A 72,089-nucleotide genomic window follows, 5' to 3' on the forward strand; every position below is an offset into this window, starting at 1 on the left:
GTGGCCTATGAAACATACACTGTACATCTGCTTTAATTATTAAAGAAAAGGGCACATTGACCAGAAATAAAGAATGTCCATGTTAAAAATAAAGATTAATTGCCTCCCTTCCTGGGATGCCAAGGCTAGTACTCCTTCGATGATAAGACTCCCTTCCCAGGTGCCAAGGCCATACTGACTCACTGTGTATGTGCCGATCTATTTTTTTGAAACCTTGAAGGAATGTATCTCTGATTTGTTTGATGTTCTTTGTTCTGACAAGACATAAAACTGTGCTGATACCACACTTCTCCAGAGCAGTTTCTGAGTTATCTAAGAGGCTGTCTTCCTGGTTATACTTCTCAGTGTGGCTCCAATAAAACTCCTTTTCTATTCTTAGTTTAGATTGTTTGTTGATTATTTGTATCCACAGTATCATTCCACCAGGACAGGCAAATCCACCTGAGGAGAGAAGATAGAGCATTTGTGTGAATGTTGCAACTCTGCCCAGTTTCTGAAGACTCCAGTGTATCAGGGAGGGCTCCACAGAAGAGGCGGGACTCCAGTGGGCTTTCCAAGGATGGGTGAAATTTGGATAGCTGGAGAGATGAGGAGATGTTGGTGGTACAGAAATGGTTCACATTGAGGTGTGAAGTTAAGTGTGTATGAGAAGTAATGGTAAAATGTTGAGAGGAGTGGCCTTATTGGAGAATAAGTTTTCTGGGGAAGAAATACCAGATAAACTAGAAACTTCTAATGGCCTACAGCGAGCACCTGGCAGGAAGAGGGAAACGGAATGCAGGGGGAGGAGAAGATACACAATTCATCTTACAGAATGGCCTGGGGTTGGCTCTGTTCACATATTCATGTTTTTGTCTAGAATCTTTCCTCAAAAAGTCTTACTATTAAGCACCAAATCTAAACGAATACTGAAATAATTATCTGAAAAAAAGAAAACACAAAAACCAGGGGATAAAGATTGGGGAATTATTTCTATAAACAGCAGGGTATTTCCTGAGGCCAAAAAATGTGAGCTATTTCCTTTATTATTTTAAATACTTTACTAAATGGCCGCTAGTCTTTGGAGGGTCAAAAATAAACTCTTATCTTTAGTTATCCTTCTTATCTTTGAAACTTACCCCATAAGAGCATTTTCAACTTTTGAGTTGCAGGAACAAGCATTCTTAATAAAATTATATGGTACTTTCTTTGATATCTGATTTCTGTCTCTGTTTTTTCTTTGTCTTTTGACATTACTATGACTGGGTGCTTTTAAGAAACAGGTTGTACAGTTTGTTATTCTTAAGTACATAGTAAACCATCAAATTAAATAAATTTCTCTAGATATTTATTACACAAGAACAGGAGTAAGTCTATAAATTTCTCCCATTTCAACTGACTGCTAATAGAGTAAGTTAATTTTGGCATTTCAGAAAGCAATAACAAAAAATAAAATATTCTGTTTCTAATTCTGATGTTTTACTGTTTTTCTATTTCGTGGCTATAAATGTAAGCATTTAGGAAACTCTGTTTATAAAGGTCTTCGAGTTATATGCTTCAAGTTAATCAATTAGTGTAGAACATGTTTTCTCTCCTTTCAGGAGCCTATTATGTGTAGATTTTTTTCTGCTTTAAAGTTTGTTTCCTTTTTATTCTTCACAGAAACTATACAAAGGGGAAATGAAATATGCTGAGAGTTAAAGAAATGGATAGTCCTCTAAATCATCGTAGTCAGTCAAGCAAAGGCCTTAAGATGTAGTGTCCATTATCCAGGATTATGTAGATCCAGGTGAGGGGAAAAGACCTATGTGCAAAAAATAGTGAGATGACATTGCAGATAGAATGTGAAAATTTATTACTATTTCCCTATTGTATAGGGAATATTCTAGGAATTCAGAGAAGATGGATTGCCAGTGAGGGGCACAAGTCATTCTGAAAAACCATTCATGGAGGTAACGGGGGAAGTTTGCATGTGTGAAAAGAGGGATGGGTTCTTTTCAGAGTCAGAGAAACTGGATTCCGGTCTGTTAGGGAAATCTACCTGGACAGTGGGGTAGCTTGGAAATAGACAAAAGGTGGAGTCAGACTGTAGACAGATTTAAAGTCTGAGTCGAGACATTTGGGTCTGGGATGAGTACTGTGAACTAACTATCTAATGCATTTTATAGGAGAGAGCATTTATCCATTAATCCACTCTTTAATTCACTTAATGAACAAATGGTTGACTCCTAATATTTGTTGGTCAAGTGCTGTCAAGTGCTGGATGTACTGGATTTTGGAGGGAAGAGAAACTGGAGGAAGGGAGACCAAGAGGTTAATGAAATTTTCTAGACGTGAGAAAATGAGGGCCAGTATTGGAGCCTGGTGATGGAAGCAAGGGGGAGGGGGTGAATTTAGGAGTCTTCTTGAATTCATACTGGACCAGTCATTTCAACTGGTTGGCTAGAGGAGATAAAGGACAGCGAAGAGGAGAAGATGGTTCCACATTTCCAGGCTGGGCTGACTTGGAGAATGCTATTGGCAGAGAGACCAAAATTAGGTTAAGTGGGTGTAACGTCGGCGTAAAGAGGACAGGTACCACTTTTAAGCAGCAGTGCCGTCCACGCAGTTAGAATTGCAGGACTAGGGCTTACATGGTAAATCAGAGTTGGATATGCAAGCCTTTAATTGTATAAAGCTAAATCTATTAAATCCATTTTAATGAGACACATTACAGTTGGCCCGCCATATCCTCAGGTTCCGCATCTAAGGACTCAATCAACCTCAGATAAAAAATCCAGAAATTTCCAAAAAGCAAACCTTGAATTGGCCTCGCACTGGCAAATATTTACATAGCATTTACATTGTATTTACAACTATTAACATAGCATTTACATTGTGTTAGGTATTACAAGTAATCTAGAGATGATTTAGAGTGCACAGGAGGGTGTGCATGCATTATGTGCAAATGACACTCCATTTTATATAAGGGACTTGGACATCCTCTGAGTTTGGCATCTCTGGCGGTTCTGAACCCCCCGGTTACTGAGCGATGACTGTACTTACATTGTAACTGAAGATCATAGAGCCAAGAAATAAATAATGGAGATGGTCACAGATGGTATAAGGGATTATAGAAAGATGAGTAGAAGATTTATAAGGAGCAGAGTAATTGGAGAAAAATGGGGGAATTAAAATGCTTCACGTGTCAATATTTTCAACAAGAGATTTTCATACTTTTATTTAACAAATATCATTGAAGACCTGCTATGAGCTAGGCACTATTTTAGGAGCTAGGGTTGTGTAGGATTGAGTATAAACATCCTTGACCTCATGGAGATTACATATTGATGGGGGGAGTGCAAGCAAGGTTGAAATACTCTAACGACGCCGTATGCTATAACACACAGACATTTTAAAGAACTGATATGCATTATGTTATGAACATTCAAAGTATGGGTGTAACCCCAAAATAGCATAAAAGATATTTTTAAATGGAACATTTTTTATTCCTAGGTTTATGATTCAGTAATTCCAATGACAATAAAATAGAGTTATAAAAAAGAGAGATAAGGCGGAGTGGGCAGTGAGCAGAACTTCAGGTGTACAACTGATGCACATCACCATCATCAGGTACAATATGGCCTTTTACAAGTCTATAAAGTGCTCAAGTCCTTGAAGAAGGGAGTCGTAGAAGAGGTGGGGCAGGGACTAGGTCCTCTAGGCACTTTACCTTGGGAAACGAAGCTGCTGAGTAGATGTTAACTACACGAGACACGGCCTTTTCTGAATTGTCAGAAATGAGTGTAATAAAGGCAAGCCAGGTTCAGAAGGCGGATGAGACATGCTCAAGTTATAATCAAAGGTCTCTTCTTTGCAAAGACGCATCTTGCCTTTGCAAGAATAGTGTTTATCTTGGAAAACGTCTTCACCATGAATATCAGGACCATGTTTGTATTAGACACACAAAATTTGTGCACACACACACAGGCACAATCACACAGTTTGCCCTTCAGTAACTGCCCTCATCACTTGAAGGTCTTTCCAAGGATTTTGTAATTCGGTGACGTGTGAAGCATGAGCCCGAAATAAATGCCTGTTTGTTTAGCCAGGAAACACTGGGCATGAACAGGAAGGCATAACTGTAAAGGGAGTAAATATGTGTGAAGCCAAGGTATAATTTGTGAGCTATAATAATACGTTGTAGGACAAATAAATTTTTGAAACACAAGAATAAGAAATCTTTGGTGTGGAAAAGGGATAAAGACATTCTGAGTCTTTTAAATATCTACAGTACTTTGAGGTAGTCATTACTCAGTGCATCTTCATCAAACCCTAACTGTTTATCAGTCTTGGAGAAGCAGAAAGAAAACCAACCGAACAAGCCTCTGGGAAGTGCCAAGCGATTGTGCAGATAATAAAAGCTACGGATGCAGAGAATAATAAAGAGATCCGCAAATCTGAAAATTAAGTCGTTTTCACCATTTTGGTCAACATGGTGTACATTATGTAAGATAAAATAATTTTTTTTTTTTTAGAGATACCAGTGATTTTATTCTCACCTCCTTGGGCTCTATGTAGATGGAGGATTCTCCTGAACACAGGCTGAATTTAGGAGCAGCTCCAAGCAGTGAACCTTGTCCAGTGGCCCCGGGGAGGCATCAGCTTTGAGGAAATTTCTTAGGTTCAACAGTAGAATCTCCGGGTGAAAAAAAATGGAGAGGTGGGGGTTGGAAGTTTGGGAAGACATCACATGGGGAGTTTAGAGACCAAAGTTAGCAAAATTCTTTATAACATTAGTGATTCATTCATGACCCTTTGTATCATGAGAATTAACACCTGGGTTATAAAGTTAACCAGATCATATCACTTCAGCATTTCGGAGAACATCTTTTGACACAGTGCATTAAAAATCCCTGGCATAATGAACGTATTACTTTGGGATTCTAGCAAGTTCTAATGAATAAATATAACATTTAAGCACATTCCTGAGAACCCCGTCCAGACGCACTTGATAAAGCAGATAAGCCCACTGCTAATGGGTTTGTTCTGGTTGGCTGAGCTAATAATGAGCACTTAAAATTGCACCTAATGCATATTTACTCAATAGTCAAAGAACAGTCTGAGTGATAACTCCATGTGCGGTTGGAAATCCAATGTAATAAATATGTATTTGAAAGCTTTAAAAACTATTACTGCAAGTTAGAATTACATAATTTAAATTTTTGTTTTCTGTCTTTCCAATCCCACCCAACCACTACATGGCAAGACTTCTGTTTTCATTACAGCAAATGAATAATGTAATTATACTCTAAAGGAATTTACATGGTCTTGGAAGAATGAATAAAAATTATAATCATGCTGTGTACAAAGTGAAATATTTCAACACAGAGCTCGGTAGTAACTACTTGGAAATAATACAAAAAATTCCTGTTTCCTGTATCTGCAACTCTGTGTTTGTTACTTTTAATTTTAAGTCTGTGGGGAGATTCTTTTGGCTTAAAAATGGGCAACATTTTTCATAATCTAATTCAGGGCCAATGTATTCAATTCCCCAAGCATGCCAAGCTTCTTTTGCTAAGAGATAGGCAAACTCAATGTTATAGTCATTGCCTTTCCAGAACTCGCCATCTTGTTTTTTTGCCCCGAGAAAAACCATATTTGGAGAAACTTTGTCTTGACAGCCCCCCGACAACTTTCAGCCTCCTCTGGTCCACCATCGCTGTATCCTCTGATGTTTGTTGGGAGTCTTATACCCATGAGAACTCCAGTTACAGTAATCACCAGGTCTATAAGTTAGGAATGCTTCTAGTGGCAAGTAATAACTTGTCTGGGCAATGGCAGTTTAAATAAGTAGGTGTTTATTCTCAGATATCAGTAAGTCTGGAGACAGGCTGCTGCTGGCACTCAGGGGCTCAGCAGTCCTGGAGCTGGTGTCTGTGTGGGTCCCTGTTCATTGCCTCATCACTCACTATGCACCAGGCACCCATTTGTTTTTAAGGCAGAAGGATGTGGAGGAAGGAGCAATGCTGGATGCATCTATTACCTTTTAGCAACGTCAACAAAAAATTACCAAAGGCTTTACACCATTTCCTGAGTATTTTTGCCCACGTGTGATTGTCCAGAACAGTGGCAAACACACGACCAGCCAACTAGCTGCAAATGAAAGAGGAGCATGCATTTTCAGTTGAGGTGGGAATGGGCGAAGGGATTTGGAAATGGGCGTTGGGTTAACCAGACAGCAGTGTTTGCCACACCTGGAGAGCCTGTGCCCTCCTGGTGACAGGCAGAGTCACACGGGGACCAGCTGGGAAGAGCAACCCTCTAGAACCACCAGAGGGTCGTATTTCTCCCCTCCAGCTGTACTCACCCAGCGTGTTGACGTGCGGGAACCCATGCAATTTTAGTGTTCCTTTCTTTCCGCCTTGACTTTATTTGGTTCTCACATATAATGTACTAATAAATAAATATATTGAATAGTAAAGGAATATATTGAAAAGTCATCTTAACACCCCTGTTTCCTTAAAGAGTTTTCATGCTTCCATTTTCCTTTTGATCTGTAGCATGTGCATGCATTCCAGTATAAAGATAATTAAATACTAATTTAGTTTTTCACTTAACTTTATTGCATAGCCCTGTCCCTCTTGCTGTTTCATTTTGTCCTTAAGGGACCTGTGTTGTCCTCACTGATTTCTTTAATGGATGGACATGAGTGATATTAGCTTAGTGGCTGCAGCCATTATCACATTCCTTAGTTCCAAGAGACTACTTGCAAAAGAGCCATTATATCCACAGTAGCAGAAGGACAGAATCGTATTTGTTATTTTTGAGAAGCTATTCTTTTAAATTCTCCTGGTTTGAGAATGATGTAACCATGGTGACTTATGCACTTGTTCATCATGTTTGCATCAGTAACGCAGCTGAAAACCCTGCTGGTTCAACAAGCACGTAATCTTCCTGTTTAAACATCCCAAACTACTGTTTTAATTTTGAGTAATGATACTATCTTTCTTATGACTTTTTGCACCATGTATGTGTGTGCATGTTTGGGTCTGTGTGTATTTTATTTGCAGAATAAGTGATCCTTCCTCAGTTTCCCCTACCATCTTTACGACACTGACCAGGCATTGCTATGCAATACTTGGCGTGTTAATGGAAGGCTGGAACACTAGAATTAAAGAAACTAGATTTCATGATCCCCAAATAACTTTTAAATCCTGGATATGCAAGGTATATCTTTAGGTGCTATTTGTCATTTGTCATAAGATTAAATAATTACAAATTCAACTTCTGCCAATTGTTGCACATACAATTCCATAAATACTGAAAATTTTAACTTAAATGGTTACATCACTTTAAAATGTATGCAATGGAATCTGCATACAGCATAGGCATGATACCCATTATCAATTAAAAAAAATGTGGACAAGTTCTGCCTTCATTGTTGGAAATTTCACATTATTTTTCTTTCTACTTGAATTTATATTTTCGTTTTATTTCCACTGAAGAGTTGTGTTCTAATGTAACGCATTCATGAATGATCTGAAATCCCATGTATCTATGGCTGAATATGACAGAGCTTAGCACTGTGGTCAACGAAAGTCCAGAACGCAGAGCCAGGCTTCCTGAGTTCAAATCAAGTTTTGGCACTTGCCAGCTGTGAGATTGTGTGAACGTTCCTTAACTATGTGCCTGAATTTCCTCATCGGTAAAAGAGAGAAAATATTAACTTACGTCACAGAATTGTTGTGAAGACTAGATCGGTTCATAGAGTACAGATGTTAAAGAGACCCTGGAAAGCAGTGACGTCGCATAAAAGTTTGCTGTTACTGTCAGACTGAGATGGGGTTCAGCCTCCACTTTGTTCCTCTTCCTTTATTTTTATACATTTAAGTGCCGGTCAACATTGTTTCACATAAAGAGATAGATGACAGTGGGAGGGCTTTTGGTATACGTTGTCCCTTGAATTTGAACTTCTTCCAAGTTACATGCCAAGGAAATCACAATTGCCGACCAACAAAACCATACACGGTTGACAACTTGACCAGAACCTCTTAGCTTTGCTGAAGGCAAAGAATTGGAAATATCTGCTTTTCAAAGTGTTTCTGGAACTTGAGCTAGGCACTGTTTCCATTTCTAGGAAATATACTGCAAAAGGCTTGACTAGACTTTCCAAAGAGCCTGTTACTCTTACCCTTAGAGGCTCCAAATTGAACTCAATATTCTCCCAGAGGATTGGGAGTGGAATAAATTTACCTGCTACATCTGGACCAATAAAAGTTTCAATCAGTTTTATTAATGGTATAATTTACATCAAATAAAATTCACCAATTTTAAGTGTACTGTTCCATGCACTTTGACAAATGTCCAATGTTGTGTAACCACCACCAACGTCCCGATATAGAACATTTCCATCAGCCCACGATGTTCCGTCATTCCCCTCATAGTCCATGCTGGCCGCAGGTTCCTGGCCCCTGATCTTCTTTTACCCTGTTCTACTTCCAGTACCTGGGTAAACACCTAGGAGTGAGATTGCTTGGTTATATGGTTAGTGTGTGTTTAACGTTATAAGAAATTGCAAACTGGTTTTGAAGAGACCCTACTGCCAGCAGTCTATGAGAGTTACTGTTTATATCCCCATTAATACTTGCCATCATAGTAATGTTTTACTTTAGCTATTTTACTGAACATACAATGGTTTTGATTCAAAGTTATGTAACTATTAATGGTATTGAGCATCTTCTCATGGGTATATTTGCCAGAGCCATGTGCTTATCTGCTTTATTTCTGTTCTTTGTGGAAGAGTATTTTCAGATTTTTTTTACTCATTTTTGTTACTTTCTTTCTTATTATTGGGCTATGAGTCTTTATATATTCTAGATTAATTATTTTTATAATGTGCTTTTTTATATTATCACGTTTTTAATATTTTTGTAAAACCTTGGTGCTGCAGATTTCGTTCATCTAATTTATAGAAAATATCCTTTATATTTCTTAATTGGCAAAGCCAGCGCCCTTGTCAAACCAATCAGCTAAACTTTCTGTCTGAAAAAAACATTTGACTTCATCTTTCGATTCTAACAAATACATTAATAGGAGTCCGTGCCAATCCCTCATGTCTGTATTCCAACTTTGAGCTAGATAGATAAGGTTCAGATATTTACCATAAGTCTGTCATCTCTTGGATGTAAAAAAAAAAAAAAAAGTGTCCTCTTTCAATGTTTCTAACCAATGCTCATCTGTTTGCTCTTATAGTGATGGTTTTTTGGGGTATATCACGGGTTGGGAGTGCTATCCTGTTAACAGAAAATTGTCCTCACTTCCACTCCATGTTATAGTATTTCTACGTTCAAAATGTTCCAACACAAGTCAGAATACTCCATTTCTAAAACCTTAAATAAGTCTGTATACAACTGAGAAAGATGTGACGCCTTTCTTCAACATTAATATTCTGAATTGTTTCTTTAGTTGCTGTTCAAAATTCCTCTATCCTGGGCTGGTGCTCTGTAGGGACGGTGAGAGTAAGGCTTTGCTTTTTCAAGGAGGGCACCCCGCCGGGAAAGAGGAGGTAGGCAGGGAGAGCTCGGGACATCTCAAGCACTGGAGCATTGAAGCAGGGTAGTTTTGGGAAGGAATATACACACAAGTTGAAGAAATGAGAGCAGCTTCCCCAGCCGTTCCTGCACCCCCAGGACAGTTTCATGGACTCAGAGTGTCCACACCACGGTCTGAAGACTCTGGCTGTGAACTAATGTGGTTTTTGAAGGGTAAAGGATTGAGAGGCAATGGGCTGCCGAATATTCCAAGAAAGATCCACTGTTTTCTGCTGGAAGAGAGTGAGAGTTTCCTAGATGGAGAACAGAGTGATATCTTTGAGTGGTCAAATGTGGTTCACCATCTGAATTTCTCCAAGTCTTGCTGATGAGAGATTTTAAGGCATCAGTACCATCATCAAGGTGTTGCTGTCTCTGTCTTTCTCTCTCTTTTTTCATAGAATGTGGTGGTGATCTTACTGATAAGTACACATAATACTTTTTTATTATTTTAAGTCAGATATCGCCATGCTGTTTTTCTAAGAGTTTTTGATTCAAGTTCCCCTAGTATGATTTTCTTGGGGGACAACTTCAACCTGTATCAGTGGGACACCAAATTATTAGAGTATTTAATTAAGCATTTCTTTCAGGGACTTTTTGAGGAACAATTTAACATTTGAGAAACTCCACCTTATTTCTATCTCTAGAAGTGAACAGCAAAGACATGTTGACAATTATCACAAAGACCCAGACAGACCAACCGTTACAAAAATTATTTCCATTTATTCCAGCCTTTAAAATAAAATATTCATTTAATATGATACTCACAGAGGCAATAAAATACATAATTTAATCAGCTTCTCAGACTCATTTAAAAATAGAGTGCTTTCATTTTGAAAAGTTCAGTGATTTTTCTTCCATCTAGCACAAGAAAAAACCCCACAATTCACAAGATAGGGCAACATGTTAGAGAGCCAGATTCCGTTGTCCGTATCTTGATCAACATGGAGGAAAAAGCTGCTTGCTGCACCTGCTGCGTCCAGGCCCTTGACTTTGGGGGCGTTGAAATGATGATATGAATTCACAGTGTGTCTTTAGTGCACCTGCCTGTGTTCCGTTTGAGGACAGTGTAGGAGGTACTTGACAGATAGACCGAAAGTTCTTGTTTTGTACTGTTGGAAGGAGATTGTTTGGCCCTCCGTAATAGGAAAATCTGGACCACCTCTCCTCTACGATCCTTTAAAAAAAAATCCCTAGTTTCTTTTAATGTGTTTCTTTTAACGCGTTTGTCTAATGATGGAAAAATATAGAAGCTTTATTCAATGGTAAATGTGAACCTGGTATAAAAAGGTATAAATGCCACATTTTAAAACAGCGTGCCTCCTCCCTGTCTTGGAAGAACTAAGTTGAGAGTTGACGTTCGTGTTCAGTAATAACGCTGAGGGGCACCAGCAGAACCTGAACTCACATCATCCAAATGCAAGAGGCGCTCTGAAGCCAAAACCGTTGAAAGGGAGTCTATGAGGCAGTGACAGTGTCTGAATGGCAGATGGAGCTAAACCACTGTGAACTGAATTAAGAATGCTCCGCCTCTTGCCGTGGAGCGAGGGGAAGGAGGGTAAATCAGACCTGTCATTGAGAACCCAGCTCTCTCCAGCTGTTTCTCTTTTGCCATAAAGCTCTGTTGCCATTGTTCAAATCCTCCCTGCTTCCTCTTGATACGCCTACTGACAGCATCTTAGGAGCTCACTTGGCAATGCACGTTCCCCTTCTGGGCCCTGGGCACGTCCTCTTCATCCTCGAACACTGTTTAATACTTACGTCTCCCATGGCTCCCTGACCTCATTCTTCCTTCTGCACATCTAATTGACTCTAGTCTTGCCCTTCAAGCAAATTGCTGTTATTTGTACTTTTCCGTGTATTTTCCTTCATCTCCCATTGACTGGGATTCACCCACTAGAGTCATCGTGTTTCTTCCAATACTTCTCTTGTCTTTGTGTCTCCTGCCTTTGTGCCTCCTGCCACCTCCCTGCTCTGAGGTGTGAACCAGAGAGCTGTCGTATTAGCCAACGTGGCCCTGCGACTAACCGGCGAGCCTTGAGGTGGTCTCTCTCCAGGGCTGAAAGAGCTCTGCCAAATACAAGCCATTTGACATAACTCTGTTTTTCCTGAAAAAAGCAAGTGGGCGTCATTGGGCTCAGGAGGCAGAGCAACGGATGCACAAAATCCCTGATGAGATCCGGGCTTGATTCTAATTTGGTTATTAAATTCTCAGTGTCTCCCATGGCAGCTTTAGCCTGAGGTCCAAGAACACTTTTTGGGCTTATTTCAAAGACAGTGTATATATATATATCTGTCACAGGAAAGATCTGGACCAGTCACTTGGTAGCAAAACCAATATATGGATTCAATTCAAACTTAAATTTTTTCTTTAACTTTTTTTTTCTGACAAATATCCCATCAAAACAAATAATCAAATATTTTTTATAGCTGAAGCATGTTCTTTAGAGTTCTTCTTCTTGGTCCACTGGTGTTTACTTTTCATCTGGTTGAAATTCTTCATTCGCCTTGCTGAAGGATGCCTTAGGGAGTGGTTCGATGTCTTTGCCGTCTGGAAGTTCCACATTGTTTTTTCCAAAACATTTCTTGTGTGCTACATACACTAGAAAACAATACACAGCAGGTTAAGCAAATTTCATAATAGTAAGCTGCAAACTTACTTTGGACAGTGATTACAATCTATGACTCAAGAAGCAGTTTGTATTTTGTGTAGGCGGGAAGTTCCTTAGAGAGCACCACCACCATTTTTATTTCCACAACCACTCATAAGTGGGATGGCTGCACTTCAGGAAGACCTGGCACACAGCTAGGGGATATCTGCTCACCCAACTTCCGCTGATCAGCCCTGCAGGTGGTACTCGCCAATAACAACGACAACAGGCATCTATTCTGTCCCTTCCCACTCCAGCTAATGTATCAGTCCTCAGATAGCCTACAAGCTAAGCTGCAGTGTCGGTACCTTGGTCTAAGGGTCTGTGGGGAAGGACTTGAGCTGGAATAACAGTCTTTCCCAGCCTTCACTCACTCCTTCCCACGATGAGGGAGCCTTGGCTGATGGGTGATCAGCCCTCATCTCTTCCACGAAGCTGCTAGTCTCTGGGGGCGGCCATTTCTCAGTGTATTTCTGAGGTCAGCTCACCTGGCCAGACTGGCCTGCAGTCTCTGTGTATCTGTGGATGCTACGTGCACAGTGGTTGGCCATGGAGCAGGACGATATCAACAAGCCCATGTAGTCATAGTTTTGAGCCATATTTTCTAATTAAGTTTTATCTATAATAAAAGTGCAATTTTGTTATCTAAATATCTGATTTTTTTCCCCTTCTACCTCTGACATGGTTCCAACAGGGGAGGAGAAGGTATTATTTATTGGAACCCTCAGACTCCAATACCTCACACTTAAAATTGGTATAAAAATACTGCCTATCTCATGGGGCAATTGTGAACACAAATGAGCTAAAACAGTACAGTGCCCAGCCCTGAGAGAGCAGTAAGGGCTCAGTCAGCACTAACGCTCACGATGATACACAGCTGAGAGAGACATGATCTTGCTTCTGAGATCTGAACATTTCAAGGTCAATACCTCCTTGGATGGCTCCTGTACATTTACCAGTATATTTGTTTTTGTTTTTACATTAATTTGTTTTAGTTTTTTCTTTCTTTCTTTTTTTTTTTTTTGAGGGGGGAGGTAATTAGGTTTTCAAATTTATTTATCTTTAATGAAGGTACTGGGGATTCAACCCAGGACCTCATGCATCCTAAAGCACACACTCCACCACTGAGCTGTTCTCTCCCCACTCAGTATATTCACTTAGAAGCCACTAAGCTATTGACTCTATTGAATTGAGCTTGTGGTTCATGAAAATATCCCTTTTATTATACTTTTATTATAAACTGTTTTGAGCTTGAAATCCCTCAGCTTATCACCAATTTTATTCAACCAAACTATTCTCCTCTCTTCTTTCCATCTTCCCTCCCTCCCTCCCTCCCTCCCTTCCTTCTTTCCTTTCCTTGTTCCAAAAAGAAAGCATTTAGACTTCTAATCCTTTCACCAAAATATGTTTCCCGGAATTGCACATCCTTAGTAAAGATGCCTCCTTGTTCTCATTCTTGCTGCTGAAATTGTGGGAAAGGGTAAGACTGTTGCCCACTTTCCCATTATTCCTTCAATTTTATATATTAATTCCTTTTGAATGAGTTATTTAACTAGTAAATCTACTTAATTGTCCTCGCTCCCAACTACTTTCTCAGGCTTGTCTGGTAGACACCATTAGCTAATTATTTGGGAAAGTCCCAAGGTGCACCAAATTGGGTAAATCTCCATGATACAGGAAAACGGGGTAATTAATTAGGCCATGCAACCCTCTCTCCTGCACCAGTGATAAGTCAGTGGAACGTTTCTAATGGATCCAGAGAGTCCTATACTAGAAAGGAAAACTCTGCTTCGAGAATGACATTCAAGACCGTAGCACAGAGAATGAACAGTTCCCAAGGGCAAATGGAGTACCTGATGGAGCTAAGTGTAAAAGCAAACCTTATTCCAAACAAAGCTGTACCTAGGGTCGTTGTGCCACTTAAGAGTCACATTATCTTTTCATTCACTTCCACTATATGATCCCCATTAAAATGGTGTGAAACTTAAAGAAGTTTCTTTATTAAAAAAAAAAAGCCCCAGAATTTGAAAATAGATTAAACATCACCAGTCCTTAGAAAACAAAATTAGAGGAAAGTTTCAAGTAGGTGAAGGCCATTAGGTGGCAGGGGCTCGTGGACTAAAGCTATATGCTACATCCCAGTAAAATTAAAAAGCAAGTTAGCTATTCCTAGCACTTGAAATAAAAAATGTTTGCTTCAACTGTTTCAATTGTATGGTTACTAAAAACTATATACATACACACATACATGTACACACATATCTATCTTCCAATATAACTTAGCCTGATAAATATACTTTTATACCAATTTTCTGAGAAATATCCTATATATACTAAGCATGCCAAGATGATGTTTGAATTAAAAAATGACCAGTTCAGGGTTCTTAGAAGCAGGTAGGAAGGGACACAATAAAATGGCTCTAACAGGTTAATATGCCTCCTTAATTATTGAGAAAAAGAGAGTCAGTGGAGAGAATCAACCTCCATTATTTTTCACTTAAAAATACTCTTTACTAGAACCTTTTGGTAAAATTATAATCTTCCATCAGCAGTTGGCATGTCATGAGAGTATTATGGGTAGCGTTTCCTACCCATTTATTTCACTGCCAGGAAAAGGGAGTTTGGTTTAATGTGTACAATTCATTAGCAGAAAAGGGGAATTAAAAGATGTCATATTAGCAACTCCAGGATTTCTCAAAGAACATCACAGTGAAATGTGATTATAGGTGTTCCTTACGTCCTAAGAATAGAGCTGCCACGACCAACTGGAAGATGCTGTAGATGAGTGGGAAGGTGAAGATGACATTGAGCTCCTCAGGGGTGAAGGACAGCTGGACGATGGTGGAGCACAGCTGAGCGTTCTGCATCCCTGTTTCCAAAGCAACCGTTCGGCACCTGAAAGAAATGTTACAAGAACACACGTTTTCACTGGTCTGTTTTTGGTGGTGTTGTTTTGCTTTTTTGTTGTAAAAAATTAAAAGCAGATAGAACAAGTACCTAAACATGTCTGAACACACACGTCTACTTTTCATGTATATATTTATTAAACTCTATAGTTTTATTTATATTCAATAAATATGCATTAATATATTATCAGATAATACATTATAATACAAACATTTTCTCTTTTTCACTACATATATAGAGATAAAACTCTTGCCCTAGTCATCTTTATAACTGTTATGATAATAAGAAAATGGATATAAACCCCTGTAAAAGTTTAAAAGTCTTATGTAAATAAAAGCCATTATTATTGTTTCTCTCCTTTTCACATTAAAAAAAAATTGGGGATTATAATGTTTTCTTTTGTCCAGAGGAACAAAAATCACCAAGTAGCTTATTTTGCCCTGTGAGCAGTGGAAGCTATCAATGTCATCTGTGTCTATATGCATAACTATGTATATATATATACACACATATGTATGTATGTTATATTTAATATATTGGATAATATTTATTAATAAGTAATATATAATTATTCAATATAATATTGAATAAATTTATACATCTATTTATAAAATAAAATTATATTATGCATTAAAAGCAGATACATATATATATATATATATATATATATATATATATATATATATATATATATATATATAAATTTTAAGAACTCTGAAAGCAGAGGCTCATTTATGTTAATGTTCCATAAACAGCAGAGGGGGATGATTTCACTCTGTTCAATTAGGTCCTTGGCATCAGTGCAGAGCAGAGCAGGGGATGAGAAAACACTCAAAATAGAGTATTTGCTATTGTTGTTTTATTGTGAAATCGGTTTTATTCTTCTGATTAAATCTTGATCAAAAATCTGCAAAGTAGGTATCATTGTCCCCATTCTACAGGTGAGGAAAGTCAGAGAAAGAGTAAGAGCCTGGCCCGGGTCCTACAGTGGGTGAGCGGTGGGTCCCAGTGCCATCCCCGGTCAGCCTGACTCAGCCACACCCTTCCCACCGGCCTGTGCCTCTCATCTTGTCCCCAGCCTCATACGTGCACCAGCTCCTACGCCTGATTTTCCCTCTGCCTACTGATTCCAACGTGCTAGAAGCAGGAACGCCTTCACCCTGTCCCGAGCCCATACACGCTAAAACAAGTTCTGCTCTTCAGAACTTTCTGGATTGTGAGTGCATCCTGTTTCTGGCTGGAGGAATCCTCGTATATTACAGGACCAACCTGAATTCAGCTTTGGTTGGAGTCACTCTGCTTGGAGAATTAAGGACAAATGAGCACAGAGGAGCCCGACCTGTACTATCCAGGAGAAAGGGCCAGGAGAATTTGAACAAGAAAGAGGCAGTCCATATTTTCTTTCCAGAGGACTTGCATCTTTCAGGAATGAATGAGTCTATTTAGAATGATGTATTCAGAAATAGAGTGAACGTTATTACAGGTGAAAAATTGTGAATTTGTCCTCAGTGTTTACAGTGATTATGGGCTGAATTGGATCTTCTCAAATGCATATGCTGAAATCCTAACCCCCAGCGCCTGAGAATGTGCCTTATTTGGACATAGGGTCACTGAAGGTCTAATTAGTTAGGACAAGGTGTGGTGGACATACGCTGATTCAATATGACTCGCATCCTTCCAAAAAGGGAAAACTTGGACACAGAGACTTGCATAGAAGGAGGGCGATGTGAAGAGAAAGAGAGGAGATGGCTTTCCACCGGCCAAGGAGAGAGACCTGGAGCACATGGCCCTTTGTCCCTCAGAAAGGATCAGTCATATTGACATTGACCTTGGACAACAAGACTCCAGAACTGCTCAAGCCACTCAGTTGGTGGTACTTCATAACAGCAGCAAACGAACACAGCAGCAATTACAGAAGGAAGTTCCTCGTCTGATTTACCAAAACACCATACCTGTTCCAGGGCTGGCCAGCTATTCTAGCCAGAAGAAAGCCCAGGGAGTAACCGGCAAAGGGAAATATGATTCCTATAACCCAGAGTTTGGGCGAGATGATCCAGGCGCTCTGGTACAGCAAGCCTCCGACCACGGCTATGAGCACGATCAGAATGATGCCTGTGATGGACCCGATCTAGAAGCAAGACAAGCAGACGCAACAATCGCATGTCAAAGCAAATGCAAAGATTCTCGTCGGAGAAGAAACCTAAGCGTCTCCTTCCCTCTGGGGAAGTGATGATTAGTGACCTCCCTGTGTACCCCTCGCCTGATGCCAGGGTAGACCCACCGGAAACGCTGGTGCTTGTCCCACGATTCAATTTTTAAGAAAATTAACAGGACATGGTGGGGCTGTACTCAGTTAGCCTGAAGAAGATGTCCTAGCTCAAAATTATCCTTGTCAGAGAGGAAGAAAACCCACTCCAAGAAGACGTGGCTGCCAGATTCAACTCCTCCTGCCCTCCTTCCTTCGGTAAGTCACGAAACCTCTCCGAATCTTTGATTTTTCGTCTGTAATTGAGGATGAAATCTTGCCTTAGCCACCTTTTATGATTATAATGGTGAGAAAATGGAGAGAAAACCCTATAAAAGGTAAAAAGGCACAGGCAAACCAAAGCCACTGTTATCTTTTTCCCCTTTTCACATTAAAAAGAATTAGAGATTTATAACTTTTTTTTTTTTGGTCAAAGAGACAAAGAACACCAAGTGGCTTATTTTCCCTCCTGAAACCTGTCTATATTATCCATCTCCATCTCATCTGGCAAGGATACAGTTGATAAAAGGAAATGAATGGTTACTAATTATATATATCATCATTTATATAAATGTAGTTATATATATTATTATATATAGTTATATATAATTTTATATCTATAAATATGTGTGTGTATATATGTATTCACATGTATGTGTGTGTGTGTATACATACACATATATATAAAATCTACCAATTGCCGGGCACTGAATTGGCCATATGGATACAGAGATAAGAAAGATATGACCTATTTTCTAAGACAGCTGTCTAGATATATTTTGGAATATAAACCCACATAACAGGGATAAAAGCAAAGTGCTGTGGGTGTGCAGGGTAAAAAATCCTGCCCTTGAATTGGGGCTCTCCAAGGGTGGATAGAAACTTGCTCTGAGGATGGGACAGGGGAGGGTGCTCTAGAAGAGTGAGCTGTGTGTCTGATAACTTTAAGCCGCCCTAGATGGGGTATTATCATCCAATGTGAAAAACCCGCTCAGTAGATGGAGAGACCCACCGTTTACGCGCGGACACTGTGGAGCATGTGACGATGCTATGCTATGACTGGGGACACCTACCTTGAGTATGATCTTGGCTTTATCGGGCCATTTGTGATTAACAAATATTCCAACGGAAACAGGAACAACCAGAGCGACCAAAGACGTACCTAAAGGTGACAGAGAGCAATTTGATCAACAGAACACATAGCACAGGGAAGAGGAAAGCAAAACAGCCCGCAGAAGGTTTAGGTTGTAGCTCTGTCTCTCTTCTTAAATACATGAAACAGAATTCAAAAAACAAACAACAACCCCTAACCCCAACTCTACTTCTTTACCTACTCCAGTAAATAATTCAATATTGCTACTGGAAAATTGATAATGTTGATGATATAAATCCTTTCCCTAAATCCTGGATTAATTTTTTTAGAAGAATCCTTATTCTACCAGTCAGTCTCTTTTAGTTTCAATTTGTCAGAAGCTTGGCTTCTCTGGTCTTGGGATCATACGTTTCCAAAGTCTGTGTGTGTGTTTGTGTGTGTCTGTGCTCCAGTGGTGTGTAAAGAAAGACGGTATTTTATATCTGTCTGTTACTTCATGGTAGTAGAAATAAAAGAAAAAAGTTCAAAATTCTCCAGGCATTCTGTGGGCTAATGACTTCTGGTTAAGACTGAGTTGGATTATTTAAATCTGCAGCAGAGAGGTGGGAGAAAAGGTTGAAAAAGCATGCTTTAAATTTTCCATGAGATAAAATATTTGGCGACCTCTCGAGTAATTATAATTCTTTGCAGGAATGAGCTCACCCAGCCAGATGAAACAGTCATACTTCAGTTTCACTGTGTTAAATTTACTGCTGTTCTCATGACATGTGGTTTGTTTCTCCATATTATTTAACACTCATTTGTCCAGTTGCTGCTTTTGTATAACACAGCACCAACAACTTCTAACTTCTCATGGGCTGTTTCTTTGTCAAACATCCTTTTAAAGCAGTAGGAGAAAGTGGAATTGAATAATGAAATTCTGAGAGTGGATGTTGCTTGGTATTGGAGCAGATTGCACTAGGACTGGGAAATGGATTCCAGATTCCAGGGCCATAAATATCAATTTAAAATGAATATAATAGTGATGAAAACATAATGTCTTTGTAGCCTCTGGCCCTCCTGGCAAGATACGGTCAGCAATTACTTTTTCCCAGAAATTACTCAATGAGATTAAGTAATAGTTAAGGTACCAAGAGGAAGAAGAAAAAGAAAGAGCAGGGAGGAAAAGGTGAGGAGAAAATGGTGGAATAAAGGATGTGAAATAAGGTCATGGATGGATGTACTCGTAAGAGCCCCCAGAAAAACCCCCTTTGGGTATCCTTACCTCCTGCTACTTTGAGAGGAGAATTTTTCCCCTGGGTCTCCAGTCTGTTCTCCAAATTGTGAAGTTTGTAGTCCTTAAATGAAAACCATCTTGATACAGATTTGTTGTACTGTGGTCGCCTAAATCTGGGTGCCAACACTGTGACTGGACTGTGAGCGTGCTTAGGTTTTGGTAGTGTATTTGTAATGTGTTGGAGCTGTGAAAAGGCAGCCCAGTTTCGTGTCTGGCCTCTCTTTGCCAGGAGTCTTTATCTCTTTGGGGCAGCCCAAGGCTACAGGATAAACACACCAGCAGGACTGGCTGTTGAAATCCGTGGTGGAATTGTATTTCCTCTCTTGACCAGATGAGACCAGATAGTCTTTTTGGGACTCGATGATGACTGGAAAAGACACTCTTTGCCCTTCGTCACCCTCAGAGTGTGTGGCTTCTGCCTGAAGAGGTGGGTTGTGGTGATTCTTTACTCCCGAGTGGGCTAGAGATCTGCCCGCACTCTGTGGCAGGTGCCTGTCTATTTAGATGAGAAAGCATCTCCTTAGAGTTTCCACAATTTGAGCACCACAACTTGGTCTTTAATCAAGTTTACACAGCATATACAGGAGGGAAGAAAGGTAGAAAGAAAAGAGAGAAGGAAAGAGTGGGGAAGGGAGTCACATGGTGCAACTCAGAGCCGGACAGACTCAGAGCTGGACCTGATTCACAAAGTGTGAGAATTGTGAGGATTATTGATGCCTCTGAGCCTTGGTTTCCCCATTTGTGAAATGGGCAGAAAGATGTCTCTCTCACGGTGCTGTTGTGGGAGGCAGATGGTGACGTGGATACACAATTCGTGGTCCTAGACACACTCAACGGCAGAGCGGGGAAGAGAAGGAACAGCAACTTGCTGCAGTGTATTCAGTGGTACCAGCTGTGTAAGCTGCCTGCTCCTCCGTCCAGATGTCATCATCTGAGGGGGCTCAGCGGCTGTTTATTGAATCACCTGAACATAGTGAGCACTGTATGGAAACTGCGCCAAACAGCCCTGCCCCCGGAGCTGAGTGGAGAGCAGACTAGAGGGCTATTTCCGGCTCCCTGTTCATCTTGGACAAATTCAACCCTTACGCTGAGCCTTAATTTCCTCACTGAAAAACATCTTGTGAATGAATCAGGTTGTTTGTTTTCTACATTAAAGGACTAGGAAAACCAATAGTGAGAAGGTTACGTAGGAAAATAGGCCCTGGGCAAAATGGTGAGTTAAGCAGAGTTAATATCTTTGCTTTTCAACCTTTTATTCAAAAATGTTTTATCTCTTCCTCATTTCTCTCCCCTTCTGTTTTCTGTTTTCTTTTATTTTTGTCCTTAGACTCTTGTATGATGATCTTTTCCTCCTTTGAGGTACCAATTACTCTTTCTCACTCTCTTCTTTTCAAAATTTACTCATCTTAAAGGATGTGCTATCAGTCATTCACACTGTAGTTAGAATTTCTCAATACTGCTTTGGGGCATTTTCTAGGAGGGAATGAATATCCAGAGGAGGCTATTTTAAGGTTTAACTTTTTTTTCTTAAACAATAAGTAATATAGAGTTAAAACTCATTCAGCAAACAGCTTCTTTGAGAGGCCTAAAATAAACACTCCTCAAGCAAACTGCACTCTTTAACTTGAAGGAGAGTGTCCTCCAAGGGAGCAGACTGAGAGTTAAGCAGCTTGAGGCACAGGCAAGGTGGTTGCCCAGGGTCACCTCATAATCTGCTTGCATGAGATGATTTCTGATATGGAGATCCCTGGGGTCTGTAGAAGGACCTTGTGAGGGGAAATCCCATACTGAACAAGGTGTGCTAAGAAGGACCACTTTTTTGGAGGAGGGGGCATGTCTAATGGCCATGGTAGGCGTAGAGAGAGGAGAGACTATCTGAAAATACTGCAGCATCGATTGTCCCCGAGGAAGGTTCCCTTGTCTGTTCTGATTCAGTTGTATAGACCCCGATGCATGCTTTTATTACAGAAACAATCCTTCTTAGAAATGGAAGTGATTTGAGATGCCATCCAGTCCAGCTTCCCACACCAACAGGAATCCTTTCACAAACATCTTTCTGAGTCATCATTTAGTCTTTGCTCACGTGTTCCCTTCCACGGGACACCTGCACCACAGCCCCCCGAGAAGACACGTGTCTCTAAGGTTAGCCTTGGGAAAAAGACGACCTAGCGTGTCCTGTACCTGGTGATTGTGCCATGTACTAGTTCACCTACCTCTCACCTTTGGTGATCACAGGGCTTTCGGCAGACCAGGAACTAGCTTGTCCTGTCCTTGACCTCATGTTACACCAGTGACTTAATCTCCTACCCTCATTTGTTCTGCCAGAAATAGAAAAGAGCCCTTTTGGGGTGGGGGTGGCCATCTGGGAGCTGAGATGAGTGGAGACAGAATTATAACCAGCACTTCTGACTCCCGGGGCATGATCACAGGCCGCACCAGCAGATCGACTTCTGAGTCAAGAGTGTCATAAACAGGGTGTTTCATCTGGAGGTCTCCTGTTGCCACAGCCATCATTGCTTACCGGGTGCCCTATTTTAAAATCATTAGCGAGACGGTTTTTGTCTTTCTTCAATTTGAGTGTTCAGGAGCAAACTTGTGTCCCCCCCAGACTAGTTGTGCTCTGCGTTAAGGGAAGGATGGAGCCTCCAGAGACTCCCACCTCCCGAGGTCCAGATGGCTGTGCCCAGAGGTCCCTTCCGTTGGTCTGTCTCCCTGGTGGTTTCAGTGGAGGACAAAACCGGTTCTCCCATGGGGTCAAGGTTTGAATTTCAGAGTCTGCCAGCCCTCACTCAAATACAGGCGAGGCTTGTCCTGAAAGCCAAGTAGGGCACAAACTACTGCTGGTGTGAGAGGTAAAGGCTTGCTGGGTCTGAGCCTGGCCCGAGAGCTGGGCAGGGACGAGCAGAGAGGAGGGCGGCGATGCTTAGAAGTCGGGGGCAGGACTGACTCACCTATGCTATCGTAGGGAATGACGATGTCCCCGGAGTCCACCCACATCTTGGTGTAGATTAGGAGGCACAGCGGCATCATCCCCAGGGCGAGCAGCGTGGAGCACGTGGTCATGCTGATGCTGAAAAGAAACGGGCAGGTTGGCAGGCTACCTCGGTTTTCTTGGGGAGGGTGGTTTCAGTTTTCAGTGCATGATTAGAAAGTCGTGCAAAAGACTCAACCAGCAACACCATTCGGTCTGATGGACAGAAGCACACAGGTGCCCCGGTCTGGGCAGCGCCCTACGTGGGGTGAGATGGTGAGATCAGTATTTGGTGTCTTTCTATTTTGTCTTGTGTCATCCTTCCCTCTGCATTGGTTCTCAAGGATCAGAGAAGATATCTCATGACTGTTTAAACTCATTATTAAACAAGGCACAGGTGCTTGGCCGCCCTTCATGCCTCCAGTCAGAGACCAGCGAACACATTCACACGGGCTTTGCTGCGTCTGCCTGGCTTGGGGTGAGACAGGCCTCCATGGCCCTTGGGGGAGGAAGTACGTCCAAGGGAAGAAGCCTCGGCATCTCTCGTTAAAGCAGACACATTATTCCCCGGACACCCGTAGCTTGAGAAAAGGTTAAAAACAAAAACCAAGAAAACATGCAAACAGGCAGGGTGGGCCTGGGTTCTATTTCTGCTCAGGAATTTTGCAAATGGTGTTCAGAAGAATCAGGGCCTGGTGGCATTCCTCCTGAGAGCAGCAGTGTTGTAGGGTGGACCTGGCTGGGTAGGTGGACTTCGGCTCCCAGCGTGGAGGACTTCACATGGAACGATGCTGTTTTCAGCACTGCCACAGCAGATGGAAGACAGGTTTCTGGAATGTGAGTCCTCTGGTCCCTGCAAAGTGCCCTGGGCACAGAGCCACTTTCCCTTCCTGGGGAACAGAGACCTTAAATGACTGGGCCAGACACTGCTTGGCTTGGAAGCCACCTCCGTGACTCTGGTGATTTACCTGATTTCTCTTTGCCTGTTTGCTCATCTGAGAAATGATGAGAATCACCATCACGGCCACCTCACAGGCTGAGAGGACCGAGTGACCCAAGGAGTCCAATACTTAGAATAAGGCAAGGCGCTCACTAAAAGCCAGTTATGGTATTATCTACCCAGCCACCGTGTGTGTGTGTGTGTGTGTGTGTGTGTGTCTGTGTGTGTGTGTGTCTGTGTGTGTGTGATGTGCTCCAGAATAACACAGCATCAGGAAACTAGAGAGATTTTTCTGAAAGGCTTTTTCTCTAATAGCTGTAGCACTGAGACAGATGATCAGCCTAGTCACTCCTTAAAGGTATTTTACGTGAGCTTGAAGGAAAAGATTAAATTATTTACACCACCTACTCGCACCCCCCTCCCCACAACAATAAAAACAACCCCCCTACACGTTGCTAAGGAAAACTCTGGAGGTGAGGAATTTCATTTCAGTGCATCTAAGCACAATTTTGGTAAAAAAGGATGGGGCAATGTTTATCAAAGGGCTTAACTTCCCTAAGTATCATTAAAGAAAAACCCCAAAAACCAGAATGACCTCATTTAAAACCTATTTAAAGAATTCAGAAAAAAATACTTGCCATAGTAGAGCTAAAATAGTGTAAAAATAATCAATGGTAGAGATATATGTAAAGCATTTCTAAGACATTCAGTCTATTATGGGGATAGGTTAACTTAATTTGGGTGCACAGTAGAAGCTAAAAACAGAGTAATAATAAGTTAATTTGTTACAAACAGTGCTTTGTCCTACTTATAGTTAAAATACTGGAGTTTGCAAATGACTTCACCCACTCTCTTTTCCATCACCATTTTCTTTTTTTTATCTTTTCTTTTTTTCTAAATAAATTAGCATGGCTTTTAAGTTATCCCCGTAATAAAATCACTATTATTCCAATGCATCCAATATGCGTTCCAGAGTGGAGAAGACAGGAGGGGTTGGAGAAGGACAGTGTTCAGATCTGGACCACAGGGAAGAGAAGGCCAAGAATTATTTGCTTCAAACCATGAAAGCAACTTTAGAAGGACGTCTGTTTCTCTCCTTGTTTTTTTTTTTTTTCCAATTTCCTTGTGAAAGCTTTAATTTTGACTATTGCTAAGATAATTTATGAAGTTATATCCTGGTTTTGAACTTGGCAAGACTAGCTTCTCAAAGGCCACGAGGAGGGACAAGACAGGAGTTGGAGTTGGAGAAGGGACTGGTTTAGATCTAGTGGGTCACCTGGATCACAAGGTACAGCCAAGGGGTGGGAGTACAGATGGCTGGAACCACTCAAAATGAGATGAAGCACAATTCACAGATAAATAATTTTAAGGATCAATACAGGAGAATAAATTAGTGAAAGAAAAAAAATAACTTCATATATTAAAAAAAACCAAAAAACCCTGAAGTTCTACCAAGAGCAGAGGTGTCACCAATAGAAATACTATACCATGCATTTATATTGAAATAAGAGGGAACACAAGAAAAAAAAAACAACTCTTGGTTTAAATCCTAATAGAGCCTTAGCTCTATTAACTGCCAGGGAGAATTTTTTTTCCTTCCTTTTCTTTTTGGAATTAAAAGAAAGCAATAAATGAGAATTTAGTGAATGTTGAGGAATTTGGTCCAGTCAGTGATAAGGAATGCAGAAGACTGTAACCCTATTAGAAGTGAAACATCAAATTTGAAAGATCAAAAGAAACGTGTCTAGTGGGGCTGGAAAGTGGAGATGTGACAAGTGATAGAAACAGTGTTGAGCCAAGGTTAAGAATCTGGACGGAGATGAGTGGAGAGGTCTGGGCTCGAATTCTGACTCTGACATGTACTGACTATGACTTCTGTCAAGGTTAAGAGCTTTAATTTTCTCACCTAGCAAGTGCAGAAAAGCAGCACTAACCTTAGAGGATTAGTCTGAGGATTAATATAGACATAGCATGCTTACACTGTGTGTGGTTCTTACCAGTGCCTCCTAAACGTTAGCTAGTAAATAAAAAGTAATGCTGCAGAAAAAAACATAGCTTGGTTACTCCGAGGGAAAATAAAGGGAAATTCAAATAGCATTGGATTAGTTCTTAGATTAGTGAGGATCTGGACATTTATGTTGAAATGAGAGGAACTGCTTTGAATCTGCAATAGGCTGGAGGGTCAGGGATCTTGAACGGCTATAATAACAGTCAACACAAAGCTGGAAGATGAAGAAACAGCATTTGGATGAAGAACAAAGGATGTGGTAGGAAAACCCAGAAACTATTAAATCTGGAAAATAATAAAAAGGGAGTGCTGACAGTACAGAGCAGTGAAGGAAAGGCTGCATTGGCAGGGATTCCCCAAAGAAGAAGTCAAAGAAAGGAAAACGAGAAGGAAAACCCTTGTGTGGTGCCTGTGGCGAAGGCCAATGCTGGCAAAGAGAGATTCGAAAATCAGGAGCCTCTGGGGATAGAGTGGACACCAGGTGGTGGGAGTTCTCTGCGATCCCTGACCCGCGGGGCTGGGCCACCAAGAAGTCACCCAAAACCATCACCTGCGTTTCTTCCTGAAACATTTTGTGCATAATGGGGCCACAGCACAGCTAAATCAGGTGAAAATGCCTGTTCTCTGATCAGATTCCCACGACAACTTTCTAGGCTCGAGTGGTCCAGGAGGGAGCTGAAGTGTCACTCGCTGTATGTCAATGAGCAAGGATTTGATTAGCAAGGTCGGTAATTTTGTTATGTGTGTGTGTGTCTGTGTGTGTTTAAGTCACTAGAGACTGCAAAATGCGTTGGTTTCCCAGGTTGGGAAGAGATGATAGGGTGAAGGGAGGTGATTTGGTTTCTCCCAGGAACCACATCCAGGAGAGTTAAACTGAGATGGAGATGGAGTGGTTTAGCCAGCGCTGTGTGCTGTCCACTCAGCGGGTGCAGACACCTGTTGGTATAAACAGTCACATCTCGGCTGCCATTGCTAGAGTTCAAGTGGAAACGGAGACGGTAACGTTCCAAGAGGACAGAATCGGAAACATAAAGGAGAGAGAGGATTGCATCTAACTAATCATGAGACTGCAGTGCTCACTCCAGAGGAATAAAAAAAGGGCTGGAAAACTGTTTCCTAATAGCTGAGGTGTTACTCCCTTAGTTTGCTTTAAAGAAATACTTCAAATTTTTCCTCTAACATATGCAATGCATAATGTCCCCAATCTTCCCTAGTGGCATAATCTGACCTCCTTTCAATGATTACGGGGTCTTTGTGATAAATGTTATTATCTGCTCAGTTGAAAGACAGTGATGTCTTTGGGTAATGTTCTTTCAGAGCTGTTTGTCCCTAAAATATGCAATGCAGAGGCACCTGTGTTTTGTGAGTTGTCTTTTTTCGCTTTGGAAGCATTTTGGTCTTTTCTCTTGGGGGTCAGGCTCTTGTGGCCACTTGCTGCTAGGGGACACAGGCCTGCCCATCTAACACCTTGCCCTCTACCCCCACTTCTTGTTTCGCATCCTCCCTGCTGCGAAACGGCGCAACAGGTCTAGAATTAGGAGAGTAAACAGGTCTTGTGTGAGGAAGGTCTCGGAGATTAGGTGGGATTTACTTCAGGCATGCCAAGTCTTTTACTGGGTCTTGCTTGAGTTCTGGTTAGGCAGAAATGCTAGAGAGGTGACCATCAGACTAGACAGGTGTTGATGTTATTCATAAGACAAGGGATATCAATGAGTCCACACTTTCTAGAAAGAAAATGAAAAATTTTCAGTGCTGTACGTTCCACTGCAGGATTTACTCTGACTTTCTGACGCAGTCACATACACTGACTCAGCTGGCTGTCTCTTGCCAAGGTCTCAAATTCTACCTTTGGTTCTTATTTATGAATACTTTTACTTCTCACAGGAATTGTTATGCGAGATAGGCAAGTTAATATAACCATCTCCTATTTCCAGAGAAATTTCCAGATTTCCATAAAACCACAGAAAAGGTAACTTAGAGCTTTTAGATGAGGGTTTTTTTTTTTTTTTTCCAGTTTCAGCCCATGGAAAGGAATCTGTTTCAGCAGCCAAAAAACCCAGCATCACACATGCTTTTCTGTCTTCTGGAATGATTCCACATGTGGCATGATAACGAGGTACACGGCTCTTCGGTTTCGTTAAAAAGTTACAAATGTTATGTGAAAGCTGCTTAGTGAGAGTCAAAGTCCTATATTCAATTCAGTTCACTCCCCTCAGCCAGCTCCTAGCTTGCAGAATTCTCACCTGCGTGCCTGTGTGCAGGTCAAGCTGAAGTCTAAGAAGATCTTATTGCCACATGGTGGTTCACAGATTAACTAAACCTGAACATCCCTGGCCATCCTTTTTCCTCACAGGACCTTCCTTGGGAATAAAAAAATCTATTGCAAGGAAGAGACAGGATTTCCTTACATGAAAAGCATATAATGTGAAGATGTATTGTTGGCACGGCTTTTCTAAAGCTTCTGAAGAAATGGGCACCAGCCAGGATGAGGTGGTGGGCTCCCAATGGCCCGCGAGATGCTGGCTCAATCTGGAATCCAGTTTCACCTTCTGCTGTGGTTACATTTCTACCCTGTGAACATCTCTCTTCTGAGTTTTGTAGCTGGTGATTAACAGAGTCCATTGCCTACTGGACAGCACGTAACAAGCACACTTGACATCAACACCTGGCTGTGTCCAGAAATGCTTGTCTTTCACAGGAAATGAAGAGCGATGAGGTAAGGAAAAAAGGCATTTGTCTAGTTGAGTGGCAGCATTAAAATTCTCAGTCTCCCCACATTAATGCTTCATTTTATCTCCATTAGTTTTTTTCTCCTCCAGTGCTAGTTCAGACTGGCACAGGAGGAACTGGGCAAACACTGCAGTTTAGATTATTCTGTGGGAAGCAGGGAAACCATTTTCTGCTTATTTTATAGAAGGGTAAGCATAATTTTAAAAACGCTGTTGTTTGTTTTTTTCTTTTCGTTTAATGCTCATAGAAGTGAAGTAAATGTACACCATCTTTCTTAGCCTTTAAACCAAGCAAAAGCTTGTTCAAAAAATCTGATTATGTTTGGTCATTGTCTCATCCTTGGGGCTACCATTTAATAAACAATTTAGTTCACAATTGCATTCAGAGCTCCTCACCACCACAAAGAGAGTTTTTTGTTTTTTGTTTTCCTGATATTAACAAGGAAAACTTTCTGAGCTGCAGCTTATGGCTTGGAAAGGATTCCTTTTTTTGAAAAACTTGGACTTTTCTCCCAAAGATAAATGGCAATGATACAACTCCTAGTTAATGGAGTTAGATTTAAAGACATCAGCACAAAACAGAACCCCTAAATTCGCATCGCCAAGTGGCTGCTCAGGAAGGCGTGGAAATGCATTTCTCCTTGTCTGTTTCCTTCCTCCATTATACCCTAGATCAGTGGCGGAGCTCATGGGCATTCTCAACACCATAGGCTTATGAGAAGAAGAATTCCATGCGATTGCAGTATTTGGAGATTTAGATATCTTACCTCAGGTCCATGTCGCCGTCAACCCAATAGGCCAAGACGTTGGAGGAGGTTCCTCCGGGACAGCATCCCATGATGATTACCACCACGGCTTGGAGGGGGAGGATGTCAAAGGCTACTGACAGGATGAACCCCGTGAGGGGCATGATTCCAAACTGGCAGAGGAAGCCCACACAGATGCCCCACGGCCGCCTTATGTGCCCTAGGAATTTCTTGATTTCCACATTGCATCCCATAGAGAACATCACCAGCGCCAACAGGGTAGTCAAGACGGCGCTGAGGATCACACTGAGAACGGCATTGAAGTTGCTCTCCGGTACCACACAGGACGTGCCATTGCAAACTGTGGCATTGGCCAAACAGACTGCTGAATTATCCATTGCTGGGTTGCTGCTCAAAGGCTCACAGTCCACAGAAGCACCAGTCCTCCACTCCCCACTAGATAAGTTCTGTGTACTCCAGCCGCATCAAACTTTTAAACCCTTTACATGTCACCTGGTGTCTCCTTCAAACGCCACCTCAAGGGGCCATAAAAAACAATAAATGCTAGTATGTCAGTTTCGAGAGGTAACATTACAACACAGTACAAATTATGAATCATAAAAGTCCTGCCAAAGTATTGGTCCAGACAGAGAATTAGAATTAATCATTTATTGGCATGATAACGAACCGTGACATATAAAAAAAGCCATGTTAATGTTTAATGCTGGGTAGGTTTTCTAAATAATTTCAGTTAAGTGACATAAAATCAACTCAGAAAATGACAGAAGATCGTAGGGGTTAAGCCGTGGGAAGGCATGCATATATCTCATCTCCTTTAAATGGGGTCCTGAGAAGTCCAGTGACTTGTGACAAAGTCAAATTTCCAAGTATCAGACTCTGAGCTGGAGCCCTGACGTCCTGTTTCCTCCTTCACTAGTTTCCCTATTGTATCAAGCTGCCTGCTTGTACTGGTCTGTAGTGTCCATAAAGAATATTTCAGTTTGAGAAACTTGTAGGGGCTTGATGCCAACCTACGGGACAGTAACACGCAGAAGGGTAGGATGTTTTCCGTGTTGTCTGGTGGGAAGGCGTCTGACCGGGAGAGCCACCCTCAATTCCTCAATTCCGTGTGCGTCGCCATAGTAACAAAGTGCTTCATGGAGAGAGGCAACACAATTATTCAGAGGGATGAGCTGCAGAAGATTAGGTCAAAGTGACAGCAGCTCTTTGTGCTTGAAGTCAGGAATTGAAATCAGAAATTTTTTGGAAGGGGGTGCGAGCTGAGGTTTCCAGGGAGGTTGCTTTTTGTATCTGTCAAATGGTCAAAATTATTATGGGCAGAACACTGTACTCAGTGTACTGAGAAGGTGAAAAAAAAAAAAAGAGGTAGAGGAGAGATCTTTCCTGTTCTCAGGAGTTTATAATTCAATTATTGAGTCAGGATGCAGCCTAAGAAAATAGCTGAGTATTTTGATCACGATCCATAATTTGCAGGACAATTTCTAATGTATTATTCAATTTAATCACAGGTTCTGAGTCTGGAAGTCAGGGGTGGGTTCCAGAGGTCTGCGTTTCTGACAAGCTCACAGTTCGCGGTGACGATGTTGACCCCCCGGGCCGGTGCTTGGAGTATCCGGTCTCGGAACACCGATGTCAGCGTGACGACAGTTGCTCCCAAGCTTGGTGAAACTTGAACTTACTGGTCACTCACCTCTTGAAGAACCTACTGAGAAGAGCGTTCACAGAGCAACTCGATGGGAGAAATTAAGCTTTTTCGTAACTTGCGTAAACACGAGCTGTGGGCAGCAGGGGCGCCACCAAGCTGAGGCGTCAGCGGAGTAAAACGTCCCAGCTGCTGCGAGACCCTGAGCCACGTCCTGAAAGGGTGACAGTGACTCAGCTCACTGCCGGGGCAGCGACGGTCCCGGCAGCGTTCTTCGTCAGCCATCAGCTCTGCGGCTGCCTTGCTTTGCCTGGTGGGCGACCATCATCTGGCTGCCTGCCAGCTCCCGGGAGATACCCCGTCTCTCTGATCACCCTTCCCACTCCCGCAGCTAAATGACTAGCTGCCTCCCATAAGGGCTCCCCTTCCACTCCTAGGTGTGGAATGACCTGGCCCGGCCCTGCTGGCTCTCTCCAAGCATCTCCTGACCTCTGGCCCACTTCTCCGCTCAGGTGCCAGCCAGCCAAGGGCAGATGAGCTGAGTGCGCCCCCTGCTGCTTCACCTTGTTACCTGTAGCGCTGGCTCTGCTTCCCCAGCCACCCCTCGTGGGGCGGGGGTTGCAAAGCTGCAGAATCCGACCTTGACAAAGACGCAGCGTGGGTCAGCTTTCCAAGCAGCTACCCTGCTCTAACCTCCAACATCACACCTGAAAGCTAGCCCAGGACCTCCCCGCAGACAGCCTCTTTGCCTTTATCAGGTCTGGTCTGGAAAGGAAGTTGGGGTCCAGTGGGTTGGGAGGAAGGACTGGGATTTTTCCTGGGATGGGCTTCGTGCTCTGGGGGAGCGTGGGGTCGCCAGGTGCAAGCGGTACTGAGCCTTTCCTCCGCAGGAGAGAAAGGGGTCAGAGACAAAGCAGGGTCAGAACAAAGCCCGTCTCGAATTTCAGACGACTTGCTAAGGAGATCTGAGGCTCCCAGGGGCAGCATGCTTTGCATATAGACAACTTGCAAATGAGCAGTCTGTTTGACTAGACAGAGTGCTACAGTTCTGGTTAAAAAAAAATGTGCCAATGCATTTCTAATTTTCACATTGTTTTTACATAAATTTGCACATTCGACTCATGAGGCCTTATATTCAAGTATCAGAGTGATTCACAACTAATTAATACCCTTCACTTCAGCTGCATTCAAATTCGGGCATCAGACCAGGATGAATAGAAAAATATCTAAATATGTAAAAATCATTCTTTTTAATTACAACACTGAATCGGGGGACAGAGGCACACCTGAGTGCGCTGTTGGGAGGTTGGGCTTGAGTTCCATTGTCATCTTTCTCAGTCGTTTCTGCTCAGTTTCTTCACGCCCTGGGCTCAGTACGGTCTTCAAGAAACCAGCAGCGGATTTTGGTTCCTGGCCTCCTGTGGGGAGAAACAGAGGTCAATCGGACTGCTCAGGCTCTCCTTTGGTTCTGGTGTATCGCTTTGGAGAAATGAGAGTTTAATAGCTTTTCAAGGTGTTTGCTCTGAAGTTCAGATGGTAAAAGATGAGCTTTCTGTTTCCTATTGTGTTTCATCAGGAAGGGCTCTGTTCACATCAACGGTCTTTCTGGACCCGAGAGATTCTTTGAACAGTTCCCTCCGACTGCAATGCTCTCTCTCTCCTCTTTCCCATCCTTTCCTATGGACTGAGCTTTTATAGAAACTGAAAGTTCCACCATTGGATTTATTATTTGGAGTCTCCACTGACACTCTTTGAGGCAAAAATACCCTGAGGAGAATAGTCCACGAACCATTAGCTGTCCAGGCATCCGAGTGGCATTAAAGGAGAAAGGCAGTGAAGTGTTGGAGAGAGGAAAGTAGCATGAAGGGCTGAGAATTTACTGAGTGTGAAAAGCACTGGACTTGGAATCAGAAGCTCTGAGTTCTAGGTCTACTTCTGCTGGAAACACTAGACCAACTGTTAAGGCTTTTATAATGAAGATGAAGCCTTATTAAAAGTCTGGAGGATGGTACAACCAGTTTCAAAAGTGGCTAAAGCCAAATATACACAGCTCCTATGACACGGTCATTCCATTCCCGGGTAAAGACCTGAACACGCCCATAAATGGAGTTCCACGAAAGACATGAATATATAATGTTCATGTAGCCCCATTCACAATAGCTCCAAACAGGAAATGATCCAAGTGTCCATCAAAAGTAGAATGGGCACATAACGGTGATCTGTTCACCTATGTCATCTGACACACAAATTAGGCTGAATGAGCCACCACGGCAGAGTTAATGTTGAGTGACAGAAGCCAGACACACAAGAACACGTGCAAAAACAGGCAACAGTCCTCTATGATGTTAGAGTTCATGGTGCTATTACCCTTGGATGAGGGAAAAAAGAGACCCATAGGGGTCAGAAGTGTGCCATACTTCAATGGAGAGTTAAAAATAACAACACTTCTAGTAAAAACAGAGTAGGGGATGATCTATGTCCTGCCGTAGAGAAGGCGAGTGACACACGGTAACACTTGACTTGAGATGACATCATGGAAGAATAAAGCAGGAGGTAGAAGTTGGGGCTCGGGGCGGGTAGGGACTAGGAGGGAGGTAGGGAGACAGACGTTTCTCCTTCACCATCTAACAACGGTTGGTTCTGTTAACCATCCGATGGTTACTAACTAACCATGGCTTCGTAATTTTGTGATCAATTTAACATTTCCCAAATGTCTAAAAACATTAATCTTTGTGGTCCTTTCATAAAGTACTTTTGGGTTAATCAGTCCTAGAGAAACCTCCAAGCCAATCCTCTTCAGAAGGCAATGCTGGTGTTCTTTTCACTTCCTTAGTGACCCATAATCTTAACGTGGAAAATCAACTTGTGTATTTTGCTAGTATCTCCTATTGTCGTTCGTGAACTTGATAAAGACTTCCTCACTTCCATTTAAAAAATTTTTTTAAATTTTATTTATATACTTGTTTATTTTTATTGGTGTACAGTCAATCCACAATGTTGTGTTCATTTCTGGTGTACAACACAGTGATTTGTTTATATATATATATATATATTCCTTTCCATATTCTTTCTCACCATAGGCCATTACAAGGTATTGAATATAGTCCCCTGTGCTGTACAGTAGGACCTTATCATTTACCCACTCTATGTACAGTAGTTAGTATCTGCAAATCTCAAACTCCCAGTTTATCCCTTCCCGCCCCCTTTTGCCCCTGGTAACCGTAAGTTTGTTTTCTACACTTGTCTGTGTGGAATCTTACTTACACTTGACTTTGCATTTAGAACCTTGACGAATGGAACACTCCACGGAATCTGTGACATGCCTTGTGGGAGACTGTAATACTGATCTCAGTGAATTGCCTCCTGCCCCCCCCCCCCCCCGTGATGAGGTTGGACAGCCACGCCTGTTCAAGTTGACTTGCAGCTTCCCTGCTGGGGGAGCACACTCAGTTGTTAAGCTTGGGTGTCAAGCCCGCGTGAATTGCTTTGGCTCGGTGCATGTTAGTGATGATGATGGCTCGAGTACTTGCAGGCAGAAGATCTTGAGAGTCCTTGTGTGTTTGCACCACTTTTTTCCCCCCGATCTTTTCCCTTTGCCATGGGAGTGGTAGGTCTTACCTAAAAGCTGCTCCCTCATCTGTTTCTGGAATGAGAAGACACATGGAGTGACAGCTGACCACAGCCTGTGTGAGGAACAGGCAAGCCGTTGTGTCATCAGCCACTAATGTTTGGGGAATTTTTATTACGTAATACAACTGGGTAAAAAATGTTACTTATCTGCTGTGCTTTTCAAGCCAATCAGATAAGTGTTTCCTTTGAGTTTTACAGGAATTAACCTCTGTTATGGGCTGAATCATGTCTCTCCCCACTTCACCCTTCCAATCAGTATGTTGAAGTCCTAACCCCTAGTTCCTTGTAATGTAACCACATTTAGAGATAATTCCTTTAAAGAGGTGATTACGTTAAATGAGGTCCTAATCCAATCTGACTGGAGTCCTTAAAAGAGGAAGTTTGGACACAAAAGGAGACACCAGAAGTTCCTGTGTAGAGAGGAAAGGCCCCATGAGGACACAGAAAGAGGACAGCCGTCTGCAAGACAAGGAGAGAGGCAGGGAGGGGACCAGACCCAACAACACCTTGATCTTGGACTTGCATCTTCTGGAGCTGCGGGAAAACACTTCTCTCGCTGATGCCTCCCATCCTGTGGTGTTCTGTCGTGGCAACCCTGGCAAATGGACACAGCCCCTTAATGAATTAAGTGTTTTCAAGATTGTATGATATTGGAAAGCTGGCACTAGCTTTAAAAAAAGGGAGAACTCGTGCTCCCACTTGAGCCTTTTCACTGTTTGCCAGAGTCTTCCCGAGTCTTCAACCACGTGCTCATGTCATCAGGAACCGGAGGAAACGCAGGCGCATCATTTCAAAGAATGGTGACACTGCGGTCTCAGCTCTTCAGTTATATGCCATCAAACGATGAAGTAAAATTTGGCTTCCTGGAGATGATAATTGTTAAATTATCATCTGTCAAGTTAGGAATAGTAAGGTCATGGCATTGTGTCAGAGAATAACCGTCTATGACATAGTGAGGAGGGTCTTATCACCCCAATTTACAGATGAAGTAACTGAGGCTCAGAGGAATCAAGCGACAGGCTCAGATCACACAGGGAGTATGTGGAAGACCTGGGGTTATCATCTCCTTTTAAAAAATAATGACCTTCCTCAGAGCCTTGGATCAATTTGGACACAGGGTTCGTGTCAAACAAACACTAAATGCCTCATGCCACACTGTCTCCCCAGAACACGTTCCATTTGCCCTTAGGACTGTTAACCCCCTCATTTCATTTAGGTCTTCCTCAAATGGACTTCTTCGGAGAAGCCTTTTCTGATGACCCTGTTTAAAAAAGTGCCCCTGCCCCCATTTGCATCCCGTCACCCTGCTAGTCCTTGAAATCCCTTACTACAAGTGGGAATCCACTGCACACGTATTTGTCCACTTATTTATTGTCAGTTTCCACCCACGTTCGTTTGCTCCTGTTGCCATTACACAGCACCACAACTGGTATGCAGAGTTCTGAAGGCTAGAGGTCCAAGATCACGGTGTTGGCAGGGCTGGTTCCTTCTCAGGACCCTGCGGCAGAATCTGTTCCATGTCTCTCCCCTGGCTTCTGGGGGTTTGATGGCCATCTTTGGTGTTCTTTGGCTTGTAGAAGCATCACCTCTATATCGTCCTTTATCTTCCCAAGACGTTCTCCTTGTGTGCATGTTTACCTCTGTGTCTGAATTTCATCCTTCTCTAAGGACACAATTATATTGGATCTGGATCTGCCCTAATGGCCTCATCTTAAATTGTTCACCTGCAAAGACCTTACATTCCAAATAAGGCCACATTCTGAGGTACTCAGGGTTGGGACTTCAACATATGCATTCGGGGGGACACAGTTCAATCTTTAGCACCACCCCCACAAGTCCCTTCTGGAGAATGGTTCTCTCTTACTCATTACTATGTTATTTGGCACCAGAATGGCATGAGGAAAGATGTCCTTGCTAACTAAATGCATGAGAACATTCTCCTGCTGCACATGTTCAAGCGGACCTTTGCTTAGTGCTCTGTATCAGGGTGTGAAAACCCCCGTCGTGGGGGTTTCCGTGGCTGGCGCCCGTATGCAGTTTCCTCTGCCCCGACTGTGCAAACCATCCCTGCCTTTCCTCCTGCCTCACCTATCAGTGTTGCTATGTGATTGGGATTTACTGTCCTTGCTCAGCAACTCTCTCCCGCCCTTCTTTGACCTCAGATTTATTGCCAGCCCCAACCTTGCAAGTCCTTGAGCATGGTTTCACTTTGACCTCTGATGCCTCTCTTCACGGGCCTGGATTCTTATTGCCTCTCTGGTCCTCAAGGAACTGGTCATGTCCACCACAGCCCCTCATCTCACACATGAGAGATACCCTGGGAGGTGGCTTCATGGCCTGCTGGTTACTCAGAGGGGATACTATACATCAATCATGTCAGGAGGTCCACGTTCAAAAGTACTTTGAAAAACAAAATTCAGGGTACCCATCTCACTAATAAAACATATAACCTCCAAAAATGGAACATAGCACCCTGGCAATAGAGCTTTCCAAGTGGCAGGGACAGCTGAGTAACCACTGGGAAGTGCCCTTCAGTGTGTCTTTTTCTAGATGTTCTCCTTTGGTTTCCTTCCTAGCAGCACACCTTCCCTGTCTCCTCACCATCTTCAGGTGCTCCTTTCAAATCCCTAGGTTGGGGAAAACTAAGACAAAAAAAAAGACAGACAACCTTTCCTTGTGTTCCTCTGTACTTTGAAACACATTCAGCTTTTTGAAGGAAACTTTATTAAATACAGAGAGAGAAGAAAGTAGAATGAATAACATACAGGAAAGCTTAAATATAGGCAAGTCGCCCAGGCTTTTAAGAATGCAAGAGGGGTGTCTAGGCCGGGGAGAGAGAGTGGCTGAGGTGGGAAAAGCCGTCAAGGACAAATGAGCAGATATTTGAGTGATGGAGGAAGGAACTTGAACTTCTTCTTACTCAGGGTTTTTGATCACAGCAATGGAATTGAGAAGCAGAAATGGATCTGAGACACTAATTAAAATTAGAAACAAAGAATGCTTAATAACTAGTTGCCTTGTTAAGACAGAAAGAGTCAAAGATAGATTTAAATTTCAAGTGTAATTCATCCTCAATGAAGCAAAGGAAAACAAGCTTGGGGTGAAAAGGATGAGGACAGTTTTTTTTTTTTTTTTTTTTGATACATGTTGACTATGAGCTACGTTGGGGATGTTTGGGTACATATCTCATTAAGCAGTGAGAAATTTATCTTTTAAATTTAACTTTATAATTTTTACAACTGATAAATATTAATTATAAAGAATTTGATTAACGCAAACAAGTTCAAAGAAGGAAGTAAGGAAAATGTCCAAATACCAGCTTCCAGAAATAACCTTTGTTAATATTAAGTGAGCGTCGGGCCAGAGGTGTCCCTATGCGGATAAATGGAAGGAAGGATAAGGTTTTTCTGTTGGCATAAAGATAAGCTTATAAAAATGGGATCATGTATGCAAACTTTTGTAAAATTTTGAAAAAATCATACGAGTTTATCAGAAAAATATCAAATAAAGAACTTCATATGAATATTGAGAGGGTATTATGGAAAGCAGAAGACATTGAATGCATTTAAAAACACATTGAATTTTATGCAATGTTGACTCCCTAGCATAAAAGATAGGAAAAGTCATCATTCTCACATTTCTTCTTTGCCTCCCAGCTTCCAAACTGTATTAACTCATATATGTTTGAGCACCTGCTAACAGCCAGGAACTGTTCTAGGTGTTTGGGATACATCAATGAATAAAACGGGCAGTGAATAAAATGACAATGAATAAAATTGCACTTGTGGAACTAATAGTAGAGTCAGGGGGAGATAGGAGATAAATAATGAAGGTAAACATGATGATAATTTAATAAATAAGAATGAAAAAAATAGCAAAAAAAAAAAAAAAAAAGGATAAGCAGGAGCAGGGGTGACAGGTGTGGGAGTGAGAGAAGGTTATACTCTCAAATAACTCATTATGAAGGCAAGATGGCAGAGAAGAGGTGAGCAGAGTCAGATGCCTCGGGTAACCATTCTAGGCACAGGAAAGCTAGATCAAACCCATCAGCCAATTCTAGGACCAGCAGGAAGCCAGCAGGGCTGGAATGGAGTGAGAGAAGAGGAGAGTAATAGAAAAGGACAGAGGTTTGCAGGGTGGGAGGACTGACCAGTCAGAGCCCTAGAGGCCGCTGTGAGGACCTTGGCTTATAGTCCAAGTGAAGTGGGAGCCATGATTAGTCTTACTATCCTTTTTCTCATTGCAATCATTATAATGTTTACATCCTGCCTTATAACTATAAACTTCATGGATGTTTAGTCTTTTAAAATGGATTTAGTGCTTACTATAAATTCCTCTATTTTAGCATTTTAGTTTTTTTAATGCTGTGTAACAAAATATCCCAAAGCTTAGTGATTTAAAACAGTATCCATAACATTGATTCCCCTGAGTCTGTGAGTTAATTAGAACATCTGAGATTGATTTCCTGTCATTTCTAAATTATTTTTTTACCATGGAAATGATATATCTTTTTGTCCTTAAATTGTTTACTTACTACTGTAATATCCATTTTCATCCAATTATGTAACTTTAGCATTTAATCTGTTAAATTTTATCTTATTGAATTTATTTTTAGTTACTATAAAGTCGGAAGTACTCACACGGAATTTGCTTCTGTTCCTTGAGTTAGGTTTTCTCTCAGAGTAGGTTGATTGTCCATGACTTGCACACTGTTGTCTTCTTTCCTCTCTTTTCCTTCCCTTTCCTTCCCCATGTATTTTCCTTTCTCCTTTTTCCTCCTCCCTCCAACTTTCTCACATTTGTTTATTTAGTATGCAGTTTCTTCTTGTTTTACTCATGTCTGAATATACATATTTAAGAGTCCCTGTCTTATATAATAATTTTATTGACTTTTCTTTTACCTTTTGATACTTTATCTGGCACATTTTTAATTCTATGAGAGAGAGTTTTACAGGTGATACTATTTTTATTATACTTTTTTGTGATCATTAATGCACAGGAGAACTTAGCTAAAGTGTGTGTTAAAATACTTGGGTTTTATTTGCTTTTCAGATTTTGCTAAATATCCTTGCCAGATTTTATTCCACTTGTTGAAGAAGAAGTATTCTGTCCTTAAACTGTGGCGTGCCCTCCAGTATATTTACAGTGTGTAAAATATAGACAATGACACAGCCCCAAGTGGTTCACACCTCATAGTCACCTCTTTCTCCTGATTAAAAAAATCTGAAGATAAAAACTGTAAGGGTATCACTTGTGTTTGCTTGGTTCTATATTTTGGAATATATAGACCAATTTTAGGATATCACTCCCTCTTTATGAGAGAATGGATGGCGGTTGGAAGAGAGGTTTAGGAGCCCTGCTGTAAAACAATCCTGTCTTCTTTTCCTTAACCTCGGGTGCTACATGTTGAATTCTTAGTTATGTATCTCAACTTGTTTGTTTCTAGATGATTTTTTTTTGAGGAAGGATGCTGGATTTTACTTTTTATTAAGACAAAATGTCACATTTTGAGGTTTTTTTTTCTAAATATCGTAACTTTTTCTCTTGATATGGGTCACATTTTCCTATTTCTTCACATGTCTAGGTTTTGTTTTCTCAAGTGTGTACTGGATTTTGTGCATCACACATTGCAGTTACCTTAATTATGGAATCTTCCTCTAAAGGGTGTTGTGTATTGATCCAGGGGGCAGTTAAATCAGTGGCTTTTCATTTTGTGAGAGTGAGCCTCTTGGTTTTGTCCTTAGTCTTGTCTTATGGCTAGACTCTAAGTCTTGAGACACAGATTTTATTTTTGAGGCAGGGCTCTGCTTTGATTTTGATGGGAATCCTGAGGTGTTCACAAAACGCCTCTAATTTATTGGAACTCAAAGTTGTTTCTTCTGCGGTGGGCAGAGGCTGAAACTTACGCCCAGATCTTTCAACATCGAGCTCTGTCTTTCTTCTTTGCTCCTTGGAGTCTCCCCTGCATATAAGTTGCTCAGGAGTCTACCAAGGATTTAGGGGAGATACACAGAATTGGGGAAATTTCCCTATATGTTTCTTCTCCTGGGATTTTTTTCTCTTAATTTTTAGATTCTCTGGCAGTCCCAAATTATTTTCTCTGACATCTCAAGCTTATGTGGCTTTCTGCTTTAATTCCACCATGCCATGCTGCATGGACTGAGAAAAGCTTTGTAATCATAGATCTCACTTAGGAGGTTCTTTTTTTTTTTTTTTTAAATAAAAAATCAAGCACCTTTTGGTTTCTCCCTGCCTTTGGTGACTATTCATTACCCTCGAATAGTTCTTTTTAATACTTTTGCCAGAGTTTACAATTGATAACTGTAGGAAGCTAAGCGCACCCTGAGCCACTCTGCTATTACTGGAACTAGCAGTCTGTGAGTCATTTATTTAAAATGCAAAATAGAAGCAAAACCATACTGTGGTCTTTAGGAGGGTGTGCTTAGGTGGCATTTTTTTTTTTTTAAAGCAAAGGAGTGATTACTTTGAAAATCAAGGTCTACTTTGCAGAGAGGTGGGGAGTAGTGGTTAAAAGGGTCCACAAACAGGCTCCTGGGTGCTGCTGTTGTTGTTCTGCATTTCTTAACCTCAGTAGTGGTTTATAAATGTTCACTACTGAACCGTGGTGGATTGGGGACTAATTCCATCTTACAGGACCTACCCTTATAACCTCATCTAACCTTAATTACCTCTCAAAGCTCCCTTCAAATAGTATCCCTTTGAGAGTTATGGCTTCAAAATACGAATTTTTGGAGACACAAATATTCAGTCCATAATACAAAAGTGCAGACAGTGAAAGTAAAAAGATGGAAGACATATCAGACTAGTAAGCATAAGAAAGCTGATGTGGCTCTGTTAATATCATCTAAACTAAATTAAAGAAAAGGAGCAATACAATCAATGAAGGAAATATTTCATAATGGTAAAGATTCTATTCATTTTGGAGATGTAGTAATTCTAAATGTATATGCATCTACTAACAAACTTAAGAACATATGAAATAAATATAGAACTAAAGAAAGAAATCCAGAATCATACTTGGTAATTTTTAACATCTCTATCAGTAACTGATAGAACATACAGCCAAAATTTAAGTAAAGATGTAGGAGTTCTAAATTATATTATCAGCCATATTCACTTAATAGGCATTTTTAGAATTTTATACCTAGTAACAACAGACTACACATTTTTTTTTTCCTAATGCACATGGAACAGTAACTAAGGTAGATCACAAAATAGGACAATTTATAAATTTAAGAAGACCAAAATCTTCTGTAGTACATTCTCTAACCACAAGAGAATTAATTATAAATACCAGTAAGATAGCTAGGGAAATTTCAAATATTTGGACATTAAAAAAATTCTAGGCAATCTATGGGTCAAAGAGTAAACCACAAGAAATATTTTAAAATATTTTTTGGGGGGGAGGGTATAGCTCAGTGGTAGAGTATGTGCTTAGCACACAAAAGGTCCTAGGTTCAACCACCAGGACCTTCATTAAAAACTAACTAAGTAACTAAACCTAATTACCTCCCTCCCGCAAAAAATAGTTGGACAAAATTTAAAAATTAATTAATTAAAAATAATTTGAAATTTATGCCATTGAAAATACATAATATCAAAAGACAGAATGCAGCAAAAGCAGTGGGAAGTGAATAGCTTCAAATGATTATATTAAAGAGGAAAGGCTGAAAATCAATGAACTAAAGTTTTAATCCTAAGAAGATAAAAAAGAAGAAATACTACAAATGATAAGATACTGATGAAAGAGAAGGAAGCCATAGAGAAAACTAGATTGGTTCTTTGAAGAGATTAGTGAAATTGATAAACAGGTAGAATCCCTGGTCAGGTAAAGGGAAACTCAATGACAAGTGTCAGGAATAAAGGAGGCAATGTCACCGCTAATCCTACAGACATTAAAGGGATAATTATCAAAAACTATAAAAAATTTTATGCCAATAAATTAGACAACTTAGATGAAATGAACACATTCCTTAAAGAACATTACTTATCAAAACTAAGTCAAAAAAAATTAGAAAATAGGAATAGCTCTGTATCTAGTTAAGAAACTGAATTTGTAATTCACATCTTCTCCCAGAGAAAAATTCAGACCCATGGGGTCTATTGGTGAATTAGTTAACATACTTAGAGAAATATTCTCCAACATACTTTATGAAGCAAGACTAAAAGTAGCTGTAATTTATTTATTTGTAAATTTTTTGTCAGTTCCTCCATTTTACTGCTCTGTTTTTTCTTCATTTCTTGAGATGGGTATGTAACTTGATTTTATATATATGTGCATCATATATAAAAATCGCATATATAAAAACTATCTCTTAATATATGCATTTTCACTCTGAATTGCTTTAGTTACATTACACAAGTTTTGATATGTTATATTTTTCATATCAATCAGTTAAAATATTTTCTAATTTTTGTTTTAATTTATTCTCTGATACAAGGTTTATTTAGAAGTATACATTAATATTTGCAAATATATGCAGTTTCCTAATTATCTTTTAAAGAAATTTATAGCTTGAATTGTGGTTAAAGAATATGTTTTATTTTACTCCTTCGAATTTGTTGAGATTTGCTTAATGAATGAGCATTTGTTCCATTTTAGTAAATGTTCTGTGTGCACTGGATAAGAATGTGTCTCCTTGCAGTTTGGAGTACGGTGTTATTTAAACTCCATTTGTTAGTCATATTTTTCAAATATTCTGTATTTCTACCATTTTCTATATGTTTGTTCTATTAATTATAGAGAGAGGTATGTTAAAATATCCCATGATAATTATGAATATATTATATCTTCTTTAAGTTCTATCAACTTTGTTTTTATGTATTGTGAGCTATATTATTAAATTATAGAAATCTCAAATTATGTCTTCTTACTGATTTAAACCTGTCATTAATATAATTGTTTCTATCTCTGGTAATACTTTTTGTCATAAATGAAATTTTATCATTTTAAAATACAACAACAATAAATTTCTCCTTGTTAGTGCTTGCATAGCACATCTATTTGTATTCTTTTATTTGCAACCTTTCTATTTACTTATATTTAAGATATCTTTCTTATAGCCACTTAGAGTCCCATTTTTAAGTTTTATGTATTCTGAAAATTCCTTTCTCATATTTAATGTGATTTATTATTTACTTGGCTTTAAATCTTTAATTTTACTAAATGCTTTCTGTTTGAACATATTCAATGTTCCCTTCCTTTCTTGCCTCATTTTGGGTTTATTATTTTCTATTATTATATCTCCCCTCTGTGTGATACTGGGAGCTTTGTGTTACCATGATTATTTAGTGGTTGCGGTAGAAATTACAACATGCACACCTGAATTATAAACCCAGTTTTATTGTTATGTCTGTCCTATCCCCGGATAATGCCAGTAACCACTCCTGACATGTCATGGTTGTGAATTTTATCTCTCTGTCTTAAATAAAACATTATTATTTCACCTGCATAGTCAGAATTCATTAGATCTCATTAATATACTTATTATTTTGTTCCTCTTAATTATTTTTGCATTTTTGACCTTCCATCTGGGGTGATTTTTTTTTTTTTTTTTCTGTCTGAAAGCAGCACTGAACATTTTCTTTAGTGAGGAGCTTCTAACAGAAGATTCTTTGTGTTTGTTTTCGTCTCCATTCTTGCAGGATATCTAAACTGGATATGAAATTCTATCTGAGCAGTTACTTGCTTTCAGCTCTTTGAGGTAATTCCATTTTCTTCTGAATTCCATTGCACTGGTTGAGAAATTAACTCTAAGTCTTATTGTTGCTCCTTTGAAAGTATTTGTCATTTTTTCCACATCTCCCTGATGTTAATATTTTCTCTTTATCTTTAGTTGTCAGCATTTTATATGATGCATTTACATACACTTTTCTTTCTATATATCTTGCTTGGACTTCATAGTATTCCTTAATATGCTGTTTGATATTTTTCCTCAATTTTGACAAACTGTCAGCCATTATCTTTGTAAATATTACTTTGTCCCATTTTTTTCCCAGACACAAATTACATACTTTAGGCCTTCTCAGTGCCTTCTGAATGCTGATTCTCATGTATTTTCTATAGTATTTTCTCTCTCTCTTATTTTGAATCTTTTCTTCCGGTCTCTCTACCAGTTCGTCAGTTCGCGTTCCATTTAGCTGAGTTTATTCTGCTGCTAAACAGATTCATATCGTCTAATTGCAGTGATTGTGCCTTTTGGTGCTAGAATTTTTGTTATTTTGAAACTGGCCAGTTCTCAGATCGTAACTATCGATTTTGTTTGCAATCTTACTGAAAACAGTAAGCATCCTTTTAAAATGTAAACTGTCCAGTATTTGGAGTGACCGTGGATCTGATTCTGGTGCCTCTTTTGTCCCTCTGACTGGGTTTCATTTATGTTGTTCAAATGAAGGTTGTTGAGTTCTTGGTTATTTTTCACTGTGTGCTGGACTCCAATCACTGTATTCCACCCGTAAAAAGGGGTCCTTTGTGCCACAGATCCTTTCTGTATACTCCCTTCTAGAAGCCCAAGGACCTCAGGGGAAAAAGATCCCAACACTCTTCAGCCCCCTCACTTCTCTGTATTTCTTATCAGCTCTTTTATCTTCAAGTGGATCTTTTAAAGGTGTTTACACTTGTTTTATTCTCATCAGAATATTGGTCAGGATTGCTCACTGTGTGGTAACTGTGGTACTTTTATGTTGATGAGTTATTAAACATTTATTTAGTTTTCCCTCCATTTTGTTCTTCTCTTTTCTTGACTAATATTCATATGTGAGTTTATTTCTGTCACTGAATCGGTCAGTTTGGAATTGGTAATTCATGTCTAAACTTCTGAAAATAATGTAGCCGTGTGTTGTATAAGTAGGTCCATCTCAAACCTCACACTGTAGTTTATTTCTGTTTTCTTTCTGTCTTTCACTCTCATCATGATATTTTGCTTCATGATCATGAAGCCACTTAGTGTTATAGGCATGATTATATGTGGAGTTTATTTTATCTTATACTTCTTATTTGATAGAACTGGAGGTTGCTGTTACATATCTTGAAAAATATTACATTTCATCTTTTCAAATGACCCATCTCTCATCCTCATAAATGACCTCTTCCAGGAAGGTCAATTTCAACCAGGCAATTGACAAGAAAGAGGGATGGGGGTTCAAAAAATTCTCTTTTATTATGAGTTGATTGTTCTGCCTTCATACTATATAATCTACCAGTAAACTTGTCTTTTAAAAAGTTGGTATGTATGACCCACCGCAAGAAACCATAATTCTCAAGGTTCCTAAGAAGAAACATTAGAGAAGTAAAGAGGAATATGATATGTAATTTAATGCTACAGAGAGCAAACATTTTAATTTTTGTGCATTAACTGTAGTAAACGTTGTCAATATTGCCAAGCCCTCTGGCGTTTGGGACATGTTAATTGAATCTAATTATAGAGTGACTGAAGCCAAAGATACTGTGTGAGAAAGCCTTGTTTAAAAACATCCTTGAGTTCTGGTAAAATGTATACTTTCAAAAAAATTGATGGACGTCAATTCCCATAAAGAGATGGGAGGCACCACAATTTGCTCACATCTGAGCTTGATTTTCCTATGGTGTATCTTGTTTCTATAGACAGAAAATTTCACTGACTTGGAAGTCATCCATCAGAATGCCCCTCCCTGCCCATCTCCTAATAGAAAGAGCAGAGCTTCTCCGATGTGGTAAGAACTCAAAAAAAAAAAAAAATCTCTGCTGCATCTTGAGGAATACTACTCTGGAATTTTAGACTGTCTGGAAAGTTGCTACAGCCCCAGTAAATGTTTAAATATTGAACTCTAATTTATTCCATCTGTTTCACTGAGGATTATCTTAACATTTGATAATTATTGAGGAGAGCACTTTGAATTTTTGTTGCATGTGTGACAAGATAATTTTTGAGATATTATTTTTTTTTGTTTTTACTGTACGAGTTCCATCTTTATTCCAGGCAGTCGGCTGCTTTCTGGGTTTCTGTAACTCGGGAAGTGGTAGATGGATTGCACTACTAAGCAGGAACCAAGGTGATGGTTATGGAAAGAGGAAGGTAAGATAGATGGTCTGGGCCAAATTTTTTTTTAATTGAAGTATAGTCAGTTGCAATGTGTCAATTTCTGGTGTACAGCACAATGTCCCAGGCATGCATATACATACATATATTCATTTTCATATTCTTTTTCATTAAAGGCTATTACAAGATACTGAATATAGTTCCCTGTGCTATACGGAAGAAATTTGTTTTTTATCTGTTTTTTTTATATAGTGGTTAACATTTGCAAATCTCAAACTCCCAAAGGTATCCTTTCCCACCCACTTTCCACGGTACCTAATGAAGTCACCTTCAAAAGAAACAGACTCCCAGACATGGGCCAGTTTTTGTCTGTGGCTCTTGTCTATCCTCTCATTTCCTCAAAGCTGGCCTTAGGACTACATTCTTTCTTTCTTTTGGCATGCTTTTCCCTTGGGCTCATCCTTCTGTGAATTTTTAAAGTAACAGAGAAAAAAGATTAAAATAGATACATGTAGGATAGGGGCTGAGGTGGTACACCGAGTTATTTTAGATTACGGGCTGTGGAACAAAGTATTAAAGTCATACAGTGTAATTCTGTGCGTCCTCGTGTTTTGTGTGCCTGACTACCCCGGGCCGTTTTGAAGGTGGCTATAGACACTGGCTTCAGAATCCTGGTCATCCCTGTCTATGTTCATCTTAGAGAATGATCATCAAGATATTGAACAAACCAGAAACCACAACCACAAAAACCCGGAAAACGAAATAAAAGCTGCAGTCAGTGACTGATGTCTGCTACAAAATCCAGCCAGCGAGATCAGAACTATTTCTAATCTGAGCGGCTGACTTGCCTGGGTTTCTCATTCTGAGAAACCTACCTACCTTGGCCCAGCAGACCTGTGGCTTACCGTACTTGGTTTCCCTGCCATCTGACCATTTAAATCACCTCCATGGTTATCTCCAGGAACTCAACTCACCGTGGTGCTTATTCATAGAGCCTGAGGCTTAACATATGAGTAATTGTCAGAGCCCGCTGAGTGGGATAACATTCACCTTAAGGTGTAAATGACTGATTTTATGTTTATTTCTGAGAGTTGCACCTAAAAGGAGGGCAGAAGAGAGGTTCACATCAAGTGATAATGGGATGAAGATGGCAGATAGGATTTCTTTGCTGATTGGGACGGACTGAAGGGTGTCAATGTCACATCTGTCCTGATTTATGCTATTGCTCCTTTCCAGCCTTGCCTGTCATGGCTTGGGACAATCTAAATTATTCCTTCATTTTTATTGGGTGTCCTGGTTTTAACGATTGTGCCCATTTCCCAACTTAACTGTACTATCTCAGTTTCTATCCTCTATCTTGGGTTGAAACAGATTTGATCTTTACAACCTGTGATAGATCTTCCCAGTGAGATTCATTCTTTACTACTGCTGGATACCTAGATAGATAGGTAGGTAGGTAGATAGATAGATAGATAGATAGATAGATAGATAGATAGATAGATAGATAGATACATAGGCAGATAGATAGATGGATAATCCTTTGCCCCTGCATGGAAGTTAGATACCAAAGGTAAACCTATGAGAGAGCTCAGGTGATCATGGAATAGGCCTTTAGTGGCACAAGTTTGGAGGTGTCTCCCTGGGAGTGACTTATCTTCTGGTTTGCTGGTATAGAGAGGCTGGAGTTTATCAACTTTCCAAAGACTGACATCTTCAAACAACTCACAGGTGAGTTATGCATGAACCATGAGGACGAACTATTATCAACTGACAACGGTTAAGATGGTAAACTTTATGTTATGTGTGTTTAACCACAGTTAAAAAAAAAAAGAAAAATCTCTGATAACATTACTTTTCCCTGGCTCCAGACCAAGGTAAGGACACTTGACTCTGCACTGTCCTCACTGACCTTCAGCACCTGTTCTTGACCTTCCTCTCCTTTCATATCAATGCTCCCACCCATGGTTCTCAGCTCACTCAGTCTTCCTTCTCTAAGGGCCCAAGTTCTCTTTCTAAAGGTTGGAAGATAAAGTGGGTGAAGTTGAAAGAGAGACAGAAAGAGTTGTTTGTTGTGGAGTTGGTGGAAAACAAGTGTTTTCAAAGTCCTTTCCCAATCTTGGCCCATTTTCTTGCTCTTTCTCAGTAAGTCAATCTTAGTGATGATTTTTGAGTGGAAACATAGGTTCTGAACTTCTGAATGATACTGTACAATCGCTCACACGTAAGTCAGAACTGCCTAGATTTGAGAGAAGACACTAGAGAGTATATTAAAACTCAGGGTGAGTAAACCAGATAACCTTTAAAGGTCTTTCAGCCTCTGAGATTCTATTATTCCCCCAACTTTGTTTGTATTTTATTGTGATAAACACAGGCCTTTGTGACATGTTCACTCTAGATGTCTCTGTTGACATTTAATGTTTTTCTAAATGCCATACTATGTATTGTCAGTTATCTATGCAGTTCACGTTGACTTATATGCTGTAAAATTTCCCCAAAGGAAGAAGATTTTGTATATCTTTGGGATTTTGAAACTTGTGATTTACATAAGTATTGAACAAAATTTTCTTTGCTATCTTCCCATTTCTGTGCTGTCTTCTGACTCTGAAGGGAACGAGGCCATAGATTTTATTTCACAGTTGGTGAGGTCTTAGCTTTTGTTATCAGCATGTCATCTGGGAGAAACAGCTCTTCCCAACAACTTTACTTATTTTAACACCTTAATTTATTAGCAAAAATTATACTGAGCTAACCTTCCCCTGATTTACTGCATTAAACTAAGTGGGACATAAACACCGAGACCAGCGCACAGCAGCCTCTGTTATTTATAGAGGAAGATGATCTCCTGCTGATAAAACTCTCTTCATTTGAGTATTGTCAGCTCATCATCCTTTTTCCATAGTTAAAAAAAAATGTTTTTTCCTCTAGTTCCTACTGGTATCCCAGGTAGCTAAAATTTAAACCATGACGTATTTGCTAGAAACCCCAGCCATCAAAAATTGGGAACATTCAGTACCCTCCTTAGAGAATCGAGGTTTGGAGTGCTTCCAAATTAATCCCTCGTGTTTTAAGCATCCTCATGCTATGCAAATGGAAAAATGGATATTTTTAACATTAATCACATAGCCTTATAAGGTCACCTTTTGGAAGTTACTAAGACTTTAGAGCATTCAGCATATTTAAGTGTGTAATTAAGTCTCAATACTCCATCCTAAGTACATCTCTCTACACCACTTTTGGCTTGCTCTAAATTTTTTACCGAATGGGTAAGGATGTTTTACTTATTTTTAATTACATGATAATTAACCATAAACAGTTACTTTAAAAGCTTTCATGACCGTACTTTCTCAGGTCAGTCAGATCTGCTGTTGTCCTGCAGTGACCAGGGATGCGAAAAGCGTTTGCCGTTGGATAAGACACAGACAGGAGATAAAAGGAATGGACGGCCGGCTGTCCTACCATGAGACTCACTTGGGGATTTCCCCTGGTACCCCGTGCCTCTCTCTTACAGGACTTATTCCGCTGTATCACTATTGCCTGCCTTCCAGGACACCCTCTGGCTTTTAGCTATGGACCCTTTGTTTTATCCTCAGTGCCTGACACAGTTCCTGGAGGAAAACAGGTGTTCAATGTATATTTGTTGATTAGGAGGTGATGAATAAATGCATGAATCCCTTCAGCATAAGACAGATATGGAAACAGTCACTGAAGGAATAGGATTTGATCTGGGCTTGAATAATGGAAGATTTCATGTAACAGCCAAGTTGCCAGATAAAATTCAGGAGCTCCAGCTCAACTTGAGCTTCAGATAAACACGAAGTAATTTTTCAGTGTAAGTATGTCCCATATCATATTTGGGACATATTTATACTAAAAAAAATGATTCATTGTTTAAATTTGAATTTCAAATAAACAATGAGTCTTTTTTTTTTTTCAGTATAGGACTTCTCAATCTTGCATGGAGTGTACTTATACTAAAAAAATTGTTATTTACCTGAAATTCAAACTTAACTGCATGTCATCCTGGATATTTATTTGCAAAATCTGGCAATGCTAATAAGAGAAATAGAGAATAGAGGAAACACTAAGTTAAGGAGATGGCAAAAGAAGAAGAGGGAGGCATTTTGCTTTTAAGAGAATTTGAGTCTTGGAGTATGAATGTCTGAATAGAGAATTGTGATGGTGGAGTCCCTTTTCTTCCTCACTGATTTTCTTTAAAAAAAAAAAAGGTATATTCCAGTTTCCGAACACCCTTTACCCATCTCATTCTCTTTCCTTCAGTACGAGTGCTATTATCAGGTAAAGGACAAAGGGTTTAGCCTTTTGGTCATTGAACTGGAAAGATACCTTCCATGTCATTGACTGTATAACAGCTGGGTGCATGCCTGTGCGTTCAGGGAAAACGTGAGTCACAGTAAACATACATTTAGACATTTCAGATGGTTTTATTGGAGCTCTGTAATGTAGAAACTGACCACACTGTTTTCTTCAGATAGACTCAACCTTGGACTTTGACAGGTGCTGTGTAAGTGAGTTGAAAGTCTTTCCTTTGCTCCTTCAATTTACTTACTATGAAAGAAAGCTTATGTTAATTCTCCCATGTCAGTATTTCTTTTTTTTTCCTCCTTTCTTTTCTTGTCTTTCCCTTTTCTTCCTACCTTCCTCCCCCTCCCTTCTCTTTCTTTCTTTCCTTCTTTCTTCCTCCCTTCCTTCTTTCCTTTCACCTTTCCTTCTTTCCTCCCTTTTTTCCTTTTCCTTTACTGGTTTAGTGATTCAATGTCTTTTAAATAATCTGGAAACAAATATATTGTCAGTTTTTGTCTTTCTCACACTGTATTAAATACCTTTTGCACATCATCGTGTGCAGAGCCATGATTGGTCTCATAAAAACCTATTTAAACAGAAATAGCACATTCTTCCAGGTGCTCCTGTTGAAAAACAAGATGAAACATTCAAGCTGGCTCTTGAATTAGCATTCTTTTGCTTTGCACTTGAAATACTGACTGCAAAGTCACAGTACCCAATTGTCCTCATTAACGGTAATTCTTCTCATCTTTTCCACTTTTCAACTTTTAGACCTTTAGGCATTTAAGAGGCACAGATCCAGGAAAAAGGAACCACAGAGACCAAGAAGCAAAGCACGGGGAGGATAAAGAGATATGATTTATTTGCTATCAGCCGTCATAACTTTCCATTATTAAACCTAAGTTCATTATTCTGCATTTGTGAAGTCAATTGTTTACAATGGAAAAGGGGAGAGAACACTAAACTTCATGGGGATGAAAGATTATTTAGACAGAAGCCGGGAATGAAAGATTATTTAGACAGAAGCCAAAGGATAATTGAGAAGTATGGTCGCAAGGAAGAATAATGTAACCTTGCTTTTAAAATTTTATTTTTTTTATTTCCGTGGTGCCATAGCCTCGTGCGTTATGCAGGTTAGCTGAGAACATGGGGTGCTGTTGGACTTTCGTCTGGAAATATAAAAAACATGGAGTTTAAACGCAAGGCTTCGTTTACCATTTTCTTTCTCTATTTTTCCCTCTCTTTTTTCTTTTTTGGGTTTCATGCACACACTCCATAGAGAATATTGTTCATTGTCAGTAACAGGGACAAAAGGGAAAAATAAATATTAAGTTGATATAGCCAGTAATATTTGCAAAATGACACAAAATAAATTTAAATAAATATAAAGTAAATCAAAGGATATTTATCCATAATACAATCTTCAATTCAACTTGGAAAATATTCCGCCAGGGCTTCCAGCATACCAAGCTCTGTTTTAGGCATGGCTGGGGCTACAGTGATAAGTCTTCGCCTTGAAGGTGAAGATGGTTTGATGGAGGAAGGAAACAAATTCAATATGTGGATGATTACAATGTAGAGCAGAATGGAAAAAGCTTCTCTCACGGCTGCCATCCTCCTCTGGGAGTGAGTACCACCTTCCGGGAATCCAGGGGGCGCAGCTGGGTTAGTGGAAGTGCAGTGCAGGACATGAATGGTCAATGGCAACCTACATACCAGAAATGGAAGGTGTGGTTGGCCCAAAGGTGAGGCTGTATGAATTAAGTGCGCATTACAGATATGAAATGGTTGAAGCACTTTATTATGAATAAAGCTCTTCTCAAAAGCCTAGACAAAGTGAGCTACGCCAGCACTCTCCCTCCATCCATGTCCTTGGTTCTGCAATCTTTCTCATCATGTACCTTAGATTGGAGTTGGTACATGAGATGAACACTACTTATTAGCCAGTGAAAAACACTATTTTTTGATTGATCACACATCACTTATAATTACCACAATGTAAATTCCCCCCCATTCTCTTATAATAGGAAGAGCAGTTGATTCTTATTTATTTGGGGACGAGTACTCTTGTGAGTGTTCTAATCTGTTTTCTTTTGTTCCTCTAGTTGAACTATTTGACTCTTGTCTGCTTATTAGCTTTTCATCTATAAACATGGGTAGTAGAAACAGAAGGAGATCAAACTTAAGTGATTTAAGTGTGGTAGATGTTGTGGCAAATATAAAAGGAAAGGCTTTTGGAAAATGGGATGGGACTATTGGATCATTAATTTCAATTATGTTGCTACCTATTAGCACAAACAATTAAAAGTTGGCCAACACAGGAATTTAACAAGAGACCTAAACTTCTTTAGTGAGTGGCTACTCACAAAGCTTACCACGTTTAAATGCAAAATATTCATTTTAAGAAATAATATATCTAAAGGTTTAGCTGTGATTAGCAATTAAAATTTATTTTCAGTTAAAAGGTTAATTCTTTCAGCAGCTAAAGGGAAATATCTTGAAGTAGGAAATTTGTGACAGAAGCCACTATCTCACTGGGTATGTGGGCTAATGACCTCATTAAGGCTATAGTGTGAAGGAGATTCACTTCATGTTTCACCAAGGTCAAAGGCAAAGGGATAGACAGAGTGTGAGAAGGCGGTCAAGCAAAACTGCTCAACTTGACATGTTATTGCTTTTACATATTTTGTATCAATAAAATATCCATTTAGGACCAGAGGGAAAAAAATCAGGATCTATGATCTGGAGCCTACAAGATCGTAGCTGCGGTGACTTAAACAGCAAAAAGCCAAGAGCTATTGTCTTATTCGTGGTTAGTTTTGATTTTGTTTTTTCATTTTGATTGAGTGAGGAACATTTATTGAACATCTACTGTGCCGGGCCCTACCCTCTGGCAATTTTTCACCTGCTAAGTTATTTGATTCTTCCAATAACTTTTGTGATTGCTGACAAATGAGAACATTTGTTTTTGCTAATATTCATTTGCAGAGGCAGTCAGTACTGAGAGCAGACGTAGTCAGTATTGACCAAATGTTGGGATCTTGATTATGATATGCAGACATGGATCTAAGGAAACAAATAACAAAGAAGGGACTAAAATGTTTCAATGAGTTAATAGATATTCAGTGTTTGTGACAGTGTCTAACACAGTGTTAGATAAACATTACCTCTGAGCTAGTATTACTGACTACTAGGAGCTCCTGTGTAGGGAGAATAGACAGACAACTGCAAAAGCATAAAACACGAAACTGAAAAGTGACAGAAACAATTGTAGCAAATGTAGGTCAAAGCCAGATAAAGAATTTTGCAAATAAAAGGCAAATTAACCACTCACTGTTGTTGGTAACTTGTAGTTGGGGATGCAAATGTGGTAGATTCTTATAATTATTTCTGTCTCCATGATGGCTGATTAGTTGAGATTATAGAAATAATAGCCCATTTATCAGCCACCCTCCACGTGCCAGGGAGCGCTTCCGTTCTCTTATATGTTATTTGATTTGTACACAGCAGCCAGGGGAAGAGTTCACATCTTTCTGCTCTCTGACTAAATCAGCTGGACTTGGGATAAAGTCTAGTTGAAAATCCCAAAATCAAAAATCAAGTAAAGAAAATAAATAGGAATCAGGGTAGATTTATCAGGTTGGCTTTAAACTGCACAGCTCTCTATCTGAAGGAAGCAGAGGCAATAATGAGGAAACAAGGTCGATAAAGAAGAAAATTAAGTCAGCCTGCCAATCACACCTGGAAAACTGGAGGCTGGAGGCTGGAATGAAGAAGAAGTCACATATATCAGTTCAACAAATATTTACTGCCAAGGCTCGTTACATACCAGGCATTTTTGAAGATTCAGGTTCTAGAAATACGAAAGGCAAAAGTTCTTGACCTCAGTGTGGTCTAGTGGGGTGCACAAGATCAATTTCAAAAATGACTGTAATTCAATGAGAAGTTGCATAACAAATGTGTGTAGAAGTTGGTAGGGCCTTCCACCCATGATAGGAGAAATGATTTGGGACGTATCTCCCTTGAAACGCTGGTCAGTAAGTAAGAAATACTGTTTTCACACAGTCCTCTGAGAGCTGAACAAAGGAAACCAACAATGTGAGTTCTATGGTTGTCCCAGATTCCTGCCTGAAAGCACCGTTTGGACCTTGAAGGACACACAAGCAGAGCATGCTAGTTGCACCAAGCTGAGAAGACGGAGGAGGAGGCTGGAGCTTGCAGGGCAGAGTGCTGGAAGGAAGAGAGCTACTCAGAGACAGAGCTGCAGAAGTTTGCACAGGATGCCCCTGATCTGTGGCTGACCACCAGGCCCCCTGTGCACAGGATGCAACTCCACAAGGCTGGGCAGACGACAACTACCCTGGGGCTGTAAAAGGGTAATTCCTGGAGCTTACAGCACTGGGAGACATCTAATTTCTGACAAGGCAGGTGGAGAGACCATGTTGAACTGAATACTTGGGGCATTCAGTTGCAAGTCCAGAGGTCATGCCCTAGCAGAGACTCCCCCAAATTCATGCTTCAGAAGGAAAGTCCCAGAAAAAGGCTACTCTAGACTTGTAATAAAGTCTAAAAACAAGTATCTAAAGGGTCACGCTGATAACTAACTTAAATATCTGCCCAAACAAACTCAACATGCCTTAAGGGAGATAACAAAATACAATAACACAGTAGTCACAAAATCCACCATCCAGTGAAAAATTATTGGACATGAAAAGAAGTGGAAAAAATCTGGCCCATATTAGAGGAAATAAATCAATAAAAATAGGCCTAGAAATGACAGAAATAATGGAATGAACAGACAAAGATTTTAAACCTGGTAATATAAATATGCTCAAAGATTTAAAAGAAAACATAAATATAGTGAGCTTGGAAATGAAATCTATAAGAAGAACCCAGTGTAATTATAAAGCTGGAAAATATAATATCTGGAATAAGAAATTAACTATTTTTTAATTAATCAGTTGGACTCACCAACTGATTAGACAGAAGAAAGGTCAAAGAACTTGAAAACAGCAATGCAAACAGAAGCATGGAGTACTATGATTTTAGTAATAATCACACATCTGTGAGATTCATACCAATATTATACCCATTGTAGAGGTGAGGAAGCTGAGGCACAGAGAGGGGAAGAACTTGCTAAAAGGTTGCATAATAGTGTAGGGGGGCGAAAGTTGTATTGGGACTTGGGGTGAGAGAGAAAGAATGTGGAGGGGACTTGGGAGAAATTACAGGGACAAGTGCTAAGTGCCCTCCATCTGGAAGGACAATTTTGCCCACTGGGGAGGGGAGGAGCACCATTCAAGTTGAAGGAATAAGCAAAGATGGAAAGGCATGGAGAGATGCAGAGGGCTTTTTTTTCCCTCATAGTTTAGTTTTCTGAGAGTTAGTTAGTTAGAAAATCATGTAAATTTAGTAGAGAAATAGGCAAGTTTTCCTCAGCTCAGTAAATGTTCCTTGCCTCCTTCTGTACTCTCTGTGATGTGAATCTTGAAGCATTCCCCCTCGCTGCTGCAGTTGCTGGAGTGTTCGTTGTGTTGTATCTTTGGCTCCGTTACTCAAACCTCAACTTGTACAAATATTCTCACACAGTGAGTCAAATGTTGAAGAATTTCCATGCTTCATATGTCTCCTTCTAAACCAAAAAGGAGAGAAATAGATTTTGTATGAGATTTTTTTCTTCTCAATTCGGAATTTTAATTTTTCTTAGTTGACTGTTTATAATTTGTAAATCAGAGATAATATCAGAGTTCTGATCTCGTTATTCCAAACTGCTCCGAGTACATAAAATCTGTGACGACTTGCTGTGGACTGCATCGTGTCCCCTTCCAAATTCCTGCGTTGGAACCCTAACCCGCAATGTGATTGCATGTTGGAGACAGGGCCTTTAGGAGGAAATTAAGGTTAAATGAGATCATAAGGGTGAGGTCCCGGTCTGATAGGATTAGTGTCCTTATAAGAAGAGACACCAGAGAGCTCTCCCTCTATTTCTCTGTCCTCTCTCTTAACCCTGGAAGATGGTGATTCTGCCCACCCCACCTTTCCCCACTTTCTATAATGAGGAAACTACGGATCAGGGCAGTTCAGTAACTATTGGACAAATTCGTGGCAGAAGGGAGTCTGCTGGAGTCTAAGGCCTGTTCTTTGGGCCATCATGCTACACTGCACCTTAACCACAAATCCCAGTTTTGGGAGTAACTTTCCATTGTCTGCTGTTTATTTGCAGCTGCCACCACAGGACAGCTCCTGTATCCTGCTTTGTGTCTGAACGTTTGCTGTCCCACTTGGAGGCCTGCAGGGACTGATGCTGGTGACAGATGTCATCTTCTCCCAGTGCCAGTTGGCCAAGCTTCCTCGGAGGCGAATGACGCACAGGCAGCCTCTGACAGTCCTGTGACAGAGCAGTGAGCAGAGTGAGACAGCCATTTGTTTGGAAACTGATCTCAGGGCCACGATGCTTTTTCATCCATTCGAGACCAGTGCTGCTTTGGTAATCAGACTGTCACTTCTTTAAGGGCAGCGTGGTGACACACACCTACCACTACAGTTACCTGTTAATTTCAGTGGTGACATTAACAAGTCTTCTCTGATCGGCACTGACGGCACAGACGCAAATGACACAAAGCACTGCCAACCTGGAGATGAAAGACTAGGATGTGGGGACACAAGGCCAGGTGCTTTTAGAGGTATTTTCAAGAGTAGAGCCTCTTCAGTTAGCTAGGGCCTGAGAGCTCCCCAAATCGCTTGCAGACTTTTGTGTGTGTCCCGATGCACCTTTCTTATTTTGAGTCTTAAAGCTGTCTGTAACTCATGAAAGCTAAAGAATTCCTGCTTTAGCAAGAAAAGCTGTAGATTCTTTGCTTGTCACACCTGGATTCAGGTTCTACGTGCCAAGTTAGAGCAGGCTGGCTTCGGTTGCTTGTTCCAGTGACAGACATTTAGAAACAGGCAGGCTCAGTTTCTATTGGAACCAGAAAAGAATAACACTTTAAGACTAGAAGCAGTGACCAACCTGAGCCGGCATGGTTCCTGCCCTCGGATGGGTTACATCCTGTGGTGTCATAGCTCCTCTGGAGCAAAATTTGAGACTCATTCCAAGGCTACTCTTACTATCTTTCTAATCCATGTAGCTATACACTATGTATATAAAAACGCCATGTACATACTTATATATGTCATATGAATGTGTGTGTGTGTGTGTGTATAGTATATTTGTGTGTGTGTGTACATAAATAAGTATATACACACAAGGGTATACTTCATTGTGGTTTTATGCTGTCTTTTTTCCCCTCTTCTATTGGTTTCAAAACTGAGCAAAAACTTCCTGGGAACTCTGCCTCCTACCTCATGAAACTGATGGCTGAAGAGTTGGCTAGAGTGTCTGCCAAGATGTGAAGTAACCAGTTCACAGTCACCTCTTAGGTCTGTCTCCATCATTGAAATTCTTCATTTGTAAGGTTGGGTCGGCCCCCTCGGAGCCAAACATTTCAGGGGACAAATGTTAAGTGACACACGGAATGATGGTGCTTCAGCGCTGCTGGTCCGCGAGCGTGTGCTGTGCAGGGTGTGAGGAGTTATTTCTCTGAAGGACCATCTTTAACGTGGGCACTGTGTCCTGAAGACGTCTTACAAGGGCAATCAAGATTTAGCCACAGGCTAAGTGGGAGGAAGTGATAATGTTCAAGGTGAGTCTTTGGAGATTCTGAAAAACCCATTAGCGGAGAAGTTATTAATGTCTTTTTTTTTTTATGCAGCTATAGTGCAGAGGCAGACCCCAAAGAAACCAATCCACATTATGAAACATTTCACAGAAATCCATTTTTAAAAATAGGAGACTACTATAAACGAAGTCTCGAGGTGGGAGCTGAGTACGTGCCTGGCCTCTTGGGCTGGCTGCGATTTTCTCAAGAATAAAGGGAAATTCTCCTTCAGCCTTTACTTTGAGATGAAGAAATTGAATGAAATTTCCTCCTGTAAAATTTGATCATCTTTTTTATTTTTCTTGTTCTCATATTTAATTTTCTTTCTTTCTCCCTTGTACTCCCCCCACCCAACCCTAATATCTTTGGGCCTCTGTTAACTTGAATTTAACTTTAAAAATATCAAATTATTAAACCTCCATTAGGCATGGACGTGATATAGAGCTAAGTGAGTTCCTCTAAGAATCGCGGAGCAAAGTGGCAGAATATAATGGGTAGGATATTCATCCGTGAACATGATACCTCAGAACTATTATCAGAAGGTATAAACTTAGATATTTTTTCTCCCTAGAGGTGACAGCCTTGCATTCATTTTCATTAGACTAAGAACTCTTTGTAAATAGAACAGTGACTTACTCATTTTTATATCCCTTCCTCATAGCACAGAACTGGTACAAAGTAGGTGATCAACAGATGCTTCACAGATGAATAAATTCTAAGTCCATTAAAACTTTTGTTCAACCATTATACCATCAGAGACTTCCTGCAATAAGCAGACCTTCTGCCCACTGCTGGGTCTTCTGAGATGAGGAAGATGTGGTTCTTACCTTCAAGCACCTTAGGGTCTGGTGGGGTGGTGGGGAAGAGGGTGCCATCCTGCCACTGCTGGGGTTAGGGAGAAAGGGGAAATATGGGCAGGTGCTTGCCAGGCGGACAAAGGAGGAAGGCACCCTGGAGAGAGGGAGCATCAGGACCAAAGGCAGGAAGAAGGAGAGTGAGGGCAGCCCAGGGTGTGTAGACACTTGACTTGTCAACAGTCCTCGGGACCACGGCAAGGAAGCTGCCGAAGACCACCTGGAGACTGTGAGTGTGTGGCGTGAGGGACCTGAGGATCCTGGGACCTCGAATGGCCCTGATACCCCAGCCTGTTCTGCCCAGGTAACTGAATGCTTTTGAAGAACGTCTTTTTTAAACCATAATGGCACACATGCGCTGTAGAGGTGCAGGAAACAATGGAATCAACTTTAAGCAAATGCAAACATGTTTCTCAAATCCAATTCTCTCAGTTCCCAGGACACAGTGAGAGGTAGAAAGAAAAGTGATAAAACCAAAGGAATATCACCAAAGAAAATTATTTAGATCTTCACTTGCATTTGTTCCACGTCAGTCCAGTTGCCACTACAAGCTTTTGTGAATCCACAGCATCTTTAAAGGCAGACCTGAAGGGAAGCATCATCTGTAAGGAGCCCGTTGATGACCCAGCTGGAGATACCTCAGTGTAGTGACTCATCATTACCCACTCATTCTGGTCAGTTACCTTCCTGCTGGTTTTAAGATGCAAGAGGGAGCGATCAGGCCAGAGTTCAGTTGTTCGGTCTTTGATAAATCATTAATTATTTTCACTTATTAAAAGGGAGTATTGGGATAAATGATCCTTCTAGCTCTCAAATTCTTGGACAGTAGCAATTTCTTATTTGATCCTCATTTCTCTTTGTCCTTTACTTTTTAAAAACATTTTTCTAGCTAGCTAATTTGCTTTATGCTCCAATTTTTGTTTCCTTCTTCTTTCCTTCTTTGCTTCTCCCTTTCTTCCATTTTAATTTTCGTTGTTGAACACACACACAAAATAAAAAAGGAACAGAAACTCCCTTTCGGTTCCCCCTGAAGTGAAAACACAGATATGAGAGAGATTATTTTTAATAGTTTGATCTGCACTGGAGAGTTTAAAGAGGGTATTTCTGACTCAATTGAATTTTAAATCTTACTAAGAGGGGGTTTTGCCTTTTATTGAGAATCTAATAAAAGCTATTTCCACCTCCACTCACCCCCTACCTCCCATAATTTTGCATCTAATAACAGGAAACCATCCCTCTCCCCAAACCCACTCAGGGACCTCGGTTAGGAGCCCTTTGCGGATCCGGGAATCAAAGGTGGGTGTGGGGATGGAGATTGTCTCCCCATATGTTGATTTCATTTTAGGCTCAACCTGCTTTCTTATTTCTCTTTGGCTTTTTCTAACTCCTCCATGACCTCCAGGCCTCACGTGGGGACAGTTCACAGTTTTGTCAGGTGGCTGGTTGGAAACAGCACATGTGCTGTCCTGCGTGCTTCTTGGAGAAGGGCCATGGCTCCTGCCGTGGGCCACTCAGCTGGGAAAGGCCTCCTGCAGATTTCAAGCTGCAGGGGAAACACAAACTAGGTTGCTGGGCTCCAAGAGAGCAACGGAATAGTCATAAAATGCAGCCAGGACTGCAGCTGTGGGTAGAGCTCCCGTCTCAACCCTTTTTATTTTATGAGATCTCCTAAGTTGCCTCCTCTGCGTTTTATAGGATGGTAAACCAGAAGTCTCCAGTTCTGCCTACTGTCTGGAAAAGATGGGGACGGCCAAGCTGGACGTGAGGGGGTTGTCTTTGGCACAGCGACGATTCCTTAGACGGTCGTGAGTGCTCTGGGTAGATGAAGTTTGCAGCCTGTGGATTCAGATACGGAGGGTTGAAAAGCCGGCTGTATTGGAGAAATCCGGCGCAAGGAAAGTGTGTGTGCGTGTGTGTGTGAGACTCATTCACAGGCTCGGCCGGCTGCTCAGGAAAGTCAGTGAGCCCTTTGCATCTTTGTTTTTAGATCTTTAAGTAAAAAAAAAAAGAGAAAACTTAAGACATTAAAATAGCATTAACATCACTCAAACATCTGGTTCATGAGGATGATTTTTAGGAGATAAACATTTCTTTCTTGGGAACTAAAGGGTCTCATTTTGCAACTTGAAAATGTCAGCTATCAGCATTGCTTACATTGCACCTCCTAATGCCTAAAATACTGCAAACAGGAAAACAAAGCCATTTTCTGCTGAGAGAACATCCTTGCCAAAGCTACATGTCACAAGGTCTTGGTGGAGAAGGGGGCCAACTCCTCAAGGGCTGCACAGTACTATGATTGAGAGAAGAGTCTTTTCCCATTTTCACCCCAGGGAATGGTATGATTCATACTCATTCTGCAAGTTTTACATTTTAATCTTTAAATGAAGAGTTCCCATGTGCAGACTTGTACTAGAATGGAGGATTCTAAGAGGTCAAGCGCATTCCTGTTTGGTCTATTGAGGGAGGCCCTCCCACCATAGTGAAGCTCTGGGTTCTGGACCACTGAGGATTTTAAGATGGTTCTTTCAGACTTCCTGCCATGCCACCTGCAAGTCTGGATGGAGGAATCATTGACTTGATTCATCAAACATCCTCATCTTGGTAATCTCCTTCAATCTCAAACGGTTACCATCTTGGCTAGGAGCACCGCCATACTAGCAATGTGATAGGAATGACAGATGAGGGGAAATAATGTTCCCATCTCCTCCTTTGCCCATCCTCCCAAGATGACTCTGGGTAGTAACCTACTGTGAGCCAGGCTAGGCAGACGTGCTAGTGTCCTATTGTTGCTGTAACGAATGACCACACACTTAGTGGGGTCAAATAAAACCAAATCTGAGCTTCGGTAAGGAGACACTTTCTTTGAAAAGGTTATTGCAGGAGATTGTTGTGACAGGGAGAACTCTGGCCATGGCGGTGCCCGTGTCTCCAAGGTCAGGCGGAAAAAGCCTTCTCCTGTGTAAGGAGTGAATAAGGCTAGAATGAGCCGGATGTGGGAAGTGGGCTGAGCGAGGAGGGTGATGTGATGGGACAGTGGACCAAAGGATGTTCCTCCTTGAGGTCACCCTATCTTCAGGTGGGAACATTATGGAGAGCTGTGTGCCAGCTCTGGTAGAGGGTGGGTTCAGGGGCCCAGGAAAGGGGCAAGGGGAGAAACTTGATTGATGTTTGTTTGACAAGCATTTTGTTCAGGTTGACAGAGTGGACAAAACAGTGCACGCTCATCATGTATGAGGTGAAGAGTGGGGGTTGGGGGGGTTGGGAGGTTTGGTGCCTGGCCTCCTGTTAGGTAAACAGGGGGCATCTCTGAGTCGTGTCTAAGCCAGAGGGCCAGTGGGCTTCTCTGCGGTGAGCCATTTCTCCAAGCTCAGAACGGCAGAGCGATTTCTTGATGTTGGTTCTTTTCCAGGATTACAGGGCTTGGGTGAAATTTGACATTGGAAGTGGCTGAAGAAACACTCATTTATCACCTTCCAGAGGTCGGCATTTAGATATGGGTAACACTGGGTTAAAATCAAGGTGTGGGCAGGGCTGACTTTCTTCTAGGGGCTCCAAGGAAGGGTCTGTTCTGTCTGGCGTTTAAGCTTCTAGCGGCTGCGGCGTTCCTTGGCTTGTGGCCCCTTGGAAGCCAGCAATGGCTGGAAGAGTTCCTCAGGCCACATCATCCCAGTACTGACCTGCCCCTCCCTCTTTCACCTGCATCATGTCCTCTGTCAAAGCCAGCTGATTAGTGCCTTGCTTCACTTTGCCGCAGAAGGTAACGTGTTCCCAGGCTCTGGGGAAGTTAGACTTGGACATCTTCCAGGGCCGTTATTTTGTCTAGCCCTGCAGGTATCTTGAATAATTCCCAGAAGGCACAAAAAGTTCATCTTACTAAATATTACTTTTTTGACTACTTACAATTTTTTTTTTTTTGGCTTTAGGCAATAGCTCTCAAATTGTTTCATCTTGCGTCTCTTCTCCACTCTTAAAATTTCTTGAAGATCCCAAAGACCTTTTGTTTAGGTAGGTTGTATCGATTGTTATTTACTGCATCGGGAATTAAAACCGAGAAAATTGAAGCATATTTATTTATTAATTCATGAAAAATGTCCATCATAAACTCACTGCATATTAAGATGATTAAAATTTTAATTAAAAAGTAGGTGATGGCCCAGTTCCTGGGAACCCCAGCCCCTTCCCAAAGGCAGCTGGACTGATCGTCCCACTTGTTAGCCTATGAAGTCGCAGCGCCCATAAAAACTAACCACGCCCACATCTCACAGTTGTTCTCACTTTTCCTAGCTCATCACATGCTCTGAGGCTGCCACTCTCCCTTCTAAGTAAGATGGCCCACATTCTGCCTATGGAATATGCATCTCCTAGGCCTCTTGGCCATTCTCTTGCCTTTTGAGACGGCCTGCACTCTGTCTATGGAGTGTTCTTCTCTCTGAATAAATCTGCCTTCACTCAGCTATGGTTTGCTCTGGAATACCTTCCTGTGTGAGGCCAAGGACCCTCACTCGGTGGGATACTTCCCAGGGACTCGTCTGAGACCTGGGACGTGGCCATTCTCTCGTGCTTCATTTTTTCCTGCATCAGCAGGACCTAGTTGTGTATCTGTTTTGTACAATAAAATGCTACTCAGCCATAAAAAGAATGAAATGATGCCATTTGGAGCAACACGGATGGACCTAGAGATGATCATACTAAGTAAGTCAGACAGAGAAAGAAAATATATGTGAGTTTTATGTGAGAACTTAAAAGTGACACAAATGAATGTATTTACAAAACAGAAACAGACTCACAGACACAGAAAACAAACTTATGGTGACCAATGGGGTCATAGACTCTTTAGTGCTTCCTGGGTGGGGGGATACCCCCTAGATCCAAGGGCAGCACAGCCTCCTGGTCTGCTGACTGGTGACTTTCAACAATCAGCCTGTCCCCGGGAGCAAGCCAGGATCTTTCTGGGCCAGTGTGTTTTGTACTCAGATCTAGGGTCAAAACTCATCTTTCAACGATTGAAACTACTTTTTATGCCAATGATTTAATCTTGAACCTATATTTTCCTCTTGAAGGAAGTATTAGCCAGATTTTAGGATTGCCATGGTAACTGGGCCACAATGACTACTCCTCATAACTCCCAAAGGACCAAGCTCTTTGCAGCAGTCATTGCATTTAAACCTCCCAGATCCCCTCCCAGACAGGGATGCTGTCCCAAGGCCCTTTCAACACAGAGCCCGAGCTTCTACAATGCTGGTGCCTGGGTTAAAGCCACGCGGCTCGTTTTGAGGAAAGCTGGATTTCCACTCGAGGTCTGTCTCACTTGTACAACACACTGCCCCTCTTTCCAAAGAAGAGTATGTTGCTAGGATTTTCTTCATCTACTTCGTACAATCACAATTAAAATTCAGGTTTCTTTCCATACATAGCTTGTCACCTTTGTTAAAGCAGAGGTGTCCTGACATAATTTCTGATCAGAGACTCTCAATCAAGTTCTTAGCGGGCTGGGGAAAAAAACCAAACAAACAAAAAAGCAAAAAACCACCTTTCAAACCCCGATTTGCCACCGTGTGATGTCAGCGATGCACGTGTAACGTGACTTCACTGGTCCCCTGGGCGCATAAGGAGGTGAGGGCATCCTGCAGACACTGTCGTGGCAGACTTGCCACTTGGTCTCGGCTCTCAAATACGACATTGGCTTCGCTGGTTCGTCCTGAGCCCGCGATGGTGAGGCGGCAGTCAGCTCTGGGGTCCAACCTGGGGATGGCCCTTGACCAGGGTTCGTGACACCATGAGTCTACGCAGGACCAAAGAGCCATCTCCCTGGGAGGAAGGAAGGATTGCGTAGGCACACTCCTTGGTGGACGTGTGTTTGAATCCATGGCTTCCAGCTCTTCTACATGGAAGCTCCTCTGAGAGCTTGGGTTTTCCTAAGAAAATATAATTCTTAGGCTCAGGGGACCTTTTCCTTTTTGCATTTCCACCGACGTCCACTTAGGAGCCTGAGAAGGCTGCCGGGCCCTGGTGCAGTCACCAAGCTCAGCCCCGCGGTGACCTGCTCTGGCCAGTCCCAAGTCAGATGCTCCTGTTGCAAGCAATACGAACAATGCAGCCCTGAGGGACTTTATTTATTCCGGCAGCCAGGTGTTCAGGCCTCAATGCCTCTTCATGAACCGGAAAAATAGTATTTTCCTGTTTATCTCTCTTCAACTAATCTGAAATTCTTCAGGCATTATCTGTAACTGCTGAGTCTTAATGCTCTCTTTCAAACTAATCAGCTACACGGGGCAGATGTGCTGTCTCCTGCGAGTCTCTCGTCATTTATAAGTGCCAGACTGTAGTCTTAATATCATCTCAAATGTCAGGGCTCTGCCATGATTCTAATTTTAGTATCTTTCCTCCATTGTTTATAGAAATGGCAGAAACACCCCCCGCTCAGTAAGGCTATGCTGCGCATTCCTTCACACGTGTCTTAAAGTTCTGAGTTCATCTGGCTCCTGGAAGACTATTTAACTTTTTAATTTTAATCTCAAGGGAGATTACATTATCGACAAGAGGAGTTTGGTTGGTTCCTATGAGCAGATGTTGGAATAGCAGGCTATGCTCTGTTGTACAAGTTTTTCACGCTTCCCACTGCTTCACTGTTGCGAAGTCATGAAGTATTATTAAATTGTAATTAATGAGCTGTATGGCTATTCAACGTAATTCAATAATCTGGCCATTATTGAATCACTATTTGGTTCTTCAATTCAGCTTAATCAAATAGTGTTTTATTTCTTCTTATAGCATGAAGTTCAGGATGGTCTCTGGATCCGTGATGACCCCTCCCTCCATCACCTGTCCTCCCCTCTTACCTTACAGCTTTGGTCTTCTTTTGGTCCCACAGTTGCAAGATGGAGGCTCCAGCTCCAGCCTCACAGTCACTCTCCACACTGGAGGAAGAGGAAGAGCCAGCTGCTGCCTCCTTCAGAGGCTTGTGTCTTTTCCGCTTTGGAAGAGGGTAGTGTCTCCAGGCCTCTCTGCCTCTATCACTTTGGCCAGATCTCTTGACCCTGTTCCCCACCCATGCACCCCCTGTTCATGCAAGGGAGGCTATGAGACTGAGTATTTCTACAAGAATGTATCGCCGCCCTAAACAAACCTGGGATCCTTCAGTAAGCAGTTGGGTGAATATTTGGTGTACAATCCGCTGAAGAGATCTGTCTAAATTCTCTTCTGGGTCTCATGATCGATCCTTCTTCCATTTGGCCCTGCCTCTGAGTAGTTCGGTGTTCTAGTTTCTGATACATGCTTCCCCTGACTCTCAGGTTTTCCCCAATTAACCTTATGCCGTTTCTCACTCAGAGTTCTTAACAGGTGGTGTGGAACTCTGTACAAAACCTCAGGTATCTTGACTCCATCATCAAGGCTGTGAGTTGCATCTCCCAAACTGGATCCATCGTTCTTCATTCTGGAAACTGAGATACATTCCAGATTTGTTTCATATCTATGAGTCTCCAGTTTTTTCTGTCCTTATTTCCATATTCCTCCCCAGTAAACAGGTTTTTATGAAATTTATCCCCTCAGAACCTCAACATGTCCCCCGCCCGTTCTGAAACCGGTTTTGTTCTGTGGACCACTGGAAAGTTATACATCCTGTGGCTGATAAATACCTCTCAGAAAGTCTCAAAAGCTGTAAGCAGTGGTCCTCCCCAGAGATCCCAAAGGGAAGAACGCCCGCCAGGTGTTTTCTGTATTACGTGCATAAGCACTTGTGTGCACTCTAACCCCGTTTGTTCCCTGAACTTAATGTTCTTATATTGTCAGGGGAAAGTGGGAGGGGCTCCGATGGAGGGCTTTCCCGTAGTCACTGCTGCGCTTCCCGTGTCACCTGTGGTCAGGGAAGGACTGATGCAATTATTTGGACAGGAAATCTGAATTAGTAGTTTTTCTTTCCAATTAGGATCACTGCTGAGTAGAAATGTAGGATTCTGGAGCTGGAAGAGGATCTGAACACTCCTGGTCAATCGCCTCTGTGTCGCAGGTGAGGGTGCCTTGCTTCAGGGAGAGTGGGTTATTGGAAGTCATGTTGGTGATCAGGACAGATCTAGGCTTAAAATCCAAGTTTTTTCAGGCTGGTTGTAGGGAAAATGGAGTCACTCAGGCTCCCTCGCCGGACATCCGGTGCCCCGTGACGCAGCTATGTTACCCGCATGCGCAGTACCCGTGAGTGTTACACAGCGTGATTTGCACTGCGCAAGCGCACTGGTTAGATCCTAGGTAGCTGCTGGCTAGATGCGGCTTTCTGCCTTGATGTATCAGGCAGACGGGGTTTTCTGGTCTGCCTGAATCCCGAGTGAGCCTGTCAGGCCTTGAGCACTTGCAATACACTGCCACAGGGCTTTGCCCTTACATTAATTTTTTAGGACAAAGGTTTTATCTTTCTACCCCTGTCCCCTTCACTCCCAAAAAGCCTGCCTAGCTAAAAGAGCAGTGGGTATCTCTGAGACGCCCAGCCCCCTGGTACTAACAGATTCGAAAGTTTTTGTGAAGACATTAAAAGATCTCAATTAAATCTTATACTTCCTATCATGTTGCGCACCTACATCTCCCCTCTTACTGCACTTAGGAAGTATTTTGCTACTACACGTTGTATCATTGCGATTGCTTGATATAATTAACCTGGAAGATAAAGAAGTGTCGGGTTTCAAAGGAAAGTCATCAGAAATGTGTTTAATTGACCTTAGTGACTTTATTTAGCGCAAAAGTCTTCCAATATACAGCGAGATCAATCATCACAGATTTTCTTAATTGCACTTTACTCTTGAGTGCAATTAAACGCATCAGTGCTGCCCTGTTTCATGCTTGTATTCTGAGGCTTCATTAGCAGTTACCATGGATGGAGCTCTGTGCTTTAGAAGGTACTTTTCAAACATCCAGAGGTCTGGTCCCACTTCCCTTTTCTATACCCTCCAGATTCGGGATTAATTGGTCTCAGGTGTGTGCCAAGTGTTGGAATTATCAGGAGATAAGGAAGCAAATCGCTCCAACAGCAAGAAGACAAACTCCCAGAGTGATGGTAAGTGCAGTCAGGGAAGAGAGGAATATTTTTATGTTTCTCAAAACATGGATCAAATTTAAGTCATCAGTTTTCATGAACATTAACAGACATTTCATTTTTCGATGTGAAATGTTATGTGTAGTTCATTTAGTCTGATTTATCCGAAGACATACATATTTATGATATCTGCGATAAATTTAGATATTGTGCTCAACGGTATCTCCTCTACCATCATGGTTCTTTGATAACTGTTCTTTACGGCAAAACTGTCCATTGCACCCTATGAGGGAAAACTGGACTGAGCATCAGAAGTGGTCAGATTTTATGTTATCCAGTTATTCAAATTTTCATTTAACAAAAATAATTCATTCTCTGGCAGATAATGATGTTTTTCCCTCAAAATCTGTTCTCTTTTCTTTCATCGTAGAACTTCCAAATGCTAGCTTGGAAGCACAAAAATGCAATTCCCCAATCTCTTTCACAGCTGGTATGGCCACAGTTCTAGCCAAAGTGATGTGAGCAGAAGAGGGGGCAAAAATCGCACAGGTGCCTTCCGGGAAGCATCCTTAAAGGGACGGAGCACGTATTCTGGCCCTTTCTGCTTTCCTGGTGGCTCCTTCCTTCTGGACGCGAAGCTACAGCCAAGGCTGCCATTTGGATCAACAATGTCAGTGCCACGTGGTGAGACCAGCCTACATCTGAGTGATGGTGGAGACCTCAGACTTTGCATGAGGAAGAAATTAGTTATTTCCTGCTTCAGTCACTGTTTTTCTCTGTTTTCTGTTTCATTACACCTAAACCGAATTCATCACCCATTCTGAATTATAGTGGATGTCAGTGTTGACTAGGGGAGGAGCACGCTGAACAGAGGGTCCAAGTTCGCAAATGGAGTCTGAAAATGGACCCTAAGAAAGCCCGTTTGATACCACTGATACTTTTTCAGAGTCCCTATCCTTCATTCCTTCTCCAGTCTGTTTTAATTGTATTTTGACTTCTCTAGTTGTCTTAGTTTTTCCTCCTTCCATTTTGATGAGTTAGAATCAAAGTTGGCAAAACCAAGAGGCAGAAATGATGATGAGACCTGCTGCCTCAAGTACGTGGAATTGCTTCCCCAAGGGCCTCAGACACTACCTCCTCAGAGCCCACACCTGTCAGGTAGGTTCTGAGTGCACTGTGTCTCGAGAATAAAATTATTAATTGAAGGACTAGGATTGAAGATGAACAGAAATGATTTTTCAAACTAGATTCACATCGTGAGTCCCTAAATGGAAGTAAACCACTGAGATTTTAGTGCACGACATTCATGATTGCATAGTGGCTTTGATAAATTAGAAAAAACTGTGTATTGAAAACAAAAGTGCATACATAGGGACTGATATCAAACTCAGTTAAAAGACATTGAAATTATCTAAACAACTGTGGCAAGAAAAAAGTCAAATCCCAGTGCATTGTCAAATCATTCACTCACTACCATTGGACAGGAATCAGATGTCTGTGATGTGGAGGTGGACAGACCAACAGTATAAAGAGGACCAAAAAGTAGTCTCCAGTACCATTCTGATAGTTATTCAAGCTTTTCCCCTACTAATCTCCCATGGATGGTACACATGATACACTCAATTTGTATAGAAATACTAGATGAATTAATGTATTATAGAAAATGTTTGTTTCAGAATTTATAAAAAGATTGAAGTCAACAGTGTTCAAGAGGATCAAAAAATGTGTTAAGGAGTAAGAAGGGTGGGTTATGTAAGAAATCATAAAGATTTCATGCTCAGTTTGGAGAAAGAAAGTTTAAGACATGATAATGGTTTCAAAGCATCTGTTGGCATTATGAATTGAACAAAATATTATGAATTAAAATGCATCATAGATTTCTTAATTTACATGAGATAAGGTAAACTGGAAGACTGCACATGATGGAAGAAAAAATAAGAGAAGGATTTTACTTTCAACTGAATTTTAAAATTTAAAGTGACTAATCCAATTATTTTTGACAGTGAATGATTCACAATATTTTGATTGACTCAAACCTGTGGCTGAGGTAGACAGTTTATTACAGAAAATAGAAGACAGCGGAAGTTACTTCACTGAATCAACTGGATATATATTCAGGTTTTGCAAATACATAAGAAACTGCAAAATCCTTCTAATTTTTAGGAAAGGCAGAGTAATGATTAATTAGATTGGGAATTTGTCCCTGTAGTAAAAGATGATCTTGACAATAGATGGAAATAATGGAGTTTCTATTCTAAGAAACATTTTCCCCAAAGCAATCTTGCCTTTACTGGGACTAGGTAAGCAAAATTTGAAGGTATTCCCTTTGGATTCCCAAAGAAGAGTGAACTCGTGAAAATGAAGGAATCTCAGTTTTAAATTCTCAAACAAGGAAGTGATATGGGTAATGGACTTGATGAAATGCAAACCCATCAATTACCCCTTTGCTTTTATTTTACTGAAGCGAGCAGAACGATGTTCTTGCCTATGTCTACCCAAGCACAGGAATGAAATAGAGTCAGTTATTTAAGTCATATTCAAAAGCCTGTTTGGGGGCCACAATTTAGCTTGAGTGCCATTAAGCAGATTCTCTGCACAGTTTTCCTTTTAAAATTTTATTCTGCTGTATAGTTGAACACTACATATGATGACAACAAACTGATTTGTTTTTTGAAAGAGACAAAATCAGTGATCAGGTTCTACAATAATAGATGTGAACTGGTGAATAACTCTCTGGTTAATTTTCTCCACCTGAACAACTGAATGGACACCATCTTAGTGCTCTCCTCTCCCTTTTACCTAAACCATAGGACTCTTTCTAAAATCCCAGCAAAGTCATGGACGTTACTTCCCCTCTCCTTTTTTTTTTTTTTAACTCAAATGATACGAGTTTTTCTCCACTTATACTTTGCCCATAGAGTCAGGCTCTGTACAAAAGCTTTCTTTCCAGATATTTTAAACTTGTTTGTTAAAGGTAACTTGTAAGTCTTGCTTACCTAGTTGAAGAGTCTAAATAATTTGTAGAAATTACAGATTCTAGGCGATCAATTATTTCCATTCTTTACATCTTAGTATAATTTTAGAGTAAGCAAGGAACTTTTCTTCCTAGTTGACTTTACTGAAACAAGAAAAGTAAAAATGTATCATTAAGCTTGACTGAGGATACAGAGATTTAAAATTCATAGTAGGTCATCTTAAAAATGTAGTCTTAAAAATGGTTTAGATGCATATGGGTCCCTTGTACAGAAGTGATAACTGCAGAAAACTGCAAGCTGACATGATTACAGCAATGGGATAATTCAAACTGGAGGTCACTTAGAGACTGTCTATTTCAATTCCACATTCTAATTTTAGATTAATTAAAAGTAATATTTATGTTAACCACATCATCATTTATATTAATAAATGCTCATTATAGAAAATTTGAGAAGCACAGAAATACAAAGAAAATAGCAACAGGAGCTCACCACCCTGAGATGCTACAAATACTTTCTATATTTTTTCTTATCTCTTTTTCTCCCTCCCTTCCTTCGCTACTCATGTCCACACTTCAAAATCACCATCCAGGTAGTTATTACACTTCCACTGGCAACAAAGTATTTTATCACACCTTTACCAATATTACTGGTATCATATTTGCAAATTTAATAAGTACAAGTAGCGTTTCATAGTTGAACACACTCTTGAACCACCCATCATGATGTGTTTTCTTTTCAAATGTTTGGCCATTTGAATCATCTCTTTCATGAATTTCTGGTTATGTTAA

General features: G+C 40.9%; 1 protein-coding gene and 1 long non-coding RNA gene across 2 annotated transcripts; one reads left to right on the plus strand and one right to left on the minus strand.

The window, feature by feature from the left end:
- Positions 1 to 10,254: 10,254 nt before the first annotated feature.
- Positions 10,255 to 29,781, minus strand: SLC10A2 (solute carrier family 10 member 2). Its single transcript, XM_010958024.3, has 6 exons — positions 29,139 to 29,781; positions 22,675 to 22,793; positions 18,428 to 18,516; positions 17,062 to 17,237; positions 14,940 to 15,097; positions 10,255 to 12,153 (listed from the first exon to the last, which is right to left on the minus strand). The coding sequence occupies exons 1-6, from the start codon at positions 29,513 to 29,515 to the stop codon at positions 12,026 to 12,028; spliced, it is 1,047 nt and encodes a 348-aa protein (XP_010956326.1). The 5' UTR covers positions 29,516 to 29,781; the 3' UTR covers positions 10,255 to 12,025.
- LOC141579785 (uncharacterized) lies at positions 27,859 to 43,877 on the plus strand. Its single transcript, XR_012511764.1, has 2 exons — positions 27,859 to 28,358; positions 30,647 to 43,877. It is a non-coding gene; the product is annotated as an uncharacterized LOC141579785 (long non-coding RNA).
- The last annotated feature ends 28,212 nt before the right edge of the window (positions 43,878 to 72,089 follow it).

This window comes from Camelus bactrianus, chromosome 14 (assembly GCF_048773025.1).
Source record: "Camelus bactrianus isolate YW-2024 breed Bactrian camel chromosome 14, ASM4877302v1, whole genome shotgun sequence".
Classification (NCBI taxonomy): domain Eukaryota; kingdom Metazoa; phylum Chordata; class Mammalia; order Artiodactyla; family Camelidae; genus Camelus; species Camelus bactrianus.

What these genes read in the sequence shown, in the direction of transcription:
- SLC10A2 (XM_010958024.3), bottom strand. Translation starts at nt 29,515, where the DNA reads ATGGATAATTCAGCAGTCTGTTTGGCCAATGCCACAGTTTGCAATGGC. An exon ending in CATTCCCTACGATAGCATAG is followed by an intron (nt 18,517 to 22,674) that starts GTGAGTCAGTCC and finishes TGTCACCTTTAG; the next exon opens with GTACGTCTTTGGTCGCTCTG. An exon ending in AAGCCAAGATCATACTCAAG is followed by an intron (nt 17,238 to 18,427) that starts GTAGGTGTCCCC and finishes TCTTGCTTCTAG; the next exon opens with ATCGGGTCCATCACAGGCAT.